At 41.7% G+C, this 72,089-nt stretch overlaps 4 protein-coding genes and 1 long non-coding RNA gene across 6 annotated transcripts in view; 4 read left to right on the top strand and 1 right to left on the bottom strand.

Annotated features, from left to right (window-relative positions):
- Positions 1 to 4,601, top strand: part of LOC117540930 (phosphatidylcholine:ceramide cholinephosphotransferase 2-like) — a gene marked incomplete at its 5' end in the record, with an annotated part of 9,826 nt that extends 5,225 nt beyond the window's left edge. The window contains 1 exon segment of the mRNA XM_034207887.1: positions 3,068 to 4,601. Within this exon segment, the coding sequence (XP_034063778.1) occupies positions 3,068 to 3,241 (174 nt within the window).
- Positions 4,602 to 13,462: 8,861 nt separating this feature from the next.
- On the top strand, positions 13,463 to 17,535 carry LOC117540967 (zinc finger protein 239-like). Of its 2 annotated transcripts, XM_034207970.1 has the most exons (4): positions 13,463 to 13,744; positions 14,502 to 14,567; positions 14,939 to 15,004; positions 15,926 to 17,535. In XM_034207970.1, exons 2-4 carry the CDS (start codon positions 14,535 to 14,537, stop codon positions 16,898 to 16,900), a joined length of 1,074 nt encoding a protein of 357 aa, XP_034063861.1. In that variant the 5' UTR covers positions 13,463 to 13,744; positions 14,502 to 14,534; the 3' UTR covers positions 16,901 to 17,535. The 2 variants fall into 2 exon arrangements, with proteins under 2 accessions (XP_034063861.1, XP_034063852.1); XM_034207961.1 differs by having other exon boundaries at positions 13,463 to 14,567.
- Positions 17,536 to 19,957: 2,422 nt separating this feature from the next.
- Positions 19,958 to 21,016, bottom strand: LOC117540991. The gene is made up of 3 exons (XR_004568249.1): positions 20,687 to 21,016; positions 20,260 to 20,442; positions 19,958 to 20,173 (listed from the first exon to the last, which is right to left on the bottom strand). It is a non-coding gene; the product is annotated as an uncharacterized LOC117540991 (long non-coding RNA).
- Positions 21,017 to 39,941: 18,925 nt separating this feature from the next.
- LOC117540945 (zinc finger protein 665-like) lies at positions 39,942 to 48,068 on the top strand. The gene is made up of 7 exons (XM_034207909.1): positions 39,942 to 40,079; positions 41,014 to 41,178; positions 41,409 to 42,273; positions 45,055 to 45,200; positions 45,341 to 45,397; positions 46,331 to 46,495; positions 46,726 to 48,068. The coding sequence occupies exons 1-7, from the start codon at positions 40,044 to 40,046 to the stop codon at positions 47,593 to 47,595; spliced, it is 2,304 nt and encodes a 767-aa protein (XP_034063800.1). The 5' UTR covers positions 39,942 to 40,043; the 3' UTR covers positions 47,596 to 48,068.
- Positions 48,069 to 50,684: 2,616 nt separating this feature from the next.
- LOC117540937 (gastrula zinc finger protein xLCGF3.1-like) lies at positions 50,685 to 53,389 on the top strand. The gene is made up of 3 exons (XM_034207897.1): positions 50,685 to 50,720; positions 51,653 to 51,817; positions 52,047 to 53,389. The coding sequence occupies exons 1-3, from the start codon at positions 50,685 to 50,687 to the stop codon at positions 52,914 to 52,916; spliced, it is 1,071 nt and encodes a 356-aa protein (XP_034063788.1). The 3' UTR covers positions 52,917 to 53,389.
- The last annotated feature ends 18,700 nt before the right edge of the window (positions 53,390 to 72,089 follow it).

Here is a 72,089-nt window from a genome sequence, read left to right as displayed (position 1 = left end):
CTGCAGACCCATTCTCTCTGCAGACCCGTTCTCACTGCAGACCCATTCTCTCTGCAGACCCGTTCTCTCTACAGACCCATTCTCTCTACAGACCCATTCTCTCTGCAGAGCCATTCTCTCTACAGACCCATTCTCTCTGCAGACCCATTCTCTCTGCAGACCCATTCTCTCTGCAGACCCATTCTCTCTGCAGACCCGTTCTCACTGCAGACCCATTCTCTCTGCAGACCCGTTCTCTCTACAGACCCATTCTCTCTACAGACCCAATTCTTCTCTGCAGACCCTTCTCTCTGCAGACCCGTTCTCACTGCAGACCCATCTCTCTGCAGGACCCGTTCTCTCTGCAGACCCGTTCTCTCTGCAGACCCATTCTCTCTGCAGACCCGTTCTCTCTACAGACCCATTCTCTCTGCAGACCCATTCTCTCTGCAGACCCGTTCTCTCTACAGACCCGTTCTCTCTACAGACCCATTCTCTCTGCAGACCCATTCTCTCTGCAGACCCATTCTCTCTACAGACCCGTTCTCTCTACAGACCCATTCTCTCTGCAGACCCATTCTCTCTGCAGACCCATTCTCTCTGCAGACCCGTTCTCTCTACAGACCCATTCTCTCTGCAGACCCATTCTCTCTACAGACCCATTCTCTCTGCAGACCCATTCTCTCTGCAGACCCATTCTCTCTACAGACCCGTTCTCTCTGCAGACCCATTCTCTCTACAGACCCGTTCTCTCTGCAGACCCATTCTCTCTACAGACCCATTCTCTCTCTGCAGACCCATTCTCTCTACAGACCCATTCTCTCTGCAGACCCATTCTCTCTGCAGACCCATTCTCTCTGCAGACCCGTTCTCTCTGCAGACCCATTCTCTCTGCAGACCCATACTCTCTGAACCTTCTCTCTGCAGACCCGTTCTCTCTGCAGACCCGTTCTCTCTGCAGACCCATTCTCTCTGCAGACCCGTTCTCTCTGCAGACCCATTCTCTCTGCAGACCCATTCTCTCTGCAGACCCGTTCTCTCTGCAGACCCATTCTCTCTGCAGACCCGTTCTCTCTGCAGACCCGTTCTCTCTGCAGAACCCGTTCTCTCTGCAGGACCCGTCTCTACTGCAGACCCGTTCTCCCTCTGCAGACCCGTTCTCTCTGCAGAACCCGTTCTCTCTGCAGACCCTTTCTCTCTGCAGACCCGTTCTCTCTGCAGACCCGTTCTCTCTGCAGACCATTCTCTCTGCAGACCCGTTCTCTCTGCCTGACCCGTTCTCTCTGCAGACCCATTCTCTCTGCATGACCCGTTCTCTCTGCTAGACCCGTTCTCTCTGCAGACCCATGTCTCTCTGCAGACCAGTTCTCTCTGCAGACCATTCTCTCTGCAGACCCAGTCTCTCTGCAGACCCTTTCTCTCTGCAGACCCAGTCTCATCTGCCAGACCCGTTCTCTCTGCAGACCCCATTCTCTCTGCAGACCCATTCTCTCTGCAGACCCATTCTCTCTGCAGACCCAGTCTCTCTGCAGACCCAGTTCTCTCTGCAGACCAGTTCTCTCTGCAGACCCCTTCTCTCTACAGACCCATCTCTCTGCAGACCCATTCTCTCTGCAGACCCATTCTCTCTGCAGACCCAGTCTCTCTGCAGACCCGTTCTCTCTACAGACCCATTCTCTCTGCAGACCCATTCTCACTGCAGACCTGTTCTCACTGCAGACCCAGTCTCTCTGCAGACCCGTTCTCTCTGCAGACCCGTTCTCTCTGCAGACCCAGTCTCTCTGCAGACCTGTTCTCACTGCAGACCCATTCTCTCTGCAGACCCATTCTCTCTGCAGACCCATTCTCTCAGCGTTTATCAACCTTTTTCTTACTCAATATCAAGCCACACTTATTGTTTCTACTTCGGCTGTGACTTTGTGTGTGCTCAGGGTGAGTTTCGCTGTGTTTCGCTGTGTATCGCTAAACAAGGAAACCACACCTCCACGGAGCTCAGCGCGATTCACAACGTCCCGACTGGTCCCGACCAATCGGAGCACACTGGGCTCACAGGGAGGAGGGAGGAGGGGGGGGGGGGGGGGGGCAAGAGCTGCAACGAGCCGTTTAGTGGAGAGAGTGAATACACGTAGTTTACAGAGATGCTGTATGCGAAACCAATGTGAGTTTGGAACATTGAACAATGTAAATCTATTCTAGTAGACCTCAACAATGGAATTATGATCAGTGGAAATGGCCATGACATGTGACCTTTAATCCTATCTTATTTTGTGCAAATAGACACAATCAACAGGGTTTCCGCTAGGATTTTTTCTCGCCGGTCAAATGTCCGGACAGAATTTATTTTACCGGACAAATTTGAAACTTACCGGTCATGTTTCAATAATAATAAGAAGAATTGTGTAGCAGAGTTTCCGTTAGCAGGTAATTACCGGATTAGGACCGGATATGCTGATGTTTAAAACTCAGTTAATGGGAGTCATTTTTATATTGCTTCAGTTTATAATCGTAACAGATCGGAAAAATTCAGATTCATTTTTCAATAAATGATTCAACAAACAACAAACAACATAATTATTACATTCAAATAAACTACTTGTAGTAGATGAAGTACATTATTCAAAAGTTTAAATTAACTTTGAATAATAACACGGGAGAAATGGATCCTCTCTTTTTCCCTCTCCCTCCCTCTCTCCTGACAGCCCGTCAGTTTCTCATGCAGCGCGCTAAACAGTGGGCGGAGCTTCAGGTGATTATGCAGCAGCTGATCTGATCGCTCTCTCACGTCCGGTTATACTTAACTCGCGTTTATGTCCATATCGATCAGATCCAGCTCTCCTGATCGGCCTTTATAGAGAGCACCGATCAAATTATTAAGAGTGAATATCGGCCGATAATGATCGGCAGCCAATCGATAGGAGCATCGGACATTTTGACCGGCAGGTTTTGAATTTACCGGGTTTTATTAAATTTGACCAGCCAAAAACCGGTAATTACCGGCTAACGGAAACCCTGACAATCAAATATGGTGCTTTTTACGAATCTGTTATTGTTTTATTAATAAGTTCTCCTGATTCTTTTCTCTGCCCAGGCTCTGCGTCAGGCTCCCAACAACTTCCTGTCGAGGACGTGGTGGAACCCAATCTTTAACTTCCTGGAGAAGAACGTCAGAACCACGGTTCCCGTCGTGTTCTCGTGGCCGGTGGCGCTGCCCTCGTCCTGCAGACAGCGGTACCGGATAGTGGAGGGAGGGAGGGACGAGTGAGGATTAACCATCAAGCATCCTGTTTGAACAAAGCTTTATTTATTATTATTTCCTCTGCTTGACACTGAAATGATGACAAGTGTACATCATCAGGAACGCCTGGGATTTATTTTTACAGGACCGACGACGGCGGAGAAAATCAGTCAATCTATGGTTCCTCTTCTTTGTTTTGAATGTAAGCGTATTAACAAAGATGGCGGCCGCTTAAAGCATCTGCTGCTCTGATTCCTGCAGCTGGTGCTTCTGGGTTTATCATCAAGAAAAATGTCCTCAAAATGGGTTATTTTTTGTAAAATGTTGTAAAATAGTCCACAAAGAGTCCTTACACTGTGTAGTGAAAGCTTGTTGTTTAGCTAACACATGCTAGTGCACTAATCGTAACAATGCTATAGGGCCTTCTATGATAATAATAATATTTATATATCTTTAAGCAAACATTAAGGCACATGTTACAGCGCCCCAAAAAGTGATAGTCAGATTATTTCTAAATTGTTAGTTTGTTAGCTAGCCAGAGATTCATGATCAAAGATATATAGCTATAAACGTAGCATTTTGAGATTCAATCCTTATGGCATTGGTTAAAAATATGCTTTTGCATCCGTAAAAGGTAAATGTACCACTTCCCAACAAATAACAATAAGGCTAAGTATTTAAATATGTAGAATATAATTTAGTTTGTTAGCTAGACAGAGATTTACAACCTAAGATTCATTACTAGCGGAAATCCTCAGTTTTGAACTTGTTTAGGTTTTGGATTGCGGTTAGCAACATGCTAACTACAACAAAAGTAGCCTCCATGAATGGTAAATGTATCTCCTCCCAACCACTAATTCTGAAGCTGAATGTTTGCATATTGAGAATATTTCTTACTGTTTAGTTGTTAAACTAGCTAGAGATTCAGGACCTCAAATAGTTAGCCATTTAGCATTTTCAAGGCTAAGTTCAGTTTGGTCAAAAAGTTGTTCAGACATACATGAACGGTAAATGTAACATCGACGACAATGAAATAATGAGATTTATTTCTGAGTGTTGGTTGGCTGGCTAGATATTCAAGGGTCAAAGCTGAAGTGCTAGGGACTCACAGCTAACTTCATTACTTTGGACATATTTGCTCATTGTTTTGGGTGCAGTTAGCCACATGCTAACGACAGAAAAAAGTGTTTTGTAAAGTAAGAGTAAGATATTATGAGTATTGTTGTACATTTATTTCTATACTTTATTATTGTTAAGTTATATTTACAAGTCAAAATGTGTTTAGTGTTGAGACGCTGAGTTCAGTGTTCTCTTCTTCTCTCTTTTTTACACTGTTCTCTCCATTTTACACCGTTCTTTATTGTAAAATAAACAATTTGAACGTCCACCAGTTGGATTAATGAAGATTCATGTTGTTTCATAAAGCTCCATAAAAGTAACGTTCATTATAAGTGAACTACTACATTAAAATACAAATAGAGCACTTTCTCCTCCACATATGAAACTCGTATTTTATAAACACAATGAAAGCGAATAGGTGTTGATGCAGGACTTCATCCTAATTAGCCCAGATTAACAACAGGAACATATAATGTTATATAATGACCTAATACAGTGTATAGGAGCAGTCCTTCAGAATGAATACTCGTACCTTTGTATTTACGCTTAATTAACACATTTTAATTCAGGACTTTTACTTTATTGGAGTATTTTTCCATTTTATTCACACTTTTACTTTAGTTACGTTTTTATTTGTTGTTTTGTCTCGACCTGCTTCCTGTCGCCGCTTGGCTCCTCTTCCTTCTACCCTGGAAAGAGAAGAAGAAGAATCTGTAGATTTCTGAAGCACAAACACAGAATATATGTTGTTGTTGTTGTTTATGCAGGGCTTTACGTACGTAGTTATCCCTGGCGGACCAGCCGGGGTAAAGCTGCATGTGGAGCAGCCTCTCTTTCTGGGCCAGATCGTAGTATTTAGATTGTTCAGAGCGAGACAGAGCGTGCCACTGAGGAGCAAAGAGGGGTTAGGGTTATTCTTCCTTTAGTTTAAAGGTCCCCTGTTCTCCTGTTCTTCATCAATACATCACAGCTCTCAGATATATCCAGAGCCTGTCTCTGATTGGCTGAAACACCAAACAGATCATTGCAGCATTACCCATAATCCCCTCTGTTTCAGCCCTGTTTCCAAAGTGCTGATTCTCTGTCTGTTACTTTAGATGAAAATAAGGAGCCCCTCCCCACGCCCCTCTGAGAGACATTTGGTTACAAAGAACTCAATGGTGCTCTAGGAGGAGATTCAGGTGATAAGGGGGGGGGGGGGTTACCTTAGTTACTGATTGGCTAATGGTTACACAAGACAACACATCATTATGACATCAAGTGGCCAAAATCTGTTGGGTTATTTTTTGCAAATCACTATAGGAGGCAGTAGTTGTATCATTTCAGATGTAAAACATTTAGAGCTGTGTGTTTCCCAATGTGCACCTGGTTTGTTACTTTCATAGAGTGAGTCAGCATTTCTCCACTTCCTGTTCCCTGTCTCAGAGCCAATGGGATCTCTCCATAGGATTTAGGAAAGTATCTGAACTAAGGTCTGTGGTTGAGACTCATTGAAGAGACGGATCACGTTTTGTTCTACATTAAATCATCAGCAGTGACCCCTCTGGTGATTTCTGAAGAGTGGACGTGTCTGAGAAACGATAGTTGTTACCAAGTGGCTGAATAGGACTACAGAAGTCGTGGAGGTCGTTGTACGTCATTACGCCGAACACGTGAACACTCCTCTGAGTTAGTTTCTGTTCTGCTTGAGAGCAAGTCCCTGCCTCCTGCAGAGTGTTCCAACAAACGCTTCAACTCCTTCCATCTAGAATCTGTGTGTTTGAATATGGATCTGAAGTCGGCGTGACGTTGAAGTCGTGCTGCTGGACTCGGCTGTAGCTCCTTTATAGCATAACGTTAGCATTTAGCTTCTGGACATTAGATTTATGATTAGAACATTATAAAAGTAGACATGTGGAGATTATCCTGAAGAAAGCATTTATCAAACAGGTTCCTTTTCCACAGACTTTATTTCCAGCTATTTTCCTAAATCCTCTGGAGAACTCCCGTTGACTCCGAGGGAACCAGCAGCTTGCTTCCAGGTAAATACGTCATCCCTGCACCGCTCTATAGTAAGAGATGACAGGTGAGATAACCCTTTTGACATCACTATGACATCATTATAAGTGGCCGGGGCTTACCCTGCGTCCCAGGATGCGGTTGATGGCGGCGCTTTCTCTCTCGCGTCCTTCCTGCAGAACTTTGTGTCTGGTTTCCTTCATAAAGAGCATGAAGGCGTTCAGAGGCTTCTTCACCGTCTGTCTGAGAGCGAGACGAACACACAGAGGAGTTCAAAAGTCAACATTTGACCCAGAAATAGATGCCTCGGGTCAGACGCTTTATTGTTCACCAAATAACAGGAAAGTGAAATGTGTGTGAGAACCATAAATCTCTCTGTTCTCATGGACTTTCTCAAGCAACGTGTTTTGTGAGGAGGATTTCTAGTGGAATTCTTTTTGTGGTTAAATGTGAAACTTATTAAGTGAGTAATTAGAACAATTAGAAGTGCACTCCGACTATTAAAGCAGCAGCAATCACTGCAGAAAATAAAAGTCTATGTTCTTGTACATATCGTATTCCATTTTTGCACTACTTTTTATTTAGTATTTTAGTTGTTGGAGGAGATCATTGCCATTTCTACACTGTAGCAATAATCTGAGTCTAAAGTCCCGTCTCTAGCTTCAACACGAATGCTTTCTGCAAAGACGGTGTATCGTTGTTGTTGTTGTCATGACGAACCTAAAAACACAAGCTCACCTGTTGATGCCATTGCCATGGTAACAGGTGTCTGACACTAAGGAGTGGGCGTCGGCTTGTTTGGAGGCGGCTGCACCGATTGGTCCGCTGTAAGGAGGGGAGGGGGGGAGGAGTCTGTCGCTGTAAAGGAGGAGGGGCACGAGAGGGTGGACGCACTCCTGCAGAGGAAATAATAATATACAAATCATAAGATACATTACAATAAATATGTATACAACTATTAAATAAAATATAAATTTCAACCAAAAATATAAATTAAATATATAAATTTGAAACTAAAAATAAATTAAAAATATAAGTTTGAACCAAAAACATAAATTAAAAATATTAGTTTGAACCAAAAGTATCAATAATGATAATATTTATTATTATATTAGATAAATAAAATGTATTTATAGGGCACCTTTTAATTGTAATAATTAGAGTCAACATTCATTAAAATGCTACAAAATAAATGTAAACAACATATTTGTTGTACTTTTTGTCGAGGGAACCACGTATAATATCCCCGCAGTACTGTATAGTATGCATTTGGAGTATTAGTACACAAAAAGTACTTGATGTTACAGGAAGAGACGGCAGCTTGTAGGTTTCTCCTCTCAGCGCTGATTCCTTCACACTAACTGTGTTGGATGGATAACAAACTGACCAGAGGGAATCATAACAGCACAGTATGGTACACATCACACACACACACACACACACACACACACACACACACACACACACACACACACACACACACACACACACACGGCCTGAGGTCAGTGCAGGGTTTTACAGTTAACACTGATTGTGTTAGAAGGGGAGCGTATTGGCTTAAAGGGGTCATTTGTCCGCACGCACACACACACACACACACACACACACACACACACACACACACACACACACACACACACACACACACACACACACACACACTCACATTAGCAGCAGTGTGTGTTGTGTGTTGTCGCCCCCCGCTGGTCTGATCCAGGTACTGCTGCTGAGGTTCACACCAGTCAGACACCTGAAAACCTGAGAAGTGAAAAAAAACATCACATTTTCAATAAATAAATATATTTGTAATATCAAGTTGGATTAAGGATATTAATTGTATGTCGTACCTGCAGGGCTCTCGTTCAATCCAATCTCCTAAACAATAATTCAATTAGTTCACCCTCATATTGCAGGACATCAATCAAACATTTAATACATATTTGACAATAAGTAAGTAAATATGAAATATAAAGTGCATTTTTAAAGAGCACGAGGATAAAAAAACAGCACAGTCAATATATATATATATTAATCATATTATTCGTTATATTTACATTTTTAAATAATGATCTTAAAATGGAGAAAGGTGACCCTAAATATTCATAATAATAAACACTTTTATAACAAATATTTTTTGACAAATGATAATAAAGACTGTATTTAAATTATGCAGTAAAATCACATGACTTAGATCAAATAAAAGATTAAATCATAAGAGATAATACAATAATAACAACTAATTTAATAAAACAGTAATACAAACTCACCCCTCTGCTGGACACCTGCTCCATTTGTTAATAATAATAATAATAATTTGAATTAAAACAGGAGAGGAAGATCTTCAGACCTCCAACTGGGATTAAATCATGTTTGTGATGATATATACACACACACACACACACACCCACTCACACACACCACACACACACACACACACACACACACACACACACACACACTCACACACACACACACACACACACACACACACACACACACACACTCACACACACACACACACACACTCACACACACACACACCACACACACTCACACACACCCCACACACACACACACACTCACACACACAACACACACACACACACACACACCCACACCACACACACACACCACACACACCAACTCACACACACACACAAACACACACACACACACACACCACTCACACACACACACCACCACTCAACACTCACACACACACACACACACACACTCACACCCAATACACACACACACACACCACACACACACAAACCACCCCCAGGACACACACACACACACACACACACACACAAACACACAACACACACACAACAACACCACCGACACAAACACCACACAAACAACACACACACACACACACCACACACTCACACACTCACACACACACACACACACACACACACACACACACACACACACACACACACACACACACTGCCAGTCATTGTTTGCCTTGGGTTGCTCCGCTGCCATTGCTCATTTTCTTATTACTCAGTTTCTACACTTATTTATGCAGCGAGGAATAATAACAAAATGCGTTTCTATTATTTTGTCCACCCCATTCACTTCAATGAAGGTATGCTGAATAACCTACAAATCTCCTTAAATAAATAATCATAAAGTTGTATCACCGTCTGTCTTCCAATGAACTGCTCTCAGGCTGCTGGCATTTAAAATTAAATTAAAGCAAAAATAAGCAAAACGTAATTATTTAATGAAAAATGGGAAAAACTGAGCATTTCCTTTCTAGTGTGTTTCACTGTTTATTGTTTTTTATAATTATTTTTTTCTGGATTTTGTGAAAATCTATAAAATGTGGTTTCATTTTGTATAAATGAGTACGATTGAGCGGTTGAAACGGTTAAAGGAACTTCCCCCTGCACCTACAAGGCAACGGGAAACGCCAAGGCCTGCGCTCAGTAGTGGCCGTGAGCGTGGGCACATCCAACCTGCTCCTGTTAATCAGGGACACCCTCTCTGGTCGCAGACTCCTGTGTGACACTGGCACCCAGCGTTTCAACACCTTCTCAGTGAGTTTCCCGACTTGACGCAGCCCACCTTTTCCGCTGCCACTACCAAACACGGGGTCGAGCACCACATTGACACTAGAGGCCCCCCAGTCTACGCTAGGGCCCGGCGGCTCAAGCCTGACATGCTGGCAGTCGCCAAGTCGGAGTTCGAAAACATGGAGCGTCTGGGCATCATCTGCCGCTCAGACAGCCCTTGGGCCTCACCGCTCCACATGGTCCCTAAACCAGCCAGCGGCTGGTGACCATGTGGAGACTACCGCCGCCTTAACGATGCCACTATGCCAGACCACTACCCGGCCCCTCACATCCAGGACTTCTCTGCACACCTGGCGGGCAAGCTGGTCTTCTCCAAGGTGGATCTGGTGCGGGGCTACCACCAGGTTCCGGTGCACCCCTCGGACGTCCCCAAAACTGCGGTGAGTACGCCGCTCGGGCTGTTCGAGTTTCTGCGTATGCCGTTTGGACTTAAGAACGCAGCTCAGTCCTTTCAGCGACTGATGGATTCAGCGCTCAGAGACATGCCATTCATCTTCGTCTATTTAGACGACATCCTTGTCGCTAGCTCCTCTGAAAAAGAGCACCAGGCACATCTCAAAGACCTTTTTGCGAGGCTCAACTAATACGGCCTGATTATCAACCCGAAGCGGGTTGTCCTCCATCCACTTCCTCTGACATCTCATCAGCAAAGATGGAGCAGCCCCCCTCCCGTCAAAAGTGGAGGCCGTGTCCGCCTTTCCCCGACCACCCACAGTTCGGGCGCTCCGAGAGTTCCTCGGGATGGTGACGTTTTATCACCGGTTCATCCGCCGGGCTGCCCACACCATGCGCCCGCTGTACGAGGCCCTCCAAGACAAGTCCCTCAGCCAGGCCATAGACTGGACGGCCGAAAAGGAGGCTGCTTTCGATGCCACCAAAGCCGCCCTGAGCGAAGCCGCCATGTTGGCTCACCCGTCACACAAGGCCCCCATTGCTATCACCACCGACGCGTCTGACTACGCTGTAGGCGCGGTGCATGAACAATGGGTCGACAACGCCTGGCAACCGCTCGCTTTTTTCAGTCGCCAGTTGACCCCCAGGGAGCGCAAGTACAGCGCTTTTGACAGGGAACTCCTTGGCCTCTGGTTGGCGGTTCGCCACTTCCGTTTCCTGCTGGAAGGCCGTGAGTTTACGGCGTTCGTGGATTACATCCACTCACATTCTGCATGTCAAAGGTTACCAAGCCGTGGTCTGCCTGACAGCAACGCCAGCTGTCGTACATATCCGAGTATACCACGGACATCCGACACATCGCTGATAAGGCTAACGTGGTCGCGGACTGCCTCTCCAGAGCGGTCATCGGAGCTGTGCAGCTGGGCCTCGATTACCTCCGCATGGGCGCTGACCAGGCCTCTGACCACCAAGGCCTTGGTCACAGGATTATGCCTGGAGGAGGTCACGGTCGGTGACTCGGGCGCGAAGCTGCGGTGTGACATCTCCACGGGCCAGCCTCGATCGCTGGTCCCTGTGGACTGGCACCGACCCGTTTTTGGGGCGATTCACAATCTTTCGCAGCCCGGCAGGAAACCGTCCGTGAAATTGGTGTCGTAGAAGTTCGTGTGGCAAGGGCTTAAAAGGGACGTGAAGTCCTGGGTCGACTCATGCATGGGCTGTCAACGGGCTAAAGTGCACCGCCATACTAGAGCCCCTTTTGAACTTTTTGCGGTTCCTGAGAGGAGGTTTGACCTCGTAGGGCCACTCCCCCCCCTCTCACGGTTTCACCTACCGTTTCACTATGGTTGACAGGACGACCCGCTGGCCCGAGGCCGTTCCCCTCACCTCGACAGCAGCTTCTGACGTCGCCCGCGCTTTCATCGGCACGTGGGTGGCACGCTTCGGGACCCCATCTGACCTCTCCTCTGACCGCGGCTCTCAGGTCACCTCGGAGCTTTGGAACGCTGTTGCTGTGGGTTTGGGGGTCAAGCTGAACAACATCACCACATATCACCCCCAGGCTTGTGTGAACGTTTTCACCGACCCATGAAGGCAGCCCTGCATGCCGGCTTGACAGACGGCAACTGGGTGGATAAGCACCCGTGGGTTATGCTCGGCCTCCTGTGTGCCCCCAAAGAAGACCTGCAGTCCTCGTCGGCGGAGCTTGTCTATGGTTAGACGCTAAGAGTCCCCGGGGAATTCATTCCCGCCGCCACTGTGCCTTGGTCTGCGGCCGGGCAGCGCTCCTCCCTGCTGGAGACCGCCTGGACATTCAAGCCCGTCGCAGCACAGCAACCCAGCTTTCCGGGTGTCCCCCGGACTACGGTCGGCGGTTTATGGTTTTCATTCGCCACGACGCCCACCGCGGCCCCCTGCGGCCCCCTTACGACGGCCCGTTCAAGATCATAAGACACAGGAACAAGAGCCTGGTGGTGGATGTTGGTGGCAGACCTGAGACTGTCCGTCGACAGGATTAAGCCTGCTCATGTGGACGTTTTCAGGCCGTTGGAGTTGGCTCTGCCCCCACGTCGGGGTCTTCCTCCCATGCCCTACCCCCCACCCCCTGTGGGGTGGCCCTCGCCCTCGTTGGCGCCCCTGCCGTTGCCTGCGGCTCCGCCCTCCTCTGCCCCTGTGGTCCGTACGCCGGGGTCGGGTGGTCCTTCCTCCCCGACGCGAGGATTTTGACTATGGGTGAATTCTGGAGGGGGCTTGTGTGGTGGGTTGACATAATTCACCCACGGAACTATGAGTGGGGGTATTGTTCCGCACAGACATTTGAGTTAGCCGGACCTCCGGTTTCCCCGGTCAGTTGTCCCGGGCTTGAACTTGTTTGCATTCTGTTTTAATGTCTAATAAAAGTCTAGCTTGTTCTTTCGACACACCGCCTCCGACTCCCGTCTCTCGGCACTACACTGTATACAAATAATTGAATTACTTAAAATCACTTTGCATAAATTGAATCTTAAATAATAATTTTAAGTAAATTAAAAAATGTCTTCCAGAATTCATCTTTTATGTTTTGCAACATGAATGTTGTTCCTTTCTTTAACAACTTGTTTTTTAAATGCCACATCTTATTATTAAAGTTATTATTATCATTAATATATTTTTTTTACTTATTGTGCTTTTATAAATATTTGTATTTTATTTATTATATATTTTTTTATATTACTATATGTAGTTTTTTAGATTAAGTATTCATAATTGGAGCAACTTTCAGAACGCCACATTTCCCCCTCAGATAAATAACGTTATTTATGTATTAGTAATAGATTGGCTTTCATTCTTTCTGTTATTATTTGAACACTTGATTGCACTGTCTGTTTTTTCCCCTGTATTTCAACAACGTTTGTTGAAAGACTACAACTCCCAGGATCCATCAGCTGTTATCCGCCCTTGATAACAGTGATACACTCGTTGAGACTGTAAGGATACACTGGACATGGATGCATTATGATAACTTATAGCTTTTATTTGAATCATTAGGTTTTAAAAGTTATAACATGCTCTAAAAGCTGACATTGTTATTTTATCTCTCCTTTCATCTAACTGACAGAGAGCGGAGGCGGGGCTTAAGGGAAAACTCTACTGCGCATGCTCTGTGGGCCCTCATCTCAGTACTTCTGCTCTCGACCATGCTCTCAGGCACGATCCAGTTGTTGTTCAACTTCCATCGGTCGGAGTCTCTATCAGCTCTCATTAATATCTATCTGTGATATATTAGAATTTAACCCGTTCCTCTCAGGAGAAGAAGAGACGAGAGGAGCTTTAGAACAATTCCACCTCTTCATCCGGGTCCTTATCTGCTGCTAGCTGCTTCATGCTAGGTGGCTAATGCTAGTCGATGAACATCAACCAACTGAAGAACAAAGAGTAGCAGAAACACCGGGTAATACTGTGTACTTTTACTATGATACTGTGTACTTGTACTCCTAAGATTACTGAGTACGTTTACTATAACACTGAGTACTTTAAAACTGATAATACTTAGTACTTTTTTATTTGGAGCTGTTCATCGATCATTCCTCACAGCAGGCTCACCTCTCTAAAGATGGCGGCGCAGACAGCAGCAGCGGCCCCTAGCTCTCCCGAGTCTTTAGTGTAGACCGAGAGGTACTCAGCGGCTTTGGAATACGTTGATCCTCGCCTGCTACCTACATGCCGAATAGGAGACGCCGCAAGCGGTGTGGGAGGAAGCAGAAGAGGGGTAAGCGCGGAGGCATCCGAGCTAGGCTAGCAGCTAGCCCACACAGGCCCGCTATTCCGAGCACTCTCATGGCTAATGTTCGCTCACTGGACAATAACATGGACATCATAAGACCACTCCGGTCGACTCGGAGTGGGGTGAGAGAGTGCTGTGTGTACGTTTTCACGGCTAAACGCTCAGACAGAGCTACGGTTAGCGGGGGGAAGAGCCGCGGCGGCGGTGTGATTGTTCGCATCAGTGATGCTTGGTGTAGGGACGCGGTGGTTTTCTACAAACACTGTTCACCGCTGGCGGGGTTTATGTTCGTGAAGTGCAGGCCTTTCCATCTTACCCTAACCTGCTAGCAGGATGGAGTTAATTTATTCCCACCTCTGCTGCTAAGCTACTTCTTAGCTGTAGATTGGTTTTGTGTTGACTGTAGTGTTAATACTTATTTCAGAGAGCCAGCAGGAGAAGGAGCACTGAGAGCAGCATGGAGGGGAACAAAGAGACCCCCAGAACTCAGGTCAGTGTTCACTTCATCTCAATATACAGTCCCCTCCAAAACTATTGTAACAGCAAGGCCAATTGCTTTATTTGTGCTGTAAAGTGAACACTATGTGGTGTGACATCAAAAGGGTCAGTATTTCAGCTTTTCATTCCAGGTTTTTACATCTAGATCTGTTAAACAACTGAGAAGATAGCACATTTTGTTTACACCCCCCCATTATTCAAGTGAACAAAAGTATAGGAACAGATACTTAAAATAATGCTTAGTATTTAGTTGCAAATCATTTGCTTGCAATAACTGCATCAAGCCTGCGACCCATTGACATCACCAAACTTTTGCATTCTACATTGGTTTTGTGGTGACTGTAGTGTTAATACTTATTTCAGAGAGCCAGCAGGAGAAGGAGCACTGAGAGCAGCATGGAGGAGAACAACGAGACCCCCAGAGCTCAGGTCAGTGTTCACTTCATCTCAATATACTCCTATCACTGTTATCCCTTACACTGGGGGTCATTTGGGTTATTTAAGGACTTTAAACCTGTACATTTATTTAATGAGAAAACTATCTTGAACATTGTGGGGTTTATTTTACAGACTTTTATTTTTAGATATGGTTTCGGGTGTATATCAGTGTCTCTACTTTAAAGAGTCCTCTCCTGCTGATGTTGAGGTGTATATCAGTGTCTCTACTTTAAAGAGTCCTCTCCTGCTGATGTTGAGGTGTTTATCAGTATTTAGTGTGTATACTGTGACAGGTCTCCATGCTTTAATGTTCAAAAAGCTCTTTATTTTTTTCATACTGCTTCTGAAGCACCTCTTTTCACCCTCCGTCTTAAACCAGAGCCTTAGTCAAAATTCTGAGAAAACATTTGAAAAAAAGTCAAAATTCTAAGAATAAAGACTGAATTCAGATTTTAAAAAATCTGAGGAAGTCAAAAATTATAATTCAGAACAATTCTGATTCCTATAAGAGTTTGGGAAAATCTTAATATTGAAAAAAAGTTTTAATTCTGAAACATGTAAATATAATCAAGTTCGGGAAAAATCTGAATTCTAAGGAAAAAGTAAGAATTATGAAAACATCCTGAAAATAAACAATTACTTCTGTAAAATGCGAATTTTGAATATGTGGAGAAAAGTCCGATTTAAATTCTGAAAGACATTCAGAAATCTGTAAAAAATAAAAATCATTGCGAATGTCAGCAATAAGGTCAAATGTCAAGTTTATTAACTAAAGTCATTGAAATAAAAGAAAACATTCAAATTTGATTAAGTATGATTTGGTCATATGAAATCAAATGGGCTTGTTTTATTTTTGTAGATCTCTGCACAATGGCCTCTCACTAACTCTTTGTCTCTCGCTGTATATTTTAGGAACGGAGAAGAAGAAAGCAAACCGGACCTCACATCTGTGACCAGTGTAACAAATCCTTCTCAACATCTAATACTTTAAAGATTCATCAGCGCATTCACACTGGAGATAAACCGTACAGCTGTGACCAGTGTAACAAATCCTTCTTAACATCTCCTACTTTAAAGGCTCATGCACGCATTCACACTGGAGAGAAACCGTACAGCTGTGACCAGTGTGGGAAAACCTTTGCTCGGAAAGGTCACCTTTCATCTCATCAGCGCATTCATACTGGAGAGAAACCACACCACTGTGAAGAGTGTGGGAAAACCTTTGCTCAGAAAAGTCAGCTTTCATCTCATCAGCGCATTCACACGGGAGAGAAACCGTACAGCTGTGAAGAGTGTGGGAAAACTTTCACTAGATCAGATAAACTCAAAATCCATCATCGTATTCACACAGGACAGAAACCATACTGGTGTGAAAAGTGTGGGAAAACTTTCACTACATCAAGAAATCTCTCAATCCATCATCGTATTCACACAGGAGAGAGACCATACTTGTGTGAACAGTGTGGGAAAACCTTTACTCAATCAATTGAACTCACAGTCCATCATCGTATTCACACTGGAGAGAAACCATACAGCTGTGAACAGTGTGACAAGTCATTCACTACATCAAGTCATCTTAAGAGCCATCATCGTATTCACACGGGAGAAAAACCACACAGCTGTGAAGAGTGTGGGAAAACTTTCACTACATCAAGTGAGCTCAAAAAACATAATCGTATTCACACTGGAGAGAAACCATACAGCTGTCTCCAGTGTGACAAGTCATTCTCTAGATCAGGTCATCTTAAGAGCCATCATCGGATTCACACTGGAGAGAAACCACACAGCTGTGAACAATGTGGGAAAGCCTTTACTCAGATCAGTTCCCTTAGATCCCACCAGCGCACTCACTCTGCCTCCATCTTATCCTTTTCTGAGTCAAGCTAGCATTCCCCCTGTGTTCTACAAATGTAAAGCTGACCAACCGTGACTTTACATTCTAATAAACATGTTTTTTATGGTCTACATTCAGACGTCCCAAAATCCTGCTGTCCTCACACTCTTAGCTCTATATGAGAGTGCTCTGGTTAATACAAATGTTTTTTTATTTTAGATAAACCAGCCGTTTCACACTTTTCTGTGTGTAACGTTCACTGAATTGTTTTTATTCCATGTTTTGGTTCAATTGAAATGCTTGAGTTGCCTTTTTGGTACTTTTTTATTTTTAAAGTGATGTTCAAAACACTAAGAAACGTTAGGTATGAGAAGTGATAAAGTACATTTGTGACGTTCTTGTTTTGTTGTCTCTTTGTAGGACACTGATTTAAATTATTCTTAAACTATGAATTATTTTTATGCTGTGTATGTAATTTATTATATGTAATGTCTTGTCTTTTATCTGGACCCTGAGTCTGTAATTATAAAGTTTTCATAATATGATCTCATGTTCATTATTTGACTTCATTGTGACTGCCATTAGTTTTCTGTGTTCTCAGTAAATGTGATTCTTGCTGCTGGAATAATCTGAGCTGTAAACTTAAAACTTGTTTTCTATTTTCTCATTAAAGTTGTCGACACAAAGACTCTTTGACTCATCATTAGAAATATATAATGACTTCAAATCACTTTGCATTATATTTTAAAGCTCGGTCTTGGTTTACTAGCAACAAATAATAGAACGAGAATTCAAATATATATACATATAGTATTCTGATTAGTTTTATTTATTTAGTCATTTATATTTTCGTTTATCGTTTTCCCCTTTTATTATTTTGAGCAGGTATTATTATATATTTGAATAATTAATTAATTTGCTTTGAGTCCAATATATAAAGTGTCCTTGGGTTTATGAAAGGCATTATATACATTTCAGTTATTAATATTACATCATTTAAATTGTAATAAAAGGACCAAAAATATTACAAAATTGAAATATAGCTATATCTACATGTAATATATATATATATACTCAAAAATAATGATACGCACAGTATAATGACAAACTATTCGTTAAAAATAAAATAATAAATGTGCAGTATTGGTATGACGAGAGGAAAATCTTGCAGATATTCAAGAAAGGAACTTTTTATACATTGTGCAAAAAAAGACTAAGCTAACTCAAAACCCTTAAAGAGCTTACGAAATGAAGGACAATACTGTTCTTATTAGGATAATATATACTATTATTAATGGGACATCATTTGTCATTAATGACAATATGCCCGCTGTATTTATAAATCGTGATTTATTACAACTTTCCATGCTCGCTTCCGATGTTACACGACCGCTCCGGACCAAACAGCTTTCGCCGGTTAGTGATGTAATGCACGTCACGAGTAGAACACTTTTTGAATAATACACTAACTATATGGCTGATGTCGGACTCTGGCTCGGATATTTCGACAGAATCGAGTGACAGTGAGTCGTCAATAACCTCGGTGCACTTTCAAGAAGAGGAGGATTTTATTGAAGAGGATGCCGGTGTGGTGGAATCAGATCATGCGGGCGAGTCTAACGTGGTGGAACCATACCAGTTTGAGCCACAGTATTCAAGTAGCGGTAGAGATACAGACGGGAGCGAAAATGGGGACGATGATCCTGGATTTGGCGGAGATCCGGTGCGGCAACAGAACACAGACTGGTATAAACATTTGACTTTAATTCATAGAGATTCTCAATAAATAGTAAATCAATAATAATAAATAGCAGGCACACTTCACTCAGGCAACAGAACACAGACTGGTATAAACATTTGATTATAATTCATAGACACTTGGCTCAGGTAACTGCATCACACTCTGCTAGGCTTGGAACTCACCACAGAAGTATTTTTTGTACATTTAGGTGTACATGTGAAAAATGTACAATCATGGAAACAATTGAAGAGTGCCAATGCTGCCAAGAAAAGGATGCCATGGTGGCCAAAATGGAGGAATTCAATGAATATGAGGGAGATGGTGCAAACATAACCGGCGTAATAGATCACCCAGGATTCCAATCAAATTGTCTGGATGTTTGGGTGTTGCAGACAGCCTATCATCATGGATCTGGTACATCGAAAGGTTCCTCATTGACATTGTTTTCGCACAAGCGTAGAGTCTCGGTCAAGAGTTCGGTAACATACTCTGCAAAAAAGATGTTTTATAATCAAGAATTATATACTATATTTTCTAGTCCCCCAATTATGCATAGCATGCCCTGAGGCACTTTGCATAAGTAATCATTGTAGTTGAAACTGTACACTCCATTCTCACATAGCTCAATTTTCAATATTTACACAATAATGTTTTCCAAGATTGAATGTTTTTCATTAATTTGGTAAAACGGTATAATTAATGTTATTATACTCTCACTTTCTTACCATATGTAGCTGCTGTATTCACACGTCTAACTACATGACCACCTTTCTTTGCTTTGGGGAATTTCACAGTGTATTGGAGTTGTCCTTGTACTGGTTTTGGCATGCTTCCTGCCAGAGTTCTCATTGTAGTGCAGTGCTGCTAGGATCAACCTACAAAATAAATACATTTATTGTATTGTATAGAGAGAGAAAGAGAGAGAGATAATGTAGCAGGCACACTTGGCAAATAGATAAATAAGTAAATAAAGTTGAAGTCTAGTATTTTCTGATGAGATTCATATTATACTTTACATACATGCCAGTGTACGAGTATGCATACATCTTTGGGGCAAACTGGTTGACTATACTGTGGTATACTTCCACCCCGTAGGCTTTCTGTGAAGGTGACATCTTCTTGACATCTCTGACAAAAGCTTTCTGGCTGACAACTTTATTCAGCTTTAGTGCTGGCACTGAATCTGAAAATACACAATCAAAAAAGGATATACGACAATAGAAAAAATATTAGTTCTTCACTGCATATCATTTTTCTTTACTGAAGACACAAAAACATTCCAACACAACATTTGATGTGTGGTCCATTGTCGTAGAAAATATTATTACCTGCTTTGAGACATTTTTTCTTGGGGTTCTGAGCTGCAGGCAGCCGACCATGGGCACATTTCTCGAACACTCTGCCATGTTTGGTGTGAATGTTTATAATGTGGTTGTTGAGGGACAGCCATTTTTCAGCAATAATTTCTCCATTTCCATCCGGAGTTGATACGGCACACCAATACAGATGGTTCAGAATGGATTGTATCCATTCCCCAATATCGGTACATTGCTTGTCCTTTGCAAGCTTTACCAGTTTTTTAGGTCTAAAAAATAGAAAGTGCAGTATTTTTTTTTTTTTTTTTAAATTGTAGTGAATTATAATTCTACTATAGTTTAAAAATTAACCTACTTTTTGCAAGGTGCCAAACGTCGAACCGATGGTCCACATGTTCTTGGTTTTCCTTCAGCCATTTGTTGATCTGTGTGTGTCTGTCACAATTGTCTTCATGACGAGGTTTTCACTCTCCAAGAACTGGACACATCGCACAAGCCCCTCTTTTTCCATGTGGACACTTGAAGGGACTTCATTACTCTGGAAATACATTCAGAACACACGTAATATATTTTATAAAGATGGCTATCATAGAGCATTTGATTTTCAGTGGTCATATTTGTAAACATGGTTAATGCTTTCAGCTTGAAATGCATCGGCCAAAAAAAACCACTCCTGAAATTATATTGTTTTGTGTTCGATAGAAAATATTCTCAGCTGTGTTTGGCTATAAAGTATTTGGAGGAGGCTATTCATAACATAGGATACATTCACTAATACTGACCTGCACTAATTGAACATCCAACACCTTGTTTATTGTGAGGTCTTGTATGGTATAGGATCCATACTTGGCACAGCGTCCATCCCCTCCTAACACCAGTTCTTTGTTTTTGTTCGTCTCCTTCAGTTTCTGCACAATGTTGTTCCGATTCTTGGTCCAGACTGTCTTGATTGCAGGTTGAAGGAATTTCATCGGATGATTCAGAAATGTCCTTGTTGTGATGGTGTAGCAGTTGATGGACTTCAGTACCCTCAGCACTTTTGTTGGTGATGTACTCGCAAAAAGAATTCCTGCTGACAACAGCAGATTTCCAGCAGGAGTTTTATCAATAAAAGGTTGACTCTGCCATGACCTGTGAGAAAAATATATTCATTCCATTTTCTATCATACTATACAACCTGTAAGAGTATCTCATGAATATGACCACCTGTCAATCATGGCCACAAATATCATTCTCTAATACATATTTCGCATGGTCATCATTTAAAAATATTACCTTTGAAAACCACAATGTTTGCAGTTTTGATCGATTTCCACAAATGTGCCCATTGCTCTACGAAGGCGACCTGGCGAGTTCTCTTTACACATCGGACAATGGGTGAATAGTGACATCAGGAAAGACATGAACACAAGCAGAAGCTTACTCCTAAGAGGATCAGTGTCGTCCTGGTTGTCACCGTCCCTGTGAAATGGACAAAGAGTAAAATGATCAAGTCTGCAATAAATGGCTGGATCCGACCCGGCATAATGATAATGTAGCAACATTTAAAAAACATGACAAAGCGATACTCATCAGCTGACGAATCAGATTCCACGTCTGATGGGAAGATGATCATTTTGATCATCCTCTTCATGTTGGCTATTGTCGGTGTTACGTTCCCTTCTGAATCTAGGGGTACAAAGGGAAGTAACAACACACAAAATAACCGGCCGAGAGAAAAAGGAGAGGAACCTGAATGCTGAAGCCACAAAGTGAGGTTTTAATTAATACAAAAGTAAAGAGGCTCACCAGCCAAATTGCAAAACAAACTTAACTAAGGACAACTTTCTTTCAAAAGACAATTAATAAAACAATACACAAAGACACACTGGAGCACATCTCCTAACAATTAGCAGAACACAGGTTCAACTAGGCCTCACACAGAGACCCTACACTACAGCACGTAACACAGGCTGCACACAGGCTGCACACAGGCTGCACACAGGCTGCACACAGGCTGCACACAGGCTGCACACAGGCTGCACACAGGCTGCACACAGGCTGCACACAGGCTGCACACAGGCTGCACACAGGCTGCACACAGGCTGCACACATGCAGCCAGAGGAGAAGGGGAGAACGACTGCAGCCTTCCTCAGGTCCTTTATGGGGGCGCTGATTGGGGATTGGGAGCACCTGGGGAGAGGCTGCACCTGCAGACAATCAGAGGGAGAGAGAGACACAAAGGCACACACACAAGCACCAACTGCGGCACGTAACTGTCGGCCTCAAGCTCTTTTTCCTCATCAATGATGTCCCTTTAGGTTTAGCTGCAGGTTGCACTGAATCCCAGCATCATCATGTGTTTGTGTCCCAACAGTACACACAGATGGTTTGACTTCAATTCCTGAAAATATTATATAATTATATATATACGCATGTATGTATGTGTATTTGTATCTTACATATCAATATTTAAATATTATGATACTGACCTTTGGAACAACCAACATGGATTCGAACTTGCTGTCCAGCTGACCTGAAACGTGGTCGTGCCTGCACGGACTTGTGGTGTATTCATGGAGGGGGGTCCGTTTGCACAGCAATTTCATTCTGAATTGTACAAAACACAGCACAACTTTACAAATACATCTTTGAAACTAGCTTGAAATTGTATTGAAAGTGTTACAGGCTTGGGCTGCGGTCGGATAATCCAAAAATTAGCTCCTAAGTTCTAACCCTATCTCCTATTCCTTGACCTCTGAGTGAAAGGTCACGGGGTTAAGGGATAGTGGATAGGAGAATTCAAAAGGACTTAGGAGAAGAGACCGCGGTACTTTAGAGAATCGACTGCACTTTCACTCTCCCACGTGTTTATGATGCGCCAGCGGACGTCCTGAATGAGCGTCTGCTGCTGTGGGGAAACTATGGAAACTACAGTTCTCTATACAGCGGACTACAACATGGATGTTCAATAAGAACGAGGGACTCCTGTGAACTCATCTAGAGACTCTGTGCTCTGACGCTGTTGCTTTATGCTTTATGAACGGGGACAACAGAGAAACAGATTCTTCAGGACCAAAGCTGGAATTGAAATAAAAAGGAAAGTGAAGCTTCTGCTCGTCCCCCTCTCCCTCCGGTCCACATTAATACAAATGATCCCAATACGTATGATTGATGAAAAGATCTTAAATCAATACAGATGTATTTATTATAAACGTTAGTCCTTAACATCTATCACTGTGTATATCACCATTCAAACATCTTTTACAAGTTGAACAAACCCCACAGCTCAGTAAAGACTGTGAGATGTTGACTTTATTTGATCATTTCAGTAAAAACTAACGTTCATATTTCTCTCTTTGATTATAATACTGATGAACGTTCAGAACAAAGCACTTTGGAAACTTACCACATACGTTTTAAAAAGCTTAATAAGCACCGTAACTTTCATGATATCATTTCTCCGTCATAATCGGTTGTTTCCGTGAACGGCCGACTGTTGAGTGACGGCAAATGCTGCGGCTGCAATGCATTGTGGGGCAGCATTTTCTCCTCTCCTTTCGGTTAGGGAGGTCCAGTGGTTCCTAAGCAAAAGGAGGTTATAAAGGAAGTTTGAAACCTCCTTTCCTTTCATTTAGAGAATTGGAACGGCACTTATCATGGCTGCCACTGACGTACTTCCGGGTCATTTCACTCCGTTAAGAAGGTTCCTAAACTAAATGGACTATTGGAACGCAACCCTGCTGTCAGCTGTGCAGCGTCATCACAAATGGATGTCGCTTCACGTGACGCTCCGGAGGAAAGGACGTCCCATTGCTCTTAAAACTAATTTCCCTGCTTCTCGTGGTTTCCTTTCATCTCTCCATGCTTCCCTGGTGGGAGGGACTAGTCGCAGGGAAACGGCGCAAGTGAGGGAAGCAAGGAATCCATTTAACCGAAGTGAGAAGGGCCCTAAGCCTTGGCCTGTCACTTCAAGAGTATCAGCCGCAAGGGGTTGTGGGTTTTGGAGTCTGTGTATGTGTAAAATGTGATGGCCAAGGCGAAGTGCGGAGGTATGAAGAGAGATACGAAAGCAGGGGCGGACTGGGACACAAATTCTGCCCGGGACGTTCAGACGCACCGGCCCACGCATGCCGACCACCCTTGTAGCCTACAGATAAATTATACATCCATGCTCATATAGTGTTATGGCTAGATTCCCCAGAGTCAAGCCATAACTGCAGCTGTCTCACTTTCTCAGGGTCAACTGCATAAGAAGAACATCAGCAATCAATTAAATTACCAATAGTATATCAATATCAAAATTCTGAAAGGAACTGCTTGTCTAATTCAGGCCTATAAAATAAATGCAATAGTGAATTGGCCACAAATCTCTGTCCTTATTATTTCATATTAATATTATTTAATATTATTATTTAAAATGATAATATTAATATTATATAATTTAACTTGGAATATCATGAGCATATGACTATCCTAATGCATCTAACTTTATGCACAATATAATAGTCTGGTTAGCCCTGCAGCCCGTTCTAGGTTCTGATTGGCTCTCTAGGTTGGCATTCTAGCTTCTGACTGGCTATCCAGGTTGTCAATCACAGCATATTATACTAGTCGTAACATTGCTAAACTTTTTCATGACGGTTTTCTCAGGGAGCTTGTCTGATGAGTGGACCTCTGACGCGGGCCTCGCCCTCTTTCCAATTGGAAGAGACGACTCATCTCTCCCGGACCAGCCCCTTCAGTTAATGTATTAGCCTACTTTCAAAAACATAAGATTGACAACCTATCAATAGCCCCGTTTACATGGAATGTTTTTCCGATCGTATCCAATCACTAAATAAAGCGATCCACACGTTCACTTGTATACATGGGCCAAGCATTAAGCTGATTACAATTTCACCGGTACCGAAGTGGGTCGATCGGAGTAGGCCGAGTGGTCCGGCCGGCCCACTTCGGTACCGGCCCATCGGGATTCGTCCCGATCGCCACTGTACGAAAGTAGAGTAAGTGGACAGAAAAGGAAAAGTATCTAGTCTGTATTCTATCTATATGGCGCTGGTCTGTAGGCCTATGCAATACATTGTCAATTTAACTGATTACTGTGAAGAACGTGAATACACGGAGGTTCTTCCCACGGCACCCGAAGCCCCGTTTTCATCCGTTTCCCCCTCTAAATGTCTGGGCAGCTGGTTACCGGCTGACAACGAGCCAAGTCAGAAACCACCGGTGTGTATTCGAAACTACGGTTTCGATGCTGAGACACCGTTAGTAAATAAGGTAACACAAGTTTATACATAATGTAATATATATCAATCAATCAATCAATGTTTATTTATATAGCCCAATATCACAAATGTTACATTTGTCTCAGTGGTCTTCACAGTTTGTACAGAATATCAGTATGATAACACAACACCCTCTGTCCTTAGACCCTCTGTCCTTAGACCCTCACATCGTACAAGGAAAAACTTCCGGAGAAAACCCACAGTTTAAAGGGAGCATGGGAGAAACCTCAGGGAGAGCAACAGAGGAGGGATCCCTCTCCCAGGACAGACAGACGTGCAATAGATGCCACAATACATTTACAACATAGGTAGACCAAATGTTTGGAAATGCATGTGTGTATAATAGGAAGATGAATCCACAAGGATATCCATCCAGGACCACAGCAACAGGCACAGCCACGACTCAAGATCCAGGGCTCGTGATCCAGGACACAGGACCGCAGCAACAGGATCATCCATGACTCCGGATCCCGGCGTATATAGACACCAAAAAGAAAGAGATTTGGGGAAGCTGGGTTAATGGGAACATGAGAGTACACAGGTATAGACAGAGAGAAGGAAGAAGTAAGATGTCCCCCGACAAACTAAGCCTATATCAGCAAAACTAGGGGCTGGATCTAATCAGCCCGAACTATAAGCTTTATCATAAAGGAAGGTCTTAAGCGCACTCTTAAAAACGGATAGGGTGTCTGCCGCCCGAACACAAACTGGAAGCTGATTCCACAAATGTGGAGCTTGATAAGAAAAGGCTCTGGCTCCCATTGTACTTTTAGAGACTCTAGGAACAACCAACAACCCTGCATTCTTGGAACGCAATGCCCTAGTAGGACAGTAGGGTATAATGAGTTCTTTAAGGTAAGATGGCGCCTGCCCATTAAGGGCTTTGTAGGCGAGAAGAAGAATGTTAAATTATATCCTGTGTTCTATAGGGAGCCAGTGTAAGGCAGCCAGAACAGGAGTAATGTGGTCCCTTTTCCTAACTCTGGTTAGTACACAAGCTGCAGCATTTTGAATCAGCTGAAGCGACTTGACTGACTTCTTGGTACACCCTGATAATAAGGAGTTACAATAATCCAGCCTTGAAGTAACAAATGCATGGACTAGTTTCTCTGCATCGTTTTGAGGCAAGATATGCCTGATTTTTGCAATGTTACGTAGATGGAAGTAGGCGGTCCTTGAAATTGATTTTATGTGGGCGTTAAAGGATAAATCCTGATCAAATATAACACCAAGATTCCTTACAGTCTCACTGGAGGCCAAATTAATGCCATCCATAGTTAGTATATCCTTTAGATAATTTGTTTCGTAGATTCTTCGGGCCAAGTACAATAACTTCAGTTTTGGTCGTGTTTAACATCAAAAAGTTTAAGGTCGACGACTTCCGGTGACGTCATGGGAGAAGCAGCAGCTTAGAAGTGGAGCTCCGCCAGACTATACACAAAAATAGAGACAACTAGTAATATAAGACGTTTTAAAAAATAAGAAAGAGCACTCCTGCATGATGAGCTCGTCAACCAGAAACAAAGCCCCCAACAAATAAGATATCTCAAAGGAAAAAACCGATAAACAACGGAGACCGGCCAGCCCAGCTAGCGCTAGCTTGACAACAGATAGCAACATGTGCGAGTCGGACCATGAAGTTACGTTGATGGGGCATAAAGAGGGGCATAATCAAACAAAAATGTCTCTGGATTGACTGGAACAGACGGTGCTAGATATAAAAGTTCAAATGGGCGAACATGAAGGGAGGATTGGAAAGTTGGAGGACAGAGTCGGCATGGCCGAGGACGTAGCGGTGCGGCATCAGAGGGCGCTCCGATACCTGATTCCCCATGATATTGCCCTCTCAGCCACCTGCGACGACTTGCAGAATAGACCGAGAAGAAATAATGTGAGAATCTTTCAGGTACCAGAGGGGAGTGAGGGAGGAAACATGGCAGAATTTATTAAAGAACTGTTACACAAGGTGCTTAAAATACCATCACTAACGGATATTAAGATAGAGAGAGCACACCGCTCACCCCCGTTTACGCCACATAGAGACCCGACAGCCAGGGCCGCCCCTGGCCAACTTGGGGCCCCAAGCGACATTGTGAGATGAGGCCCCCCCCCCCCTACCGATAGGAGTAAAAAAAAAGTTTTTGGAAACAAAGTAGGCTACTTTGCAAATATAATTCCTGTTTATTATCATTATCAACACAGTTCCTTTTTTATACTGTGAGGTAAATGGTAAATGTGCATGTATGTCGTTCAGTATGCGTTTACAGGTGAATATGTCTGCATTTCCTGCCAAATACTAGCCTCAAAAAGATTACAATATATTTAATGCAAATAAACTACTTCTACTAATAATAATAATCATAATCAATTCAATAATATAAATACTATATTATTGTATTGTAATATTGTTGTAATATAGTCAAGACAAAACATGCTTATGACATGCTCAAAAAATGATATTTCTTAAATCTGTATTCTAGTTCCCTCTGTCAGCAATGTGTCAACAACTACACACACATTTCTATCAGTATTTCTCTGTGTTGTGGTTGACATGATAATGACTGTTGGGAGTTAAGGGGAGAGGCTGAGCGTCACCATGACGATGACTGTTAGGAGTTAAGGGGAGAGGCTGAGCATCACCATGAAATGTGCAAATTGACATAAAAATGAATAAAAGGGGGGAAAATCCTCCATGTTTTTTAGGCTGTAAACTTTAACTGTTATGTAAGCCAACGAGACAGACAGTGCATCACTCTTCCTCCTGTACATCAGCAGATAAAAGGCATAACATACTTGAATGAATGGTAAATAAAGAATGCTGGAAATAACTGCATCTCCATTAGCCTGTATGCTCTGCAGAGACTGCCTTCTTCATGTCGTGATGCAGCTGATGTTTTAATATGGCAATTGGCAATTTGACTTATACAACATTTGCAAGTTGTACATTTGACTCATACAATAACCCACCTTTGAGTGATGCTCTAGTTTCTTCATGTTTTGTTTTTTTTTCCCTCTAGCTTGCGCTGGACTGAAACTGTCTTTTCACCGACATCTCTTCACCTGCACTAGTGGCCGTATCAAAGCCGTGATTGGTCAGATGTTGATTCATTGCAATGGTGTCGGGTTACAGACGTTCTCCCCTTGTCACCTCTCACTCTTGCGGGGGCGGGGGTGTGCGGAGAACTGCGCATAGCAGCTGATGCCCTCTGGGCGGGGCCCCTGCTGGGCGGGGCCCCCTGCGCAAGGCGGGGCCCCATGCAGCCTGCGTGATTGGCCTGTAGGGAGGGGCGGCCCTGCCGACAGCCCCTCCAAGACACATCATCGTGAGATTTTTGGACGCAGCGGTTAAAGATCTGGTGATACGACAGGCATGGAGTCAGGGACAGGTCTCCTTCCAAGATAAAAGGATATTTTTTGATCAAGATTACTCTCCGAGTTACACAAGAAGCGGGCAAAGGTGCACGAAGTCATCAAGCAGCTAAAAAAGAAGGACATACTGGCGAGGTGTATATACCCAGCGCAGTTAAAACTCAAGCTGGGCACGGGGGAGAAGACCTACACCACACTGTCCAGCGCTGCAGAGGTGCTGAAAGGCCTCGGAGTCGAAGTGCGCTGCGGAGAAAGAGAACGCACGGAGGATGAGTTAAAGGACGGATGGAGGAGCAGCGGGAAGAAGAAAAGAGACACGGTACTGTCAGCATCGGATCTCAGGACATTCCTGCAAGAAGAAGCTTAAATAGTCTCCCGTTAAAAAACCAAAGTGACTGAAACAGGTTGGGAGTTGGCTCTGTTCTGCACACAGTAACGGTAACACATTGACAGTGGAAAAAGGTTATAAGTGGTTGTTACGTGTGCAAATACTACAAATTAGTTGTTCTCATAAGTTATTCTAATATTTTATTTACCAATTCTAGGCTCTGGCGGAGCCCGTTTCCTTAGTTCGGAATGAGTGAATTACACTCACTTAGACCTTTTTTACATGTTAGTGTATTATTGGTCAGGTTAGCACTCTGTGTGCTTTCCCCACAGAGAGGGCTGGTCAGTGGTCACACCTCTCTGCCCCAGCACCAGTGGGGATCTGTCACAGCTATAGTTCGCTTGCTGTGGCTGATTGGACAGGTGGAAGTTCAGTTTGATGTTTTAAGTGTTTGTTGTATGTTTCTCCTGACAGATGTTGCGTTCTACAGTTTGTTTTTGTTTATGCGATTTAGGCAACGTTTTTTCACGTGTCTTCAAGCAGGCAGGGCTATTTACTCTAATGCTAAACAGAGATTATGGCTTACTTAAATATTGTTAGCTATAATGTAAGGGGAATTAACAACCCGATTAAAAGGAAAAAGATTCTGGAACAATTAAAGAAAATGGAATGCTCGGTAGCTCTGATTCAAGAAACTCACTTATCTGAAATAGAACATTTAAGATTAAAGAGAGAGTGGGTGGATCAGATCTATAGTGCATCATGTGGGAAGAGTAAAAAACGAGGAGTAGCTATTTTAACTAACAAATCAGTAAACTATAACAATGAGAAAGTCCTCCAGGATATTGAGGGTCGTTATGTTATGCTAATTGGAACAATAGCTGGCCTAAAAATAACTATCTTAAATGTGTATGCACCAAATGAAGACTGCGATTTATTTTTTTAAAGATTGCAGCCCTAGTGGCAGATAATGGAGAGGGAATAATAATCATAGGGGGGGACTTCAATTGCACATTGAACAACAAAATGGATAGATTACCCGTAACAATAAGACCTCTGCCTAAAATGTCCAGAAATGTCTTAAACATGATGGAGCTGGGATTAGTTGATATCTGGCGACACCTACACCCAAGTGACAAAGACTTTACGTTCATGTCCCATGTACATGGAAGTTATTCAAGAATAGATTACTTTTTGGTGTCGAAAAAGGATACATACCGGATAAAAGATAGTGTAATTGAACCAATAACAATCTCAGACCACAGTCCTGTCTCTATGAAAATTAATCTGGGGTTAGATAAATGGTTTAAGTACTGGAGACTTAAAGGGATAGTGGAAATCCGCGAATTTTGGGTTTAACTTATGTATTTTTATTAAAAATAAGCATAATAAACAATTTTTTTTAATTTCATGCGCCTAGTTTCATTTTATTTTCAATTTTACTGCGCCCTCTCAATGAAACGAAATACTTCGGGAATCGTCGGGAATCTTCGGGTGATGACGAGAGCATAGGAAGACGGGCACAAACAATGGCGGACATTCAATAGCATTTGCATGTGAATAGCCGACCTTTATTATGGTGAATAGATGTGTTTTGTATGGCTGTAGTGCGACAGCAAATGCAGAGAATGGCGTATCGAGATGCGTTTTTATTCCGTTGAACACAACTTTTGATCACAAATCAAAAAAGGTAAGACGTAATTATTGTAATATTTTTGGAACCGGATGTTGTTTACTTTCTCTTTTCTGGCTGATCGCTCCAGGAATTCGAGGTCTTACAGTGATGACATTACATGTGTGGAATCTGTGGAGTCTCAGCTTTAAATCGTATATCTTGTTTGTGCAGTTAAGATAGTAATAAGGGCATTTCTACCGTGTGTTGTGTGTAAAAAAAGCGTTAGCATTAGTTAGCATTGTTTCGCTCAATGCTAATTCAAAGGCTTGGTATTACTCTTGTGTTTTTTCTAGCTAACAATTGTTCTTATTGTCAGTTAGCGGAGTTTCTTACCTTTAAAAGGGTATGAAACATTAATAGTTTCATAAATGTTAAGAAGCCCTGAGACATGTGAGAGAAAAAAAACTGTGGGAGGGGTCCACTGGGGGGACCTTCGGCCTTAACTGGTTAACAATGATTAATATTTGTAAAGGCTACAGGTGATCTTAAGATGCGTGAGCTATGCTTAGGGACCTACCAGTCAAGATTATTTGTGCGTAGGGGTGCATCATCTGGCGCCTGCTCCTGGTCATCCTCGCCATTGCCCATGCCGTGAACCATCACCTCGGGCTCGGGCTCGAACAAATAAGGACGTAATGGTCCATCTTCTGGCTCAATATTGTCACCATCGTCGCTTACTGAACCGGATTCAGATTCAGTTCCTAAAATGACATTTTCGTAGGAAAGCCGAGAGGATGTTTCTGACTCGCTATCATCACTGGATACCTCGTACAATCCTTCTTCTTTGTCTGGTATATTTGCCCTTCCACGTTCATTCTGCATAGACGCCATGGTTTGTTATCGTATCGTCTTCCTAAGTTTTCGTCACTTCCGGTTTGGCTGAGTCGAACATTTCGTTTCTAAAAAACTTCGGGGAAGCTGCAATAAAGTGCTTCTAACATGCGTAAGGCAATTATTATATTTTTTTAATCAGGTGTGATTGTTTTGGTACGTAATTATGCTTGTATATAAGTTAAAACAATACTATTTGAGGTTCCATTTCCACTATCCCTTTAACGTCTCACTATTGGCAGATAACCGGATAAAACAGGAAATACGTTCTGCAATATCTGAATACTTTGCCTTGAATGATAATGGTGAGGTCTCCCCCTCGGTGCTATGGGATGCTGGTAAGGCCACGATTAGGGGCAACATTATTTCTATAGGATCTAAATGAAAGAAACAAAGACTGGCGAAACAACAAGAATTGGAAACAGAAATTAAAAGATTAGAGAGGGAACATAAGACATCTAGAAAAGAGGAAGTACTCAAAAAGTTGAAGGAAGTTAGAATTAAGCTAGATGCAGAATGAACTTACAAAGCAGAGGGAGCCCTCAGGTTCATAAATAGAAAATATTACGAAATGGGAAATAAGGCTAGCAGATTATTGGCATTTCAACTTAGAAAAGCCCAGTCCAGCCGCATTATCTCCAACATTAAACATCCTGAAACTAACCAGACAGAAACAGATCCTAGGGAAATATCAGATGCTTTTGCAAAATATTATGCGCAACTGTATAAAAGCGAAGATCAGGAATTTAAGGAAGAAAGAATTAGTGAATTTTTAAAGCCCCTCAATATGAATAAACTGGCAACTGACGAAGCATCTAAGTTAGTAGAGCCTATCAGAGAGGAGGAAATTAAGGAAACTATTACTAAACTAAAAAACAACAAATCACCGGGAGTAGATGAGTTTGCAGGTGAATATTATAGAGCCTTCATAAATGATCTTTCCCCTATATTATGTAGAGTATACAATTATGTATTAAATACAGGAGACCCCCCAAAATCGTGGTCAGAAGCTATCATCACAGTCCTGCATAAAGAGGGAAAGGACCCCATACAGTGCACTAGTTATCGCCCCATAAGTCTTCTATGCGTTGATTACAAAATATTAACTTCAATCTTAGCAACCAGAGTACAACATATTTTAAAGAAGTTGATAAAACCGGACCAGACAGGATTTATTTCAGGTCGTCAAGGGACAAATAATGTGAGGAGAGCTTTAAACCTTCAATCAATAGCGGCAAAAGATAAACAACCTTCAATGCTTCTCAGCCTAGATGCTGAGAAAGCGTTTGATAGAGTGGACTGGCTATTTCTTAAACAAACATTATTGGAAATGGGTTTTGGAGAAACATTTACTACATGGATTAGTTTGCTTTATAAGGATCCTAAATCAATAATAAGAGTAAATGGGCATTGTTCGGATTTTTTTAAAGTAGAAAGGGGGGTGAGGCAGGGCGACTCAATGTCACCTCTTCTTTTCGCACTCAGTATTGAACCCTTAGCGGAGGCTATACGCCAAAATAAACAGATTCAAGGAATAGCGGACGAGGGAGGGTCAATACATAAAATATCTTTATTTGCAGATGACATTTGACTCTTTATAAAACACCCCCTATCTTCTATTCCAGCTCTTATGCAGTGCTTGTCTAAGTATGGGGCAGTTTCAGGATACACAATTAATCCAATTAAATCAGAAGCAATGATGATAACAGGGAGTTGGCCTACACAATTAAACAAGGATGTTTCTTACCGCTGGTCCAAGCAGGGGTTTAGATATCTAGGGATTATCATTACTCACCACCCTATGCATTTATTTGAGGCTAACTATAATACATTAATAAAGCAAATAAAGAATGACATGATACGGTGGGAAATTCTCCCCCTGTCGCTATTCGGAAGGGTAGAAACTGTAAGAATGAACCTACTCCTCGATTACTCTTCCTATTTCAATCCCTTCCCGTGGGAATTCCAGCCTCCATCTTCAACATGTTAAATAGACTTATATCTAAGTTTATTTGGCAGAATAAGAGACCCAGAGTAAGACTTAAAACTCTTTTTCTACCAAAAGAGAAGGGAGGCTTAGGCCTGCCAAATTTGAAATATTATTATTGGGCTGCTCACTTAACGGCAATAGTGGCCTGGATTAGAAAGGACGGGAAACAGGATGGGCACAGATTGAGCAGAGTGCAACGAAGGGGTTGTCGTTATCAATTTTGCCTTTTATTGATATAAAATCTGTCAAGAAAGTTAAGATTGAGAACGAATGGATAGGGCATACCCTGAAGTTGTGGACGGCAGTTAAAAAACATTTCAGGAGCCCAGAATCAATATCAAGAGCCATGCCAACTATAGGCAATATAGAGGCATCTGTAAGGGATGGAGGTTTTAAAAGATGGGCCGATAAAGGTCTTATCACAATGAACCAAATGTTTGATGGAACAGATGTCAAATCCTTCTCCCAACTTCAAGAACAATATGGGCTCCCGTCAAATGATTTATATAGGTACTTCCAGATAAGACACTATATTACAAGCCACAAGGAAAGAGAAGCAATCAAAAAAAAATCCAAACATTATAGAAGAATATTTTATTAGTATTGCAGAAAAATGCTTCCCAAATAAGAAACGTGTCTCTCACTTATATAAGAGGCTTATGGCAGACGACTCCCAAAACACCTGGAATGTTAGAGATCAATGGGAATTGGAACTAAACATTATAATCGAAGATGCAGTCTGGGAAAGCTTCTGTGTGGGCAGTCATAAAGGAATTAATAGTCAGTTATGGAAAGAGTTTGATTGGAAGCTGAAAATCAGATTTTTTAACACTCTTTTTTTGATTTCTAAATATGTACAAGGACCATCAGTCGCATTATGTTGGAGGAAATGCGGAAAAATAGGGGATCATACACATATCTTTTGGGATTGCCCAGTATTTGAAGGATTTTAGAAATCTGTTAAAGAGGAGATTAGCAACATCCTGGAAATGACTGTTCCTCTGGAGCCCATGTTGTTCTTGCTCGGAGCTATACCTACAGACATTTACGATTCAGACCAGAGGTACATATTACGGATACTGTTATTAATTGCCAAAAAGATTATAACTGTGAACTGGAAAAATGTAAAATCTCCGACAATCATTCAGTGGAAGCACAGACTTAAACAAGTCTACACGATGGAAAGAATCACGGCGAGCCTGCAGATAAAAATGGACTCTTTTACCCAAAGATGGAACTGTGTTAAAAATATATCTGGATGTATCGCTGGTTGAAGAGGGTTGTTGAAACTGAACTGAACTTAAGATGAACACTAGGGAAAAAATCCCTGTGTAACTGATCCTGCTGTGCCAAAGATGTCAATCCCTATGTACAATGCTTTCATTAATATGTATTTGATTTTAGTTTATTTATTTTTATATCCCAGTTTGTATTTATTTATATTATTTACTTAATTATTTCAATTTATACTGGATTTGCTTTATTTAAATATTAACTATACTTTGCTTTGTCATGTAATCATCTGCCATTTGAATGAAAATGTCCTATGTCAGGATATGTCTTGTCTTGTTTTGTTAAGAGGAAAATAAACAGTTCAAAAAAAAAAAAAAGTTTAAGGTCATCCACGTTTTTAAGTCCTTGAGGCAGTCTTGAATTTTATTTAGATAATTCATTTCATCAGGCTTGATTGATAAATATAGTTGAGTATCATCCGCATAACAATGAAAATGTACAGAATGATTCCTTATAATATTGCCTAGCGGAAGCATATATAATGTGAACAAAATAGGTCCGAGCACTGAGCCCTGTGGCACTCCATGGCTAACTTTGGTTTGCGTGGAAGATTCATCGTTGACACGTACAAACTGAGAGCGTTCAGATAGATAGGACCTAAACCAGTCTAAAGCAGTTCCATGTATGCCAACTAAGTGCTCTAGTATCAAAACAAGAATAGAGACACGTCCCTTGTCAGAGGCTATTAGAATGTCATTTGTGACTTTAACCAGAGCTGTCTCTGTGCTATGATGTGTTCTAAAGCCAGACTGGAAATCTTCAAATAAATCATTGTTTTTTAAGTAATCACACAACTGTTTTGCGACCGCTTTCTCAAGAATTTTTGAGAGGAACGGAAGATTAGAAATAGGTCTATAATTGGCTAAAACCTCTGGATCGAGGTTGTGCTTTTTAAGAAGCGGTTTTATCACTGCTACTTTGAATGATTGTGGAACATAGCCTGATAATAAAGACATATTCATAATATTTAATAAAGAAGTGCTAATTAATGGAAAAACTTCCTTCAACAGCTTAGTTGGAATTGGGTCTAAGATACACGTTGATGGTTTAGAAGAGAGAATCATTGAATTTAATTGTTCAAGGTTTATGGCTGAAAAGCATTCTAGTTTAATATCTAGTGTAATATTAGAACTCACGCTTCCGGGAGCCATTGATAACACTATACTGGTCAAAGGCAAGAGGTCATTCATTTTGTTTCTAAGAGTAACAATTTTATCGTTAAAAAAGCACATAAAATCATTACTACTGAGTGCTATGGGAATAGAAGGCTCAATCGAGCTGTGGCTCTCTGTCAGCCTGGCTACAGTGCTGAAAAGAAATCTTGCATTATTCTTATTCTCATCTATTAATGAAGAGTAGTAGGCTGCTCTCGCTTTACGCAGTGCTTTCTTATATTCATTGAGAGTAATATGCCAAATTAAACGAGATTCTTCAAGTTTAGTGGAACGCCATATCCTTTCAAGTTGTCTCGACTTTTGCTTTATTTTGCGGGTTTCGGCATTATGCCATGGAGCTAATCTATGTTGTTTTATTTTCTTCTTTTTCAAAGGAGCAACAGAGTCTAATTTTATTCGCAGCGCATCTGTAGCACGATCAACAACATGATCAATTTGGGGTGGTGTACATTTTGTATAAGTTTCCTCCCTTACATGCAGACATGCTATCGAGTTAAGTATTGGTGGAATCTCTTCCTTAAATTTGGCCATAGCACTAACAGATAGGTTTCTGCTGCAGGAGCTTTTGACTAATGCTTTGTAGTCTAGTAACAGTACTTCAAAAGTTACTAAGAAATGGTCGGATAAAGCAGGATTATGCGGTTCGACTAATAGTTGCTCAATTTCAATACCATAAGTCAGAACAAGGTCGAGAGTGTGATTATAGCAGTGGGTTGGTTTATTTACACTCTGACGGAAACCAACAGAATCTAATATAGAGTTAAATGCAACAGTAAGGCTATTTTTATCATCGTCAACATGAATATTAAAGTCACCTACGATAATTACTTTATCTGTTTTAAGAACCAAAGTTGATAAAAACTCAGAGGATTCAGATAAGAATTCTGAATAAGGACCTGGTGCACGGTACACTGTAACAAATAAGATTGGCTGCAAAGTTTTCCAGGTCGGATGCGTAAGACTAAAAACGAGACTTTCAAAGGAGGTATAATTTAATTTTGGTTTAGTATTGATAAGTAAACTTGAGTCAAAGATGCAACTCCACCTCCTCGGCCCGTGCCTCGGGCAATATGAGTATTGATATGGCTGGGTGGAGTGGCCTCATTTATGCTGACATATTCTTCATGTCTCAACCAAGTTTCAGTGAGACAGCATATATCAATATTATAATCTGATATTAAATCATTTACCAATATTGCTTTAGATGCTAGAGATCTTATGTGTGACGAAGGTAACTTCGTCACTGTGAACTGACGGCTTCGGGCATTTTTATACAATTTATACTATTTATTGATGTAGTGTTTATTGTATTTTATTTTTGAAATGTGTTCCCCTTTCCCCATGTCTGTTGCCGTTGATTGTGTGCACCTGGTGTCCTGTGTTGTCTCCTCCCCCCTCACCTGTGTCTTGTTGTGCTGATTAGAGTGTGGGTATTAGGCTCTGTTTCCCTGTCTGTTGAGGGGCTGGCAGGGAGTGTGTGTGTGTGTGAGATCCTGGTGGCTGCAGGCTGGGCTCACGTGAACAGCAGCAGCAGGATTGAGGCTGGTGGCTGTGTGCACAGGAACAGCAAGATTGAGGCTGTGTCCTGTGCTCAAGTTTTAATAAATGCCCACACCGGGTTATATTTTTGGACGTTCTGCCTCTGCCTCCTTGCTTGGTCTGGGCCGCTCAACGGTCAGCTTCACATTATGTTTAAGAGACTACATTTAATCTTCCTGTTTTGTTGCACTGTAGTAGTTGTTACATTTACTTTTATTAGGTTATTATGTATGACACCTCTATTAGGTTTTACCTTAACTTGTCCTTGGGCAGACACACACACCGCTAATATTGGGTATTTTATTGGGTTCGGGATTTCTATGGATGACTGCCTAGGAGAGAGCGCAGAGAAGCGTGTAAGACTGCGACTCCGCCTCCTGGTCTCAACTCCAGTTTGTCATGGATTAAGTCCACAAAGCCCTGAAATGTTTGCCGAAATGAGATCGGCACCTTCCAAAGTAGGATGAATGCCGTCTCTCTTAATCAGACCAGGTTTTCCCCAGAAGGCTGTCCAATTATTTACGAAGCCCACATTGTTTGCTGGGCACCACCAAGACAACCAGCGCTGAAATGATGACATGCGGCTATACATGTCATCATTGATCAGATTGGGGAGGGGACCAGAGAAGATTACGGTGTCCGACATTGTTTTAGCATAACTACACACCGACTCCACATTAAGTTTGGTGCATTCTGATCGGCGTATACGAACATCATTACCACCGACGTGAATAACAATCCTACTGTATTTACGTTTATTTGTAGCCAGCAGTTTAAGATGCGCCTCAACGTCGCCCGCTCTGGCCATCAATAAATACAGGAATACATATGTTGCAGTGTTTTCAGGGAGCTTTAGTGTGTGTGCTGTGGCTCAGCTTGAAAGCAGTTTACTCATGCCGCAGGGTCCCTGGTTCAACGACTGAACATTACGTATTTTTTGTTTATAAAAGCTAAATGAGATAATGTAGTTAACAGATGTATTATTTGATATGGTTTAGCCTTTCTCCGGCTACAACATGTTTAAGTTTACGAATATTATTAAGGAATACTAATCCCTCTTTGCAATGTTTACCAGCCTCCTTAGGCTTTTCAATCACAATCATTAAACTGGAATAAATACAATATTGTTAACATGAAAATATGATTTAATGTTCGTTGTTTAGAGTTATTCTAAGGCTTTACTCAATGGGAACTCGGTATGAGATAGAGCACACGGTTGAGATGTCCAATCTGCCTGTTTTACACACTTTGACCAACAGGGGGTTTGTGTTCAAATGCGAACCAATTGGCTGGAAAGCTTCAAAGCTTCATAAGACTTCATCTCGCCATCACTAATTAAAACGATCGATTAAGTTAAGATAATAAGCTATCAGCAGCAGAACAGGATACCCGGAGGTGACAAGAACAACCGGAAGTTAAAACATGCTTACCGCAATAGTGGTCCTTGTAGAAACTACTGCAGTTCCGTCCTCGTTTTCCTTCTGAAAACAGTGAACATTGAATTGCGGTGAAGGAGGGTCGTTAAATAAATATTTACATCTTGTGCTGCATCGTTACTTTTATTCTTCTTTAGAGAGGAGGGGATATCAAGGGCAGGATGTAGGGGAGGGATGAAGGCTAGTGTGTTCACACCTCCATCCTTTTGTTCCTGGAAGTTTCACAAGTCTGAGAGGAGTCGTCTCTGAGCAACTACTCCACATTTACATTTCTAAATGTCTGTTTTCTGCTTTACATGTTGGGTTTGAGAAGAGACACCCTTTTTTGTGAAACTCTGATATAATCTGATTCATCTCATGTTCATCATTTAACTTCATCGTGACAGCCATTTCTTTTCTGTGTTCACAGTAAATTTATTTTGAAAAAATAAATATATATTTGAGAATTCAAGTTTTGTGTTAAACAAGTGCAATATTCCTCTGGATACCTAAAGTCCCTGAAGGCAACATGACTACAGAAGTATTTGTACAGTGTGATCCGAGCTTCGGAAGATTCTGCTTGAAGTTAGGCAGAAATACACATAACAGTAACAGAATCTTGATTAATGTTTGATCAGCACTGCTTATTTTTACAGTTTGACATCATCCTATTCACACGGGAGATGAACCATACTGGTGTGGGGCTTTAAGGGAACCACAAAGAGACATTTGTTTCCCACATGTTTCTCAACAGTATGGGTTTTCTCCAGTGTGATTGGCTGGTGGATTTTAAGGTGACTTCCCTCATTCTCAGACAGATAAACAGCTACAAGCCCCTCATTGGTTTTTTTGCAGGTTTTTCTATAAATTAAATAATGTTTGATCATAAATATCTTGATCTCTTATTTTCTAAGTTCACATTGTTCTGTTGTCTTACCTAAAACCCCATTTTAAAGTAACTCTCCCAACCAGAGTCTTGGATCAGGCTCAGTTAGCAGAGGTGTTGTGGCTCAGGGGGGGGGGGTCGTCTCAGGAGAAGGAGAAGGACAGGACATCAAAGGTCGGATTCACACCTTCCTCCTGTTGTCTGGGAAGGTTTCAAGTCAAATCCAAGAGGAGTGGTCGCTGAACATTTGCTGCAAATTTAAATTTGGCGGAGGAGGGTCTGCAGGAAGTGGGGAGAGGTGTGAAAGTGGGTTATATTTAGGGTTAGGGCCAGTTAGAGTTTACTTCAGAGAAACATCCGGAGAAGAAGCATGGAGAGAAACGCAGCAGCAGGATCCTCCTCTCAGGTCAGTTTGCAGACACTTTTACTCATGGAAATACATGTATTTCATTTATATTCAATTTAATTACAGTAAAACATGAGACTAGCAGACACAAAGGCTTACAATCTACAGTTTCTTTGCCTCATCAAATTCTGCAATCATAACATGTATTACATTTTGTACATTTTTTGTTGTGATTTTTTAAGTTAACATGAAACATGAAAAATGTATCATTTGACTGGTAGTTATGTGTATATTACTCTAGGTTTAGTCAGAATGAAAGAAAAACATTGATTACCATTGGTTGAACATTATGTGTAATGAATACAAATGAATTAGTTTGTTTGTGTGTGTATATCGGCCTGTATTCCTTTGTCTATTTTCCTGTCTGGTTTCCCTGCTCGTGTCCTCTGTTCTGTTCTTGATCGTTTGTTCTTTATCTTCGTTGTTTTGCTTTCCTTGGTCTGTGTGAAGCTGACCGTTGAGCGGCCCAGACCAAGCAAGGAGGCAGAGGCAGAATGTCCAAAAATATAACCCGACGTGGGCATTTATTAAAATGTCAGCACAGGACACAGCCTCAATCTTGCTGTTCCTGTGCACACAGCCACCAGCCTCAAGGATCTCACCCACACTACCAGCCTCCTAACAGACAGGGAAACATAGCCTAAATACACACACTAATCAGCACAACAAGACACAGGTGAGGGGGGGCAGGAGACAACACAGGACACCAGGTGCACACAATTACCCGGCCTGAAGCAGTCAGTCCATAGTGACGAAGTTACCTTCGTCACAGTCTGGTATCAGCTTTATATAACTCTAAACTTGCTTTTGTTTCCACTTGCCTCCTCTTCATTCTGTCCTGATTCTCTCCCTCTGTGACAATTATGTCTTTTTTTTGTTGAAAAATGCCAGACTTTTCAAAAATAACAAAGCTTACCTGTCCCTATACCTGCAGATAACTCACCTGCAGAATATGTGTGAGAGGACGTTATTCTGCCTGGAGGAAAATCTGAGGAGCAAGGAGGTGAGGACGGAGGAACAGAGGAGGGAAGAAGAGCCGAGGAAGGAGGATGGTAGCAACCCGAAAATAACTGTGTCCAATCTCAAGAAGAAGCCACGGGTAACTGCAGTTAAAGGAATTCAAACAAAAATAAAAAATGTGTGGACCACAGTAACTTGAAAAAGTATATTTTGTCCCGAAAAATAGAAAAATGTCAAAAACAAAGATTCATTTTTCTATATTATCAAGAAAAACAGTATAAAAAAAATTAATGAAGCTCTAAAAATTATTCAAGGTTTTCAAGAAATGTTTTATTTTTGTCTGATCAACTTTCTGTTTGTCTTGAATAGAAACCGAGGAGAAAACATGGACCCAAAAACCACAGCTGTCAGCACTGTGACAAATCCTTCACAACTGTTGTGTATTTAAAGGTGCACCAGAGGATTCACACCGGAAAACGTCTTCACCACTGTGACCAATGCGGGGCGACTTTCCTCTACCGGAATCGGCTAAAACTCCACCAACGCGTTCACACTGGAGAGAAACCCTACGGCTGTGACCAATGTGGGAAAAGGTTCTCTCTTCCAGGAGCCATGGTGATCCATAAACTGCTTCATACAGGAGAGAAACCGCAAATCTGCGACACATGTGACAAAGCCTTCCGCACTCACAGTGAGCTTTCAAAGCATAAAGTAATTCACCAAGAAGAGAGACCGCACATCTGCAACGAGTGTGGGAAAACTTTTAAAAGTACAACTTATCTAAGACTTCATCGGGTTGTTCACACTAAAGAGAAAGTATTCTGGTGTGACCAATGTGGGAAGACTTTCAATCAGAGTTCTCAGCTCAAAATGCATCAGCGAATTCACACCGGAGAGAAACCGTACAGCTGTGAGGAATGTGGAGCAGTCTTTTCACAGACCTCCGGCTTGAGAAGCCACAAGAGCATTCACACTGGAAAGAAACCATACAGCTGTGACCAGTGCAGCTCCACATTTAGAGAGAGGGTTCAATTAAAAACACACCGGCGTATTCACACCGGAGAGAAACCATACAGCTGTGACCACTGTGCGAAAACGTTTTCCCGGCAGGATCACCTTGCCGTCCACCTACTGGTTCACACGGGACTGAAACCACACAGCTGTGAACATTGTGGGAAAAACTTTTCTCGGCGTAGTAATCTCAAAGTCCACCAACGCACACACGCTGCACACCGTTAACCTTTTCTCAGAGCATAGCTTACGCTCTGATGGTGATGGAAAAATATTGATTGCTTTAGTGCTTCTCAGGTATATTAGTTTTGTGAGCATATCTGTATATATGCTACACGTTAATTCTGTTAATAATACTCACATTTGCAGAAGTGCGCACCTGAAAATGTCAAAACACGTCCTGTTGAGATGCATATCCTGTTGTAGTGTTATGTTTGTACTTCCCTATAATCACTGTGAGGTAGACTCAAACGTCATTGCTCACTGACTGTATTTTTTATAGAATGATGTTCATTTCCGATTGATAGAGCCTCTTTTTATTTTATTTTACTGGATATGTTTCATCTGCTGTTGTGATTGTGCACAGTGATTATGATTTGTTAATTAGGCTAAAATGTGACGCATGCTTTTTTCTCTATTTTGTCAGTAAATCTGATCGAAACCTTGTTTTCTATTTTTCCCATTAAATTTGTCGACACAAAGAGACTCTTTTACTCATCATTACAATATTATTTAATACCTTATCATTACTTCCAATCACTTTGCATTATATTTTTAAGCTTGGCCTTGATTAACTAAGAACAAATAATAGAATGAGACTAAAAAAGTATTATTATTATTATTATTATTATTAATTCAGTACATTCAATTGTAATTTACTTTTAATGCCATTAATGTTTACAAAATAAGGGGAAAAAAAAGTTTCACCTGTTTTAACCGAGGGATATTTTAAAGTGTTTTATCATGTAACCAGTTTATTTATTGTATTCTCTGTGTGAGTAAAGAAGGCTGTGAGATTTGAAAAACTCTAACAAGAGAGTAAGTGAGTCTCATTTTCAGAAATAGTTAATACAAATACATCCGCATTATATTTTCCTACTGTGTGAACTTTGTGGGGTTTATTTTACAGACTCTTATTTTTAGATACATCTGCATCACAGCCTCTCACTGACTCTTTATCCGTCTGTCTTTTTTAGAAACAGAGAAGAAGAAAGGAACCCAAACTTTTCAGCGGGGACCAATGTGGGAAAGATTTCACTAAATCAAGAAGAGTTCAGAGCCATTATCGCATTCACACAAGAGAGAAACTACACAGCTGTGAAGAGTGTGGGAAAACCTTTTCTCGTGGTAGTAATCTTAAAGTCCACCAGCGCACTCACTCTGCCTCCATCTGATCCTTTTCTGAGTCTAGCATTCCTCCTGCTTTTCTCCAAATGTAAAGCTGACCAACAGTGACTTTACGTTCTAAAAACAGGTTTTTTATGGACTACATTCAGACCTCCCAAAACCCTGCTGTCCTCACACACTTAGCTCTATATGTGAGTGCTCTGGTTGATCAAATGTGTTTTGATTTGGATAAAGCAACATTGTGCTGTTTCTGAGAGGCTGAAAGTAACGATGATCTGTCTACCAGCAGCCTGTGAATGAGACGTTAAGGGAACATCTGTAAATAGAAGCATCTCTGGATCTTTTACATACATTTCTTAATATAGTCTTTATGTATAATACTTCTTAATCCATTATCCTTTATTGCAATTTTAGTGAGCATCGAGTTCAGAAAGGTTCTTGCTATTTTTTGTTGCCCAACATTCACTGAACATTTTTATTTCACATTTATGTTCAATTGAAATGTTTGAGTTTGCTTTTTTGTCCTTTTTGAAGTGATCTTTAAAACACTAAGACACATTGGGTATGAGAAGAGAGACACTAAGGATACTTGTAATGTGAGATTCAGTCGCAGTTATCCAGGTTAGAACTGAAACTCACTGAGTCACTATTTCTGGAGAACGGTGTTTAGTTAAAGGTTTTAAATATGAAAGTGCATCTTCCATTGAATTGCGGTGAAGGAGGGTCGTTGAATACATATTTACATCTTGTGCTGCATCGTTACATTTATTCTTGATAATCTCCTTTCTGAATGCAGAATTTTAAAGGCCATTTGAAGCTAAAGTACTTGAAGTAGACTAGACTGGGGTCATCTTTGGAGAGGAGGGGGTATCAAGGGTAGGATTTAGGGGGAGGGATGAAGGCTAGTGTGTTCACACCTCCATCCTTTTGTTCCTGGAAGTTTCACAAGTCTGAGAGGAGTCGTCTCTGAGCAACTACTCCACATTTACATTTCTAAATGTCTGTTTTCTGCTTTACATGTTGGGTTTGAGAAGAGAGACACTTATTTGTGAAACTCTGATATAATCTGATTCATCTCATGTTCATCATTTAACTTCATCGTGACAGCCATTTCTTTTCTGTGTTCACAGTCAATTTATTTTGAAAAAATAAATATATATTTGAGAATTCAAGTTTTGTGTTAAAAAAGTACAATATTCCTCTGGATACCTAAAGTCCCTGAAGGCAACACGACTACAGAAGTATTTGTACAGTGTGATCCGAGCTTCGAAAGATTCTGCTTGAAGTTAGGCAGAAATACACATAACAGTAACAGAATCTTGATTAATGTTTGATCAGCACTGCTTATTTTTACAGTTTGACATCATCCTATTCACACGGGAGATGAACCATACTGGTGTGGGGCTTTAAGGGAACCACAAAGAGACATTTGTTTCCCACATGTTTCTCAACAGTATGGGTTTTCTCCAGTGTGATTGGCTGGTGGATTTTAAGGTGACTTCCCTCATTCTCAGACAGATAAACAGCTACAAGCCCCTCATTGGTTTTTTTTGCAGGTTTTTCTATAAATTAAATAATGTTTGATCATAAATATCTTGATCTCTTATTTTCTAAGTTCACATTGTTCTGTTGTCTTACCTAAAACCCCATTTTAAAGTAACTCTCCCAACCAGAGTCTTGGATCAGGCTCAGTTAGCAGAGGTGTTGTGGCTCAGGGGGGGGGGGGGGGGGGTCGTCTCAGGAGAAGGAGAAGGACAGGACATCAAAGGTCGGATTCACACCTTCCTCCTGTTGTCTGGGAAGGTTTCAAGTCAAATCCAAGAGGAGCGGTCGCTGAACAATTGCTGCAAATTTAAATTTGGCGGAGGAGGGTCTGCAGGAAGTGGGGAGAGGTGTGAAAGTGGGTTATATTTAGGGTTAGGGCCAGTTAGAGTTTACTTCAGAGAAACATCCGGAGAAGAAGCATGGAGAGAAACGCAGCAGCAGGATCCTCCTCTCAGGTCAGTTTGCAGACACTTTTACTCATGGAAATACATGTATTTCATTTATATTCAATTTAATTACAGTAAAACATGAGACTAGCAGACACAAAGGCTTACAATCTACAGTTTCTTTGCCTCATCAAATTCTGCAATCATAACATGTATTACATTTTGTACATTTTTTGTTGTGATTTTTTAAGTTAACATGAAACATGAAAAATGTATAATTTGACTGGTAGTTATGTGTATATTACTCTAGGTTTAGTCCGAATGAAAGAAAAACATTGATTACCATTGGTTGAACATTATGTGTGATGAATACAAATGAATTAGTTTGTTTGTGTGTGTATATCGGCCTGTATTCCTTTGTCTATTTTCCTGTCTGGTTTCCCTGCTCGTGTCCTCTGTTCTGTTCTTGATCGTTTGTTCTTTATCTTCGTTGTTTTGCTTTCCTTGGTCTGTGTGAAGCTGACCGTTGAGCGGCCCAGACCAAGCAAGGAGGCAGAGGCAGAATGTCCAAAAATATAACCCGACGTGGGCATTTATTAAAATGTCAGCACAGGACACAGCCTAAATCTTGCTGTTCCTGTGCACACAGCCACCAGCCTCAAGGATCTCACCCACACTACCAGCCTCCTAACAGACAGGGAAACATAGCCTAAATACACACACTAATCAGCACAACAAGACACAGGTGAGGGGGGCAGGAGACAACACAGGACACCAGGTGCACACAATTACCCGGCCTGAAGCAGTCAGTCCATAGTGACGAAGTTACCTTCGTCACAGTCTGGTATCAGCTTTATATAACTCTAAACTTGCTTTTGTTTCCACTTGCCTCCTCTTCATTCTGTCCTGATTCTCTCCCTCTGTGACAATTATGTCTTTTTTTTGTTGAAAAATGCCAGACTTTTCAGAAATAACAAAGCTTACCTGTCCCTATACCTGCAGATAACTCACCTGCAGAATATGTGTGAGAGGACGTTATTCTGCCTGGTGGAAAATCTGAGGAGCAAGGAGGTGAGGACGGAGGAACAGAGGAGGGAGGAAAAGGCGAGGAAGGAGGATGGTAGCAACCCGAAAATAACTGTGTCCAATCTCAAGAAGAAGCCAAGGGTAACTGCAGTTAAAGGAATTCAAACAACAACAACAAATGTGTGGACCACAGTAACTTGAAAAAGTATATTTTGTCCCGAAAAATAGAAAAATGTCAAAAACAAAGATTCATTTTTCTATATTATCAAGAAAAACAGTATAAAAAAATTAATGAAGCTCTAAAAAATTATTCAAGGTTTTCAAGAAATGTTTTATTTTTGTCTGATCAACTTTCTGTTTGTCTTGAATAGAAACCGAGGAGAAAAGATGGACCCAAAAACCACAGCTGTCAGCACTGTGACAAATCCTTCACAACTGTTGTGTATTTAAAGGTGCACCAGAGGATTCACACCGGAAAACGTCTTCACCACTGTGACCAATGCGGGGCGACTTTCATCTACCGGAATCGGCTAAAACTCCACCAACGCGTTCACACTGGAGAGAAACCCTATGGCTGTGACCAATGTGGGAAAAGGTTCTCTCATCCAGGAACCATGGTGAGCCATAAACTGCTTCATACAGGAGAGAAACCGCAAATCTGCGACACATGTGACAAAGCCTTCCGCACTCACAGTGAGCTTTCAAAGCATAAAGTAATTCACCAAGAAGAGAGACCGCACATCTGCAACGAGTGTGGGAAAACTTTTAAAAGTACAACTTATCTAAGACTTCATCGGGTTGTTCACACTAAAGAGAAAGTATTCTGGTGTGACCAATGTGGGAAGACTTTCAATCAGAGTTCTCAGCTCAAAATGCATCAGCGAATTCACACCGGAGAGAAACCGTACAGCTGTGAGGAATGTGGAGCAGTCTTTTCACAGACCTCCGGCTTGAGAAGCCACAAGAGCATTCACACTGGAAAGAAACCATACAGCTGTGACCAGTGCAGCTCCACATTTAGAGAGAGGGTTCAATTAAAAACACACCGGCGTATTCACACCGGAGAGAAACCATACAGCTGTGACCACTGTGCGAAAACGTTTTCCCGGCAGGATCACCTTGCCGTCCACCTACTGGTTCACACGGGACTGAAACCACACAGCTGTGAACATTGTGGGAAAAACTTTTCTCGGCGTAGTAATCTCAAAGTCCACCAACGCACACACGCTGCACACCGTTAACCTTTTCTCAGAGCATAGCTTACGCTCTGATGGTGATGGAAAAATATTGATTGCTTTAGTGCTTCTCAGGTATATTAGTTTTGTGAGCATATCTGTATATATGCTACACGTTAATTCTGTGAATAATACTCACATTTGCAGAAGTGCGCACCTGAAAATGTCAAAACACGTCCTGTTGAGATGCATATCCTGTTGTAGTGTTATGTTTGTACTTCCCTATAATCACTGTGAGGTAGACTCAAACGTCATTGCTCACTGACTGTATTTTTTATAGAATAATGTTCATTTCCGATTGATAGAGCCTCTTTTTATTTTATTTTACTGGATATGTTTCATCTGCTGTTGTGATTGTGCACAGTGATTATGATTTGTTAATTAGGCTAAAATGTGACGCATGCTTTTTTCTCTATTTTGTCAGTAAATCTGATCGAAACCTTGTTTTCTATTTTTCCCATTAAATTTGTCGACACAAAGAGACTCTTTTACTCATCATTACAATATTATTTAATACCTTATCATTACTTCCAATCACTTTGCATTATATTTTTAAGCTTGGCCTTGATTAACTAAGAACAAATAATAGAATGAGACTAAAAAAGTATTATTATTATTATTATTATTATTAATTCAGTACATTCAATTGTAATTTACTTTTAATGCCATTAATGTTTACAAAATAAGGGGAACAAAAAGTTTTACCTGTTTTAACCGAGGGATATTTTAAAGTGTTTTATCATGTAACCAGTTTATTTATTGTATTCTCTGTGTGAGTAAAGAAGGCTGTGAGATTTGAAAAACTCTAAAAAGAGAGTAAGTCAGTCTCAAGTTCAGAAATAGTTAATACAAATACATCCGCATTATATTTTCCTACTGTGAACTTTGTGGGGTTTATTTTACAGACTCTTATTTTTAGATACATCTGCATCACAGCCTCTCACTGACTCTTTATCCGTCTGTCTTTTTTAGAAACAGAGAAGAAGAAAGGAACCCAAACTTTTCAGCGGGGACCAATGTGGGAAAGATTTCACTAAATGAAGAAGAGTTCAGAGCCATTATCGCATTCACACAAGAGAGAAACTACACAGCTGTGAAGAGTGTGGGAAAACCTTTTCTCGTGGTAGTAATCTTAAAGTCCACCAGCGCACTCACTCTGCCTCCATCTGATCCTTTTCTGAGTCTAGCATTCCTCCTGCTTTTCTCCAAATGTAAAGCTGACCAACAGTGACTTTACGTTCTAAAAACAGGTTTTTTATGGACTACATTCAGACCTCCCAAAACCCTGCTGTCCTCACACACTTAGCTCTATATGTGAGTGCTCTGGTTGATCAAATGTGTTTTGATTTGGATAAAGCAACATTGTGCTGTTTCTGAGAGGCTGAAAGTAACGATGATCTGTCTACCAGCAGCCTGTGAATGAGACGTTAAGGGAACATCTGTAAATAGAAGCATCTCTGGATCTTTTACATACAGTTCTTAATATAGTCTGTATGTATAATAATTCTTAATCCATCATCCGTTATGTGTGCAGTTGCAATTTTAGTGAGCATCGAGTTAAGAAAGGTTCTTGCTATGTTTAGTTGCTCAACATTCACTGAATTTTTTTATTTCACATTTATGTTCAATATAAATGTTTGAGTTCGCTTTTTTGTCTTTTTTTAAGTGATCTTTAAAACATTAAGTCACGTTGGGTATCAGAAGAGAGACACTAAGGATACTTGTAATGTGAGATTCAGTCGCAGTTATCCAGGTTAGAACTGAAACTCACTGAGTCACTATTTCTGGAGAACGGTGTTTAGTTAAAGGTTTTAAATATGAAAGTGCATCTTCCATTGAATTGCGGTGAAGGAGGGTCGTTGAATACATATTTACATCTTGTGCTGCATCGTTACATTTATTCTTGATAATCTCCTTTCTGAATGCAGAATTTTAAAGGCCATTTGAAGCTAAAGTACTTGAAGTAGACTAGACTGGGGTCATCTTTGGAGAGGAGGGGGTATCAAGGGTAGGATTTAGGGGGAGGGATGAAGGCTAGTGTGTTCACACCTCCATCCTTTTGTTCCTGGAAGTTTCACAAGTCTGAGAGGAGTCGTCTCTGAGCAACTACTCCACATTTACATTTCTAAATGTCTGTTTTCTGCTTTACATGTTGGGTTTGAGAAGAGAGACACTTATTTGTGAAACTCTGATATAATCTGATTCATCTCATGTTCATCATTTAACTTCATCGTGACAGCCATTTCTTTTCTGTGTTCACAGTCAATTTATTTTGAAAAAATAAATATATATTTGAGAATTCAAGTTTTGTGTTAAAAAAGTACAATATTCCTCTGGATACCTAAAGTCCCTGAAGGCAACACGACTACAGAAGTATTTGTACAGTGTGATCCGAGCTTCGAAAGATTCTGCTTGAAGTTAGGCAGAAATACACATAACAGTAACAGAATCTTGATTAATGTTTGATCAGCACTGCTTATTTTTACAGTTTGACATCATCCTATTCACACGGGAGATGAACCATACTGGTGTGGGGCTTTAAGGGAACCACAAAGAGACATTTGTTTCCCACATGTTTCTCAACAGTATGGGTTTTCTCCAGTGTGATTGGCTGGTGGATTTTAAGGTGACTTCCCTCATTCTCAGACAGATAAACAGCTACAAGCCCCTCATTGGTTTTTTTGCAGGTTTTTCTATAAATTAAATAATGTTTGATCATAAATATCTTGATCTCTTATTTTCTAAGTTCACATTGTTCTGTTGTCTTACCTAAAACCCCATTTTAAAGTAACTCTCCCAACCAGAGTCTTGGATCAGGCTCAGTTAGCAGAGGTGTTGTGGCTCAGGGGGGGGGGGGGGGGGGTCGTCTCAGGAGAAGGAGAAGGACAGGACATCAAAGGTCGGATTCACACCTTCCTCCTGTTGTCTGGGAAGGTTTCAAGTCAAATCCAAGAGGAGCGGTCGCTGAACAATTGCTGCAAATTTAAATTTGGCGGAGGAGGGTCTGCAGGAAGTGGGGAGAGGTGTGAAAGTGGGTTATATTTAGGGTTAGGGCCAGTTAGAGTTTACTTCAGAGAAACATCCGGAGAAGAAGCATGGAGAGAAACGCAGCAGCAAGATCCTCCTCTCAGGTCAGTTTGCAGACACTTTTACTCATGGAAATACATGTATTTCATTTATATTCAATTTAATTACAGTAAAACATGAGACTAGCAGACACAAAGGCTTACAATCTACAGTTTCTTTGCCTCATCAAATTCTGCAATCATAACATGTATTACATTTTGTACATTTTTTGTTGTGATTTTTTAAGTTAACATGAAACATGAAAAATGTATAATTTGACTGGTAGTTATGTGTATATTACTCTAGGTTTAGTCCGAATGAAAGAAAAACATTGATTACCATTGGTTGAACATTATGTGTGATGAATACAAATGAATTAGTTTGTTTGTGTGTGTATATCGGCCTGTATTCCTTTGTCTATTTTCCTGTCTGGTTTCCCTGCTCGTGTCCTCTGTTCTGTTCTTGATCGTTTGTTCTTTATCTTCGTTGTTTTGCTTTCCTTGGTCTGTGTGAAGCTGACCGTTGAGCGGCCCAGACCAAGCAAGGAGGCAGAGGCAGAATGTCCAAAAATATAACCCGACGTGGGCATTTATTAAAATGTCAGCACAGGACACAGCCTAAATCTTGCTGTTCCTGTGCACACAGCCACCAGCCTCAAGGATCTCACCCACACTACCAGCCTCCTAACAGACAGGGAAACATAGCCTAAATACACACACTAATCAGCACAACAAGACACAGGTGAGGGGGGCAGGAGACAACACAGGACACCAGGTGCACACAATTACCCGGCCTGAAGCAGTCAGTCCATAGTGACGAAGTTACCTTCGTCACAGTCTGGTATCAGCTTATATAACTCTAAACTTGCTTTTGTTTCCACTTGCCTCCTCTTCATTCTGTCCTGATTCTCTCCCTCTGTGACAATTATGTCTTTTTTTTGTTGAAAAATGCCAGACTTTTCAGAAATAACAAAGCTTACCTGTCCCTATACCTGCAGATAACTCACCTGCAGAATATGTGTGAGAGGACGTTATTCTGCCTGGTGGAAAATCTGAGGAGCAAGGAGGTGAGGACGGAGGAACAGAGGAGGGAGGAAAAGGCGAGGAAGGAGGATGGTAGCAACCCGAAAATAACTGTGTCCAATCTCAAGAAGAAGCCAAGGGTAACTGCAGTTAAAGGAATTCAAACAACAACAACAAATGTGTGGACCACAGTAACTTGAAAAAGTATATTTTGTCCCGAAAAATAGAAAAATGTCAAAAACAAAGATTCATTTTTCTATATTATCAAGAAAAACAGTATAAAAAAATTAATGAAGCTCTAAAAATTATTCAAGGTTTTCAAGAAATGTTTTATTTTTGTCTGATCAACTTTCTGTTTGTCTTGAATAGAAACCGAGGAGAAAAGATGGACCCAAAAACCACAGCTGTCAGCACTGTGACAAATCCTTCACAACTGTTGTGTATTTAAAGGTGCACCAGAGGATTCACACCGGAAAACGTCTTCACCACTGTGACCAATGCGGGGCGACTTTCATCTACCGGAATCGGCTAAAACTCCACCAACGCGTTCACACTGGAGAGAAACCCTATGGCTGTGACCAATGTGGGAAAAGGTTCTCTCATCCAGGAACCATGGTGAGCCATAAACTGCTTCATACAGGAGAGAAACCGCAAATCTGCGACACATGTGACAAAGCCTTCCGCACTCACAGTGAGCTTTCAAAGCATAAAGTAATTCACCAAGAAGAGAGACCGCACATCTGCAACGAGTGTGGGAAAACTTTTAAAAGTACAACTTATCTAAGACTTCATCGGGTTGTTCACACTAAAGAGAAAGTATTCTGGTGTGACCAATGTGGGAAGACTTTCAATCAGAGTTCTCAGCTCAAAATGCATCAGCGAATTCACACCGGAGAGAAACCGTACAGCTGTGAGGAATGTGGAGCAGTCTTTTCACAGACCTCCGGCTTGAGAAGCCACAAGAGCATTCACACTGGAAAGAAACCATACAGCTGTGACCAGTGCAGCTCCACATTTAGAGAGAGGGTTCAATTAAAAACACACCGGCGTATTCACACCGGAGAGAAACCATACAGCTGTGACCACTGTGAGAAAACGTTTTCCCGGCAGGATCACCTTGCCGTCCACCTACTGGTTCACACGGGACTGAAACCACACAGCTGTGAATATTGTGGGAAAAACTTTTCTCGGCGTAGTAATCTCAAAGTCCACCAACGCACACACGCTGCACACCGTTAACCTTTTCTCAGAGCATAGCTTACGCTCTGATGGTGATGGAAAAATATTGATTGCTTTAGTGCTTCTCAGGTATATTAGTTTTGTGAGCATATCTGTATATATGCTACACGTTAATTCTGTTAATAATACTCACATTTGCAGAAGTGCGCACCTGAAAATGTCAAAACACGTCGTGTTGAGATGCATATCCTGTTGTAGTGTTATGTTTGTACTTCCCTATAATCACTGTGAGGTAGACTCAAACGTCATTGCTCACTGACTGTATTTTTTATAGAATAATGTTCATTTCCGATTGATAGAGCCTCTTTTTATTTTATTTTACTGGATATGTTTAATCTGCTGTTGTGATTGTGCACAGTGATTATTATTTGTTAATTAGGCTAAAATGTGACGCATGCTTTTGTCTCTATTTTGTCAGTAAATCTGATCGAAAACTTGTTTTCTATTTTTCCCATTAAATTTGTCGACACAAAGAGACTCTTTTACTCATCATTACAATATTATTTAATACCTTATCATTACTTCCAATCACTTTGCATTATATTTTTAAGCTTGGCCTTGATTAACTAAGAACAAATAATAGAATGAGACTAAAAAAGTATTATTATTATTATTATTATTATTATTAATTCAGTACATCCATCCATCCATCCATCCATCCATCCATCTTCTCCCGCTTATCCGTGGTCGGGTCGCGGGGGTAGCAGTTCCAGCAGAGAGCCCCAAACTTTCTTTTCCCTGGCGACATCAACCAGCTCTGACTGGGGGATCCCAAGGCGCTCCCAGGCCAGCAAAGAGATATAATCCCTCCACCTGGTTCTAGGTCTACCCCTTGGTCTCTTCCCAGCTGGACGTGCCTGGAACACCTCCCTAGGGAGGCGCCCAGGTGGCATCCTAACTAGGTGCCCGAACCACCTCAACTGGCTCCTTTCGACGCGAAGGAGGAGCGGCTCAACTCCGAGTCCCTCCCTGATGACCGAACTTCTCACCTTATCCCTAAGGGAGACACCAGCCACCCTGCGGAGAAAACCCATCTCGGCCGCTTGTATCCGCGATCTCGTTCTTTCGGTCATGACCCATCCTTAATTCAGTACATTCAATTGTAATTTACTTTCAATGCCATTAATGTTTAAAAAATAAGGGGAACAAAAAGTTTTACCTGTTTTAACCGAGGGATATTTTAAAGTGTTTTATCATGTAACCAGTTTATTTATTGTATTCTCTGTGTGAGTAAAGAAGGCTGTGAGATTTGAAAAACTCCAAAAAGAGAGTAAGTGAGTCTCATTTTCAGAAATAGTTAATACAAATACATCCGCATTATATGTTCCTACTGTGTGAACTTTGTGGGGTTTATTTTACAGACTCTTATTTTTAGATACATCTGCATCACAGCCTCTCACTGACTCTTTATCCGTCTGTCTTTTTTAGAAACAGTGAAGAAGAAAGGAACCCAAACTTGTCAGCGGTGACCAATGTGGGAAAGATTTCACTAAATGAAGAAGAGTTCAGAGCCATTATCGCATTCACACAAGAGAGAAACTACACAGCTGTGAAGAGTGTGGGGAAACCTTTTCTCGTGGTAGTAATCTTAAAGTCCACCAGCGCACTCACTCTGCCTCCATCCGATCCTTTTCTGAGTCTAGCATTCCTCCTGCTTTTCTCCAAATGTAAAGCTGACCAACAGTGACTTTACGTTCTAAAAACAGGTTTTTTATGGACTACATTCAGACCTCCCAAAACCCTGCTGTCCTCACACACTTAGCTCTATATGTGAGTGCTCTGGTTGATCAAATGTGTTTTGATTTGGATAAAGCAACCTTGTGCTGTTTCTGCGAGGCTGAAAGTAACAATGATCTGTCTACCAGCAGCCTGTGAATGAGACGTTAAGGGAACATCTGTAAATAGAAGCATCTCTGGATCTTTTACATACAGTTCTTAATATACTCTGTATGTATAATACTTCTGAATCCATTATCTGTTATGTGTGCAGTTGCAATTTTAGTGAGCATCGAGTTCAGAAAGGTTCTTGCTATGTTTAGTTGCTCAACATTCACTGAATATTTTTTATTCTGTTAAAAATAGTTATAATTATAATTATGTTCAATTGAAATGTTTGAGATCGCTTTTTTGACCTTTTTCAAGTGATCTTTAAAACACTAAGACCCCGGCCACACGAGGACAAAAACGGCTAAACGCATAGGATTAACGCAAACGCAATCGCAAACAAGCTTCCGTCCACACGCAATAGTTATCCGGATAGTGTCTGCCCACACGAGACCGCTCCGTTTAGCTCCAACCGCTGGAGAAGCTGCAGTACATGTAGGAGCCTGTACGTGGCGCTGTAACTTCCTCCACAAAAGCAGCGAAGAAGCATGGTTGTCATGGTTGCCCTTCTGTTTATTCTCCGCGGTGGGGGCCGAGGGAACCGGGCAGAGTTTTTCGCCAGTCAACGTGAATTAAAGTTGAAACCTTCCGACAAAATTATAAAAGTGCCGGTCAAAGGTCTTCTTTGTTATTTATTGAGCTTTAAAACAAATGAATAACGACTCTATATAATATAATAATAAAATACACGGAGTCTCTCTTTTTCCTCCCTCTCTTTGGACAGCGCAATCATTATCAGAAAATGATCGTATAGGGCGCACACACGGAGCTGTTTGACCCCCCAGAGCGTTGCGTATGCCGTTCTATCCACCTTGGGATCCGTTATCGTTTCCTCAGTCGTTTAGTGCCATATGCGGTCGTCCTCGTGTGGCCGAATGGTCTATATGACACTACGCAAACGGCCGTTTTCGTCCTTGTGTAGCCGGGGCATAAGATACGTTGGGTATCAGAAGAGAGACACTAAGGATACTTGTAATGTGAGATTCAGTCGCAGTTATCCAGGTTAGAACTGAAACTCACTGAGAGTCAATGTTTCTGGAGAAAGGTGTTTAGTTAAATGTTTTAAATATGAAAGTCCATCTTCCATTGAATTGCGGTGAAGGAGGGTCGTTAAATAAATGTTTACATCTTGTGCTGCATCGTTACTTTTATTCTTGAATAATCTCATTTCTGAATGCAGAATTTAAATGGCCCATTTGAAGCTAAAGTACTTGAAGTAGACTAGACTGGGGTCTTCTTTAGAGAGGAGGGGATATCAAGGGCAGGATGTAGGGGAGGGATGAAGGCTAGTGTGTTCACTCCTCCATCCTTTTGTTCCTGGAGGTTTCACATCAAGTCTGAGAGGAGTCGTCTCTGAGCAACTACTGTACATTTACATTTCTAAATGTCTGTTTTCTGCTCTTATTGAGAAGTGATAAAGAACATTTGTGTTTTGTTTGAACAAACATTGCTCTTGTGAAATTTTGATATAATATTATCTCATGTTCATTCTTTGACTTCATTTTGACGGCCGTAAGTTTTATGTGTTCTCAGTAAATGTGATTCTTGCTGCTGTAATAATCTGAGCTGTACACTTAAAACTTGTTTTCTAGTTTCTCATTAAAGTTGTCGACACAAAGAGGCTCTTTGATTCATCATTAGAAACTGTTTCATGTTTTAATAATTAATTGTAATCTGCGTTTTCAATTTGATTCTGTTTGTTTATATTATCGGACTGTACTAAAGGAAAGGAGGCCTTAAAAACAGACTCACATTCCTGCATATTGGTTATGTTTTACAGCAGATCACAAACATGTCATTTCCTTCTCTCTGAGTACTTAGGGTACTCAGATCTTGTAAGTGAGTAAAAGTAGCATCAAAATATAGTTAAAGTAGCGACAGTAAAAGTAGTCGTTGTGCAGATTGGTCCATTTCAGAATAATATATATGATATGTTTTATAATGATTGATCATGAAAGTGTTCTCAAAGCTGGTGAAGGTGCAGCTAGTCTGAAGTACTTTGTATACTGCAGGGTAGCTGGTGGATTTACTCCAGGTGGAACTAAAGCCTGATTCAACACTTGATTATATTTCACATCATTCATCCAGATCTGTGAAGTAACTAAATACATTAAATACATAAAAGTACACAATTTACCTCTGAACTGTAGTAGGGTAGAAGTAGCATACAATGTAAATACTCATGTAAAGTACAAGTACCTCTATAGTTGTACTTAAGTACAGTACTTGAGTAAATGTACTTCCCACCTCTGCTGCTAAGCTACTTCTTAGCTGTAGATTGGTTTTGTGTTGACTGTAGTGTTAATACTTATTTCAGAGACCCAGCAGGAGAAGGAGCACTGAGAGCAGCATGGAGGAGAACAAAGAGACCCCCAGACCTCAGGTCAGTGTTCACTTCATCAGAATATATTTCTAACACTGTTATCCCTTACACTGGGGGTCATTTGGGTTATTTAACCAGTTGAGCCCCGAGCCTGTTTTTCAGGTATCAGGCTCGAAAATGACATTCCCAGAACAATTGACAATATTTATTTGTTTTGCCTGAATCCTACCGGCCCACATTTGTAAGTGTTCCCAGTGGGCCACACCCCACTGGGCTGGACTGGGCCGTTTTGATAGGCTACCTTTGTTCTATCCATCAGTTTCAATTTCACACATCAGGCCCGTAGCAGCTGTCACTGTGCAGTGTACGATCAGGAGTGAGTGACTGAGAGACCTAGCTGGCAGTTGCTTACAGATGGATCAACAAGCTCCAAGGCGTAAAGGCGTTTTTGTATAGTTTGTGTATACAGTATACAGTATTGTAGCGAGCCCTGGGTTCAGATTGAGGGGCTTGAGAAGAACGCGTTGCCCACATTCTGTTACTGAGTTTAGGCTAGTTAGCTAGCAGGTTTATTGTTTTGGGTGCAGTCACTTTTGCCTCCACTTGCTGTTCAAATAAATGTTGAAAGAAAAAGTTAATCTGTTTACAGTTCTGTTTTATATGGGTGTTGAAGAAGAAGAATTGGGAGGGATGAAACCCTCGTTAATGGTCACACATGCAGAGCACACAGCACACACAGTGAAATGTGTTCTCTGCTTTTAACCCATCCCAGTACCAGGAGTCTAGTACTAGGAGCAGTGGGCAGCTATTGTACAGCGCCCGTGGAGCAATGGGAGTGAGGGGGGAAGGGGGTGTCCGGTGCCTTGCTCAAGGGCACCACGGCAGGGCAGGAGGTGAACTGGGACCTCTCCAAGTAGAAGTCCACACTCCAAATGTAGGTCTGGCCGGGGACTTGAACCGGCGACCCTACGGCTCACAGTCCAAGCCCCTACTGACTGCCATAGATTTAGTCCCTAATTTTGCACCAGATTGATGAATTTAACTTCAACATTTAAAAAAAAATCTTCCCGGGGGCGCTTGCCCCCGGTCCCCCCTAGAGGAGGTGAGATCCACCACCTGCCCACACCCCATGTTAAATTGTCTCACCCACATTGAGGATGCTTCCTACACCCATGTTTTATTCCATGTGTCAAGTCAGGCAAATTGGGTCCAAATGTTATTGCATCAATGATCTGTTAACATTAAAATCACTAAATATATGCTGTAACTATTTTGCTAGGCAACTCAAGGGCTCAGGTAATGTGATTACTATATGAATAATTGTCCAACATAACATTAAATGCAGGGTTTTTTGTTAAGTTACATACTTTCGTCGCCGGCCGGCCGATACATGCCGCTTATTAAGTGGGCCTGTCTGTCAATTAATCCCCGGGCCACTTTTTCCCCCCAGTCCGCCCCTGGCTTCTGTTAACGGACGGAATAGTGGGGTGTAGACTACATCCTGCTTCGCCCTTAAAGAGCAACTTGCAGGGTTTTACAAGACATAAGGGCAGGAATTCAGAGGGAAAGGAGCCATTTTGAGCTCTGCTACTAAAAACGTGTCATATTACGTCACATGGGGGAGCAACTCGGTCTCCTTCTCTGCCCAATCCGCGGTAGTAGTTTGTAGTTGGTTTGAGCGGTTGTGATTTAGTGAGCAGGTATTTTTTCGGTAATTTTACATTGCATTTCACCATTTTTAATCATGGTGAGCTGGAGTTTGTGCAGGTTGCACAAACTCGAGCCTGTCAGGACATCGAGTCCACAGTTTCCCTAACAGGAAAAGGACCGGAGCTAGTTTTCGTTCCTGGGTGCGTTGTGCATCCACCTCCCTACAGCACATACTCTCCACAGCTGAGGCCTATCAAGCAAAACGTTTATCAGGAAACCGTATTACATCTCTCCCCCCCCCCCTTTGTTCCTCTCTCTCTCTCCCGGAGGGCGCTGTGGTGTGAGGAGAATCAGTGGAGATTGAGAACAGAGCAGCTGTCTTGGTGAGTGACCGGCGTTAGCTACAGTTAATGTTAGCTAACGTCAGTCACATCACTGTTGATACTGATCCATAACAGAAACTAATGCGCAGGTAACAGCCGTATCTCACGTACCGGAGGGGAGAGAAAGAGAGAGGAGCAAAGGGGGTTCACTGCTCTCTCTCCCCTCCGGTACACAGCACCGTAAGACGTTGTGTGGAGTTGCATTAGGTAACGCGAGATACGGCTGATACTTGCACATTAGTTTCTGCTATGGATCAGTATCAACAGTCCTGCCAGTAACGTTACTATATTATCAATACTACTTTAGTTATAGCCTAATATATGATTGCTAACTTTACAATGTTGTGATGTGACGTTAGCTAACATGAACTGAAGCTAACGCCGGTCACTCACCAAGATAGCTGCCCAGTTCTCCACTGGTTCTCCTCACACCACAGCTCCATTTCTCTTTCTCCATCTTCTAATCCTTGGCTGTTCCTGGTCTCTTGGACGCCTAGCAGGCTCATAATTATAATCATATGCATTGGAATATATATTTGCAACCTCTTCTGTGTCAAAACTAGCATTGTGATCCATGTTTATTCATATGTTAGACCGGCCGCTCTCCCCATGTTACTTCACTTTTCTTATGCGGAAGTAAAAATGTCTTACAAAAACGACGCCAGATGTCACTGTAGTGTATATTCTTTTGAAAATCTAGTGTATTCATCATTTTCCTACACATTTATTCACTGGTTTGTCTAACCTGCAAGTTGCTCTTCAACCCAATAACGATAGCCTTAGAGGACGAACCCTTATACGATATAGAACTGGGATTACGTACTGTAACCCAGCTTCTATGAGTATAGGCGCAGCCCTCTAAGGTTCGGGCTCCGCGAATAGCTGAAGAAAAGCTGGTTGTGTGGGAGCAGATTGTAGGGACTACTTCCTATGTATACGGAAGTGAGTCCGTGGGTGGGGCCCACGTCATAGGTGGGCGTGGATTAAGTCTGTCAGTGCTGCACACGTGCAGTGGGATTACCCAATAGCGATAGCCTTAGAGGGCTGCGCCTATACTCATAGAAGCTGGGTTACAGTACGTAACCCCAGCTCTAATGGTTCAAAAGAGATGTCAATCATCAAAATCGACCAATGGGTTCCAGAGAAACGGCAGTTTTTTTTTCTTTCTCGAAACCTCTCTAAAAAGGTAAAATGTCATTTGTTTTGCACCAATCTTGATACAGGGTACTTATATGTTATAGTTTGGATTCCTAACGCTTTTAGTCTCCTATCCAATCATTCAAGGGTGGTTTTCACTATAAGTAATGGTTTATTTTTGGACGGTCACTATAATTTATATTTTTTTACTATGTTCAATCTGAATTTACTTTAAAATTTAAAAAATCTATATTGATTCTGACTTTTCTACATCCAACTAGTGTTAATTTTGTTGATTAAAACTGACGAAATACGTTCATCAACGACCTTTTTTCCATGACTAAAACGAGATGATGACGAGACAGCACCGACGGCAGTAAACAATTACTGTAACGAAATCAACATGCAATATCGTTGACGAAAAGTGACGAGACGAAAATGTAGTTTACTAAATAAAAACTATTATTATCAAAGATAACGTTACATCTCTGATAGTCCGTTTTTCTTCCAGCAGATCCATTCCCGGTGCTGCGGCTGGGCAGCAGCTGTGTGTCTGTGCTGCGCGCGGTGGTACATTTGAATTACACCGGGCAGCGGCACACTGTGAACTGTCAGGAAGACTCGGGTCTAACTCACGGTCTACCCTTTTTAACAGAAAATAAAATTGCGTTTACCCCCCATCAGCGCGAGTGAGTTGTGTACAGACTCGACGGGTAATAATGGATTATGACGGAAATGTTATGATCCTGTCCGTCAAATTGACTGACAGCAAAAAAGTCTAACGCCACCACTTCTTGGGAGAAAGAAACGATGTGATATTTGGGCCCATTTTCGCTACAATGAGGCTGAGAAAAAAAGGGAATGCATTGTTTTATCAGAAGGGAAGCAATGTGGCCATAACACAGCTGGTAAAAACACCACAAACCTGACCAGATACTCTGCAAAGCTGCACTCTTAATCATTCAACCTGTGTTTTTCATCAAATAAGGACAAGATATAATCTTATTGTGAAATAAATTTGACTAAAATGACAAATTATTGGTTTTGGCTAGACTAGTTTGACTGAAATGTTCTATATAATCTGATGACTAAAAAAGACTCAACAGTTTTCATTGACAAAAAGTAGACTAAAATAATTAGTTTTCTTTTACTAAGATAAGACTAAAATGCTCAGACTTTTAGTCGACTAAATCTTGACTAAAATAGTTGGTGTTTTCTTTGACTAAAATAAAACAAAAATACTCAGACTTTTAGTCGACTAAAACTTGACTAAATAAAAACAGGATGAAGGTGACTAAATATGACTAAAACTAAAAAGGAAATTTAACACAGGACCAAGACTCAACTAAATGAAAAAATAGCTGACGAAATTAACACTACATCCAACTCACAGGATGTGTCATTGCTTTGAGAAAAATATTATTAATTTACCCCTTTTTAGAAGGGAAGTTATTGTCATTTGTTCTGGGAATGTCATTTTTGAGCCTGAGACCTGAAAAACAGGCTCAGGGGCCTCATTTATAACGCCGCGTAGGATTCACGTGGGAAGGTTGCTTAGGTAGTAGAAATCCATTTGTCAACTGTGAATGACTGGGAGGTGTTGTCCAGGGGGCTGAGGAGTTTGATTATTGTGGAGAAGAGTGTTTGTGGATTAACTGAGAGTAGGTGGAGCGGGCATGGGAGAGGGCAGCTTTGTATTGCGGTAGGTCAGGGGTGCGCACACTTTTTCAGCTTGGGAGCTACTTTTAAAATGACCAAGTCAAAATGATCTACCTACATTAAAAATGCTAAACATATATTTATTTATATACTGAGTATACCTTGTGTTGGTGTACCTTGCATAACTGCATGAACCCGTATGGCACAATACAACTCAGTACATTTTTGGTCATTACGTCAATTGTATACCCTTTCTTTAGTAGAACTGTATACATTTCATTTTTCATTTAAATGTTTATTTGAAGAGGGATGAACATTTAAGACAAATAATGCTTTAAAACGTAAACATGCCGGATTTTAGCTTTGAGCTCATTTCCATCCGTAGTCCCTCACATACAACATTTAAGAACCTGACATTTATATACATAGCAAAAATAAATACATGATATGCAGAAAGAGCATGAGCAGCATATACAAACATTAACCACATGGCAGTACAATATAGCAGCTACTGTATATAAAGTGCAAGATAAGATAAAAGAGCTACATAAAGTGCAAGAGGAGATGCCCCTGAGTTAAAGGGCATTTAGTGGTGATTACACGTTTGTTTGTTTCTCAACCATTCTTTGAGTTGACCTTTAAAACTATTGAGAGTGGGACGATCCCGTATCTCAGTTGGTAGGCTGTTCCACAAAGAGCTGCCCTTAATTGATAGAACATTTTGTCCAAAAGTGGTCCATCTGCGGTGGTCTTCACAGTCTCCTCTGGACCTAGTGCAGCATCCAGAGTGTTTTTTGTGGATGATGTAAACATTTATAAAAAAACACATACTTTTAAAAGACTTAACATTGTCAAACTCAATAAACTGTGTTTTTCAAGGATGGTACAGTGGTGGTATGCATTTGGCTTTCTGTCAAACACCTTGATAGCTCCCTTGTTCTATGGGTTTCAGGTTTGTGGCACAAGCAAACGACCAGTTTGTCAAACAGTATTCAATGTGTTATAGAATCATACAGTGGAGGTATGACTTTGCAGCTTTGACAGTTAAGAAAGGTCTAATTTGTCTAACATTTAGCAAGTAGAATGTAATGGTATTTGATACTTTCTTAATATGTTTCTCAAAAGTCAAGTTCAAGTCCATTATGAATCCAAGATACTTGAAGTGGGGGATTAGTTCTATTTCTGCTCTGTTTAAAAACACATTGGATCCACATTTGGAAGGCTAACTACACTGAACAAAAATATAAATGCAACACTTTTGTTTTTGCTCCCATTTTTCATGAGATGAACTCAAAGATCTAAAACATTTTCTATATACACAAAATAACCATCCATCCATCCATCCATCCATCCATCTTCTCCCGCTTATCTGTGGTCGGGTCGCGGGGGTAGCAGTTCCAGCAGAGAGCCCTGAGCGACATCAACCAGCTCTGACTGGGGGATCCCAAGGCGCTCCCAGGCCAGCGAAGAGATATAATCCCTCCACCTGGTCCTAGGTCTACCCCTTGGTCTCTTCCCAGCTGGACGTGCCTGGAACACCTCCCTAGGGAGGCGCCCAGGTGGCATCCTAACTAGGTGCCCGAACCACCTCAACTGGCTCCTTTCGACGCGAAGGAGGAGCGGCTCAACTCCGAGTCCCTCCCTGATGACCGAACTTCTCACCTTATCCCTAAGGTGAGAAGCCACCCTGCGGAGAAAACCCATCTCGGCCGCTTGTATCCGCGATCTCGTTCTTTCGGTCATGACCCATCCTTCATGACCATAGGTGAGGGTAGGAACGAAAATGGCCCAGTAGACAGAGAGCTTTGCCTTCTGGCTCAGCTCCCTTTTCGTCACAACGGTGCGGTAAAGCGACTGCAGTACCGCTCCCGCTGCTCCGATTCTCCGGCCCATCTCACGCTCCATTGTTCCCTCACTCGAGAACAAGACCCCGAGATACTTGAACTCCTTCACTTGGGGTAAGGACTCATTCCCTACTTGGAGTGGACAGTCCATCGGTTTCCTGCTGAGAACCATGGCCTCAGATTTGGAGGTGCTGATCCTCATCCCAGCCGCTTCACACTCGGTTGCAAACCGATCCAGTGAGTGCTGAAGGTCGCAGACCGATGAAGCCATTAGAACCACATCATCTGCAAAAAGCAGTGGTGCAATCCTTAGTCCATCGAACTGCAGACCCCCTCCCCCATGACTACGCCTCGAAATCCGATCCATGTCTATTACAAACAGGATTGGTGACAAAGCGCAGCCCTGGCGGAGGCCAACCCTCACCGGAAATGGGTCCGACTTACTGCCGAGGACCCGGACACAGCTCTCGCTTTGGGAGTACAGAGATTGGATGACCCTGAGTAGAGACCCCCTCACCCCATACTCCTGCAGCACCTCCCACAGTAACTCCCTGGGAACTCGGTCATACGCCTTCTCCAAGTCTACAAAACACATGTAGACCGGATAAGCGTACTCCCAGGCCCCCTCCAGGATCCTTGCGAGAGTAAAAAGCTGATCCGTCGTTCCACGACCAGGACGGAATCCGCATTGTTCCTCTTCAATCTGAGGTTCGACAATCGGCCTGACCCTCCTTTCGAGTACCTTAGAGTAAACTTTCCTGGGGAGGCTGAGTAGTGTGATGCCTCTGTAATTGGCACACACCCTCTGATCCCCCTTTTTAAAAAGGGGGACCACCACCCCGGTCTGCCACTCCTTCGGTACTGTTTCCGACTTCCACGCAACGTTGATGAGACGTGTCAACCATGACAGTCCCTCAACACCCAGAGCCTTCAGCATTTCCGGGCGGATCTCATCCACCCCCGGGGCTTTGCCACTGTGGAGTTGTTTGACGACCTCAGTGACCTCCCCCCGGGAGATTGGTGTTGATCTCCCGTCATACTCCAGCTCTGCCTCTAACATAGAGGACGGAGTTGTCGGGTTCAGGAGTTCCTCAAAGTGTTCCTTCCAACTAGTGTTAATTTCGTTGACTAAATCCATGACGAAATATGTTCGTCAACGACCTTTTTTTCCATGACGAAAACGAGACGATGACGAGACGGCACCGACGGCAGTAAACAATAACTGTAACGAAATCATCATGCAATATCGTTGACGAAAAGTGACGAGACGAAAATGTAGTTCACTAAATGCCAAAATCTCTCTTTACTTTCGTTGACGAAAAATGAGGAGACGAAATATTATCAAAGATAACGTTACATCTCTGATAGTCAGTTTTTCTCCCAGCAGTTCCATTTCCGGAGCTGCGGCAGGGCAGCAGCTGTGTGTCTGCGGTGCGCGCGGCGGTACATTTGAATTACACCGGGCAGCGGCACACTGTGAACTGTCAGGAAGACTCGGGTCTAACTCATGGTCTAACTAACCTTATTTAACAGAAAATGAAATGGCAACAGGGCTTGGGAGCAGTGGTCGCACTCGCGTTAACCGAATACCCCCGTCAGCGCGAGTGATTGATAAATTGTGCACTCGACGGATAATAATGGATTATGACGGAAATGTTACGATCCGTCAAAATTACTGACAACGAAAAAGTCTAAAGCCACCACTGCTTGGGAGAAAGAAACAATGTGATATTTGGGCCCATTTTCGCTACAATGAGGCGGAGAAAAAAAGCGAATGCATTGTTTTATCAGAAGGGAAGCAATGTGGCCAAAACACAGCTGGTTAAAACACCACAAACCTGAGCAGATACTCTCTGCAAAGCTTCTTAATCATTCAACCTGTGTTTTTCATCAAATAAGGACAAGATATAATCTTATTTATTTATATATACTAAAATGACAAATTATTGGTTTTGGCTAGTTTGTTTGACTGAAATGTTCTATACAATCTGATGACTAAAAAATACTCAACAGTTTTTATTGACAAAAAGTAGACTAAATAATTAGTTTTCTTTGACTAAAATAAGACTAAAATGCTCAGACTTTTAGTCGACTAAAACTTGACTAAATAAAAACAGGATGAAGGTGACTAAATATGACTAAAACTAAAAAGGAAATTTAACACGGGACTAAGACTAAAACTAAATTAAAAAATAGCTGACGAAATTAACACTACTTCCAACGCCCTAACACTCCATCAGTTGAGGTCAACAACGTCCCATCCTTACTGTAGACAGCTTGGATGGTTCCCTGCTTCCCCCTCCTGAGGTTTCGGACAGTTTTCCAGAACAACTTTGGTGCCGCCCGAAAGTCCTTCTCCATGTCTTCTCCGAACTACTCCCACACCCGCTGCTTTGCCTCGGCCACGGATGAGATTGCTGCCCTTCGGGCCTGTCGGTACCTTGCAACTGCCTCGGGAGTCCCCCGGGATAACAAATCCCTGAAGGCCTCCTTCTTCAGTCGGACGGCTTCCCTGACCACCGGTGTCCACCAAGAGGTTCAAGGGTTACCGCCCCTTGAGGCACCTAGGACCTTGAGACCACAGCTCCCCGCCGCGGCTTCGGCAATAGAGGCTTTGAACACCGACCACTCTGGTTCAATGTCCCCAACCTCAAAAATAACCATTTCTCTCAAATATTGTTCACAAATCTGAAAAAATCTGTGATAGTGAGCACTTCTCCTTTGCCGAGATAATCCATCCCACCTCACAGGTGTGGCATATCAAGATGCTGATTAGACAGCATGATTATTGCACAGGTGTGCCTTAGGCTGGCCACAATAAAAGGCCACTCTGAAACGTGCAGTTTTGCTTTATTGGGGGGGTCTGGCTCAAAAATGACATTCCAGGAACAAATGACCATATCTTCCCTTCTAAAATGGTTAAATTAATAATCTTTTTTCTCAAAGTAATGATAAACCTGTGAGTTGGATGTAGAAAAGTCAGAAACAATATAGATGTTTTTTATTTTAAAGAAAATTCAGATTGAACATCTTTTTACTTATAGTGAAAACCACCCTTGGATGATGGTAAGGTAGACTAAAAGCTTTAGGAATCCAAAGTACAACATATAAGTACCCTGTATCAAGATTGATCCAAAACAAGTGATATTTGACCTTTTTAGAGAGATTTAGCACAAAAAACTCCACCTCTGGGGTGATTTGGGTGGAAATGGCAGTTTTTACCGTTTCTCTGGAACCCATTGGTCGATTTTGGTGATTGACATCTCTTTTTGACCGTGAGAGCCAATAGAATCGAAGGGGAATTTCCACATACACACACGGTAAGAAAAAAAGGTGGGGGCTTTTCGCATGCAGGTTTGCATCAGAGTGAACCTATCTCTCGCTCTGACATCTGGAAATGGAAAAGCAGGTTTATTATTTATGGATTATCAGAAATAATTTCAAAGGGACACAGACACATTGGATTAACCTATGGATTAACTTCAGCAGCGTTTTTATCGTTTTAATGCCATTGAAGACAACCTTTGACCAGACAACGACCAAGGTAGGCCATGTTTCCGTTTTTAGCTACCTAGCGCCACATGTTTTGATGTATGTTCTTGTTAATAGCTTCGCAAGTTCTTATCATGGAGTGATGATGTATGTACCCATCGATTCTGTGTCATCTCACGATCAGATTGATGGGTTGGCGTGCAGCTACGATAAGTAATAAGGGTGTTATGAGCAGTGTTGGGACTAACGCATTACTGTAACGCAACTACCTTTTGCGGTAACTAATAACGTTACTAGTTACCTATTCCCATTCAGTAACGCCGTTATAGTTACTGTGATTTAAATGGGTGCGTTACTGCGTTACATTATGTGATGGAACTGAACCGAATCTCCCTGCGGATGTAACTTACAGGCGAACACAGCGATGTCCAATCACAGCACCATGGAAAAGTGACCAGAGAGGAGTGATGATTTGTTAACTCGGGGTAACATTTCAGGGTAAGCCAATCAGAGACAGAGTTGGGCGGGTCTTGCCTTATGGGGAAAATACACAGATACACAAACACTTGCTAACACACACACATACACGGCAACGCCCACCACCACCAGCACACACACACACACACACACACACACACACACACACACACACACACACACACACACACACACACACACACACACACACACACACACACACACACAATGGCAGATGCAAGTATCAACGAGAGCAGCAGCGCATTTACAACTTGGAGAAAGGACGCACTAAATATTATGGTCAAATGTAAACGTGTGCAGGACAAAAAGCTAACTAATGTACATGGGGCTATAAAACTAGTCGCCAAAGACCCCACCGTCTCAACCACCGGCAGTGACCCAGATGGAGCAACACCATCTAAACAGCTAAAAAACGATCTTTTTAAATCGCCACATGTCACCCAGAGTCAACTAAACAGATTGATTGCCAGCTATGTTGTTGAGGACATGCTGCCCATCGCAACAGTCGAGTTGCGAGTAGTTGGTCGAGTGCACTACTTAGAACTTGATTGTTGAGGCTACAATAAGGATGCCCGTCAAAATGTCTAAACATATCTTTTGTGTTTTATTGTTCCACTACATTTCATAATAATTGCTACAATGATGGGGAGTTGTCTTTTCTCTTACTGTGCCACAGAACAACACAAACAATTGTATTTGTTATTATTTTTAAAGTAAAGTAACTTGTTACTAGTTACTTTTATAATTTAGTAACTAATAAAGTAACTATTTACTTTTTTGCGAGCAGTAACTATAACTATTACTAGTTACTTTTTTTAAAGTAACTTGCCCAACACTGGTTATAAGTGAGTTTCTGTGCAACACCCCGTTAGCATTTTTCGCTCGTGGCTAATTCATAGGCTCAGCGCTAGCTTTGTGGGTTTTTAAAAAAAAAAGATCAGTTAGCTGAGTTTCTTCCCGTTACATGGATATAAAACATTCATAGTTTATTGAATATTAAGACGCTGTTGACGCAGGAATCTGGGTGTGACCCTAGATAACAACCTGTCTTTCACTGCAAACATCGCTGCTACAACCCGTTGCTGCAGATACACGCTTTACAACATCAGGAATATACGTCCCCAGCTGACACAGAAAGCCACGCAGGTTCTGGTCCAGGCTCTCGTCATCTCACGCCTAGACTACTGCAACTCCCTCCTGGCTGGTCTACCTGCATGTGCCATCCGACCTCTGCAGCTCATCTAGAATGCAGCGGCTCGCCTGGTCTTCAACCTTCCTAAATGTTCCCACCCCACTCCGCTCCTCCGCTCCCTTCACTGGCTTCCGGTAACTGCTAGAATCCACTTCAAGACACTGGTACTTGCGTACCATGCTGCGAATGGATCTGGCCCTTCCTACATCCAGGACATGGTTAAACCGTACACCCCAGCACGTGCACTCCGCTCTGCATCAGCCAAACGACTCGCTGCACCCTCGCTGCGAGGGGAACCCAAGTTCCCATCAGCAAAAACACGTGGGTTTGCTATCCTGGCTCCAAGATGGTGGAATGAGCTCCCCATTGACATCAGGACGGCAGATAGCTTGCACATCTTCCGGCGCAAACTGAAAACTCATCTCTTTCGACTCCACTTCGAGCGATAGAACTATTAACAAAGCACTTATATACTAATAAAGGACTGGCTTATCTAAAGCCAGTTGAGTAGCACTTGAAATGTTTGGCTCTATGAAACCTGATGTACTTATATGATTCTGTTTTCTTCAAGGTTGTGTCTTCTTGGTCGAATGCACTTATTGTAAGTCGCTTTGGATAAAAGCGTCAGCTAAATGCAATGTAATGTAATGTTTCCTGCAGATGACGCGTTTTTCCCCCGGTATCGGGGGTGCGATGTAGAAGAGGTTAATGGGAAACCCTAAATGTTTGAGCAACCTCTATGAAACGTCAAGCTACCCCACAGCACCCCCGAAAAGAAAATCTCTGGCACCGCCACTGGTTGACACGTACAAGGAATCTGACTTGATGTCAAGGTGCATACATAAAAGTAGAACAAAAAAGGTTAGAGAGTTTTTTCTGTAATTATTTCAGTGATTATATTTTCTAATTGCAGTGAAACTAACGCTGCAGCCCCAATCTATTCTGTACATCAGCTGTGCTCTGTGTATTTTAACGTGAAAGAGCAATGCAATTCAACATTACATTCCAGCCGTTTGGAGGTCATTAGTCTAATAAAGTCCATAGTCTCCAGAACCGTTTCAACTTGTAATCTTTGTTCTACGTTAAACTATGCGGAGTCTGTCTGGGCTCAAAGTGTTTTTGAGCTCTGTTCAAATGGATTTCCCATTCATTCCTAATGATCGGAGTTTTCTGTGATTTGCTTGAAATGGGCTAGGTGAATCTCTTATAAAAGTCATAGCAACCGGATCCCGGTCATTCCGCACGCTTTGGTGGGTTTTCTGTGTTTCGTGTCAACGCTGCCGGACGAGTGCGTGACAACATTTGCTGCGGCAGTTCAGTAAAGTTGGAACGATATTGGCAGATTCTGATTTCACGGATCAATAACTCATGAACAAAACGTTGTTCAGATACAAATGACGTCTCCTAAGTACCGTGGTAAGGTTGACAACGAACTAAAATCACAGTTTGATCAAAAAAAGCCAATACGCGCCGTCCTCCGAGCTGGACACATCTCTATCTGCAGCCGGAGAAGAAACGTGTGCTCAGGGACCGTCTGCAAAGTGCAACTCCGAAAAAAGAGAATACAATCATATTCCATCACTTCACTATTATACAGTATATTTCTACCAAACTCACTACACACATCAATAGTCTCCTGGTGGTCAGACTACAGCAGAGAGTTTGGAAGAATATGGTTTCTTTCTTTCAGTCTTTCTTTCAGTCTTTCTTTCGAACAGATTTAAAAATAACAAATAACAAATGTGAAAAAACAGAATACCGTATTGTTATAATACAGTATTCTGTTATTTATCCACATTCATGGTAATATTTGTATATTCAACAAAAAAACAACAAAAAAGTCTTCATATTAATAATAATAATAAATCATATGTGTCCGAGAGGAAGCAAATGCTTATTAATTCCCACCCCTTACTTGATCGATGATTGTCCTTTAAATCATTATGCAAGTTATTCCTACTTACATTTACATTTATACATATACAATCATGTCTCATCTTCAATCACCTTCTTCATTCTCATATTTTTCCAAAAAAGCGTTTCTGTACATCCTTTTAAACTGAATTATGCTTGTGCTTTGTTTTAACTCCTGCTCCAAACCATTCCATAAAATCACCCCACAGATTGTTAAACTCATACTTCTCAGAGTTGTTCTGACCTGAGTTGTTTAAAATGTATACAGCTTTCCTCTCAAATTATACCCACCCTCTCTCAAAACCTTTATTTATCCAGGTAAAATCCCATTGAGATCAATTATCTCTTTTTCAAGGGAGACCTGCAAACGACTCTGTCTACGAAACAATGTTTTTAATGTCCAAGGAAGTAGATTATGTCTGGCTCTGTACATGATTTGTGCCGTTTTAAATTTAACCAGATCAATGAACTTCAATATGTGTGACTTCAAAAATAATACATTAGTGTGTTCAAGATATCCAACATTATTGATAACTCTTATAGCCCTTTTTTGTAATGTGCATAACGGCTGTAGGTTGGTTTTGTACGTGTTTCCCCAAATCTCCACACAGTAAATCATATAGGCAATATTAGTGTGTTATATATAGCTATATATAGCTTTGCCGATATCTGTGTTGATAGGTAATAGATTAAGAGCGGTGAATCATAGAAACAGGAAGCGCTCAAACATTTGTGTGAGTTTATCTAATTTAGCAGTGATTCCATGTCAGCCACAGCTTGTTACAAAAAACATGACTGATAGTGTGTTTAACAAACTTAAACTAGCTTTATTAAATGTCAGGTCTTTGGCAGGAAAAACATTTTTAATCAATGATTTTATCACTGAGCACAATCTCGATTTTATGTTTTTAACAGAAACTTGGATTGAACAAAATAACAGTGCAGCTGTTCTTATCGAATCAACCCCTCCCAACTTTAGTTTTATGAGTCAGGAAAGAATGCATAAGAAAGGGGGTGGAGTTGCTATTCTGTTCAATGATTCCATTCAATGCAGGAAGACATCGTATGGAAACTTTGATTCTTTTGAATATGTGGCCCTTCAGCTGAAATGCTCCTCTCGAGCTCTGTTCCTAAATATCTATAGACCACCCAAATACTGTGCAAGCTTTTTTGATGACTTTACTGAACTGCTGTCTA

This window comes from Gymnodraco acuticeps, unplaced genomic scaffold (genome assembly GCF_902827175.1).
Source record: "Gymnodraco acuticeps unplaced genomic scaffold, fGymAcu1.1, whole genome shotgun sequence".
NCBI classification, from domain to species: Eukaryota; Metazoa; Chordata; class Actinopteri; order Perciformes; family Bathydraconidae; genus Gymnodraco; species Gymnodraco acuticeps.
This window is presented reverse-complemented; position numbering and strand designations above follow the sequence as displayed.

Excerpts from the sequence above, each read along its gene's own strand:
- LOC117540967 (XM_034207970.1), top strand. The coding sequence starts at position 14,535 with ATGGAGGGGAACAAAGAGACCCCCAGAACTCAG. Across the intron at positions 14,568-14,938 it reads AAGAGACCCCCAGAACTCAG|AGAGCCAGCAGGAGAAGGAG; the intron begins GTCAGTGTTCAC and ends TACTTATTTCAG. Across the intron at positions 15,005-15,925 it reads ACGAGACCCCCAGAGCTCAG|GAACGGAGAAGAAGAAAGCA; the intron begins GTCAGTGTTCAC and ends TGTATATTTTAG.
- LOC117540945 (XM_034207909.1), top strand. The coding sequence starts at position 40,044 with ATGGAGAGAAACGCAGCAGCAGGATCCTCCTCTCAG. Across the intron at positions 40,080-41,013 it reads CAGCAGGATCCTCCTCTCAG|ATAACTCACCTGCAGAATAT; the intron begins GTCAGTTTGCAG and ends CTATACCTGCAG. Across the intron at positions 45,398-46,330 it reads CAGCAGGATCCTCCTCTCAG|ATAACTCACCTGCAGAATAT; the intron begins GTCAGTTTGCAG and ends CTATACCTGCAG.
- LOC117540937 (XM_034207897.1), top strand. The coding sequence starts at position 50,685 with ATGGAGAGAAACGCAGCAGCAAGATCCTCCTCTCAG. Across the intron at positions 50,721-51,652 it reads CAGCAAGATCCTCCTCTCAG|ATAACTCACCTGCAGAATAT; the intron begins GTCAGTTTGCAG and ends CTATACCTGCAG. Across the intron at positions 51,818-52,046 it reads ATCTCAAGAAGAAGCCAAGG|AAACCGAGGAGAAAAGATGG; the intron begins GTAACTGCAGTT and ends TGTCTTGAATAG.